The 72,089-nt window shown below is 33.3% G+C and overlaps 2 protein-coding genes and 2 long non-coding RNA genes across 4 annotated transcripts; 2 read left to right on the forward strand and 2 right to left on the reverse strand.

Annotated features, from left to right (window-relative positions):
- Positions 1-14,799: 14,799 nt before the first annotated feature.
- LOC149415864 (uncharacterized) lies at positions 14,800-15,718 on the reverse strand. The gene is made up of 2 exons (XM_089641754.1): positions 15,587-15,718; positions 14,800-15,129 (listed from the first exon to the last, which is right to left on the reverse strand). Exons 1-2 carry the CDS (start codon positions 15,716-15,718, stop codon positions 14,839-14,841), a joined length of 423 nt encoding a protein of 140 aa, XP_089497880.1. The 3' UTR covers positions 14,800-14,838.
- Positions 15,719-15,863: 145 nt separating this feature from the next.
- Positions 15,864-16,877, reverse strand: LOC149415865 (uncharacterized). The gene is made up of 3 exons (XM_089641473.1): positions 16,572-16,877; positions 16,265-16,336; positions 15,864-16,152 (listed from the first exon to the last, which is right to left on the reverse strand). The coding sequence occupies exons 1-3, from the start codon at positions 16,776-16,778 to the stop codon at positions 15,961-15,963; spliced, it is 471 nt and encodes a 156-aa protein (XP_089497599.1). The 5' UTR covers positions 16,779-16,877; the 3' UTR covers positions 15,864-15,960.
- A 15,890-nt stretch (positions 16,878-32,767) lies between these two features.
- Positions 32,768-35,488, forward strand: LOC149415866 (uncharacterized). The gene is made up of 3 exons (XR_016303599.1): positions 32,768-32,894; positions 34,104-34,218; positions 35,366-35,488. It is a non-coding gene; the product is annotated as an uncharacterized LOC149415866 (long non-coding RNA).
- A 14,978-nt stretch (positions 35,489-50,466) lies between these two features.
- LOC149415867 (uncharacterized) lies at positions 50,467-51,818 on the forward strand. Its single transcript, XR_016303634.1, has 2 exons — positions 50,467-50,634; positions 51,494-51,818. It is a non-coding gene; the product is annotated as an uncharacterized LOC149415867 (long non-coding RNA).
- The last annotated feature ends 20,271 nt before the right edge of the window (positions 51,819-72,089 follow it).

The raw sequence follows: 72,089 nt of genomic DNA on the forward strand, positions 1-72,089 counted from the left end.
TAATAATGCCAAATCCTTAACCAAAGGATCTTTATCTGTAAACAAAACAACGAAATAATATGTTCCCCTACATCACTGAACGGATTTAAACTTATGACACACATAGTTCAATTTTTAGAAATCTTTTTGAAATTAATGTATATAACTTACTTACATTACAGAATAAAGGAATAAATGTAACACCCATTTGTACATGGGATTTTATCAACATATTTAAAACTGTAAATATTATAGTTTTAACTACAAATCTAATAAATCTTATCATTCTTAATTCAACTTTATGCTTTATACTTACATTGTACTTTTAACTATAAACCGTGTGGAAAACCGACCCATATCTTTTTTATCACACTAGCGACTCGTTCACTATAAAACATATGGTACAATTAATATAATGAATCTTATTTCTTTTCATTTTAGTTCAAGATTCTTGAAATATATTTTGATTAACTTAATATTTAATGCTTTAATTCCTTGAAACACTTCTACGCTCTAACTTTAATACTATGCGATACATCTATTCATTTAACGTACCTAATACCCACAGTGTGCAAGCCAAAAATCGCTCCGCAAATAATATTCAAAATTAATAGTTTATACATCGAATTTAATAAAAAAGACATTGATAATCGCATAACTGTGTAACAATAGTGAACTTCTTTACTTTATTTAAATAATAACGGCATCGTTATATACATTTTTAAGTGATTTTAAAATCTGTGAAGTGAGCTTGTACAGTGTTGTTGCCTGTAATAACCACTCAACATCAGAATACCTAACATTTCTAAGACTCACAGCACTAATATAACAGTATAATCGCAGGTCCCGCTATATCGGTGGTGGCTCAGCGGTTTAGAGCGGCAAACGTCACTTGCTTCAAGCGCAGTCCCAAGGGAACAGAGTTCGCTCCCTGCCCTAACCTAACGGCTTTTTTTATTTTAAAATAAGTCGATTTTAGTACACCAACCTTCTACATAAATTAAAACGCCATCTAGGTGCAATACGCCAAAAACACATTAAGATGAACAGGCAAAAGAAAACCACAAAAAAGGCGCCATCTAGCGATTCGGAAGAAGACTATCACACTAGCAAAATGATGAAATTTATGGAAAAAAAATTTGAGGACTTATCAGAACAGTTAATGAAATCTTTTAACGAACAACTGAAAAATGAACTCAGAGAACTTAAAAAGTCTGTGGAATTCTGTTGTAATAAAATTGACGAATACGAAGAAAAAAATAAAATCAAAGATAATTTAATTAAACAATTACAATCAGATAATAAGGCAATCAAAATGCAATTGAACAAAATGGAACAATTTCAAAAACAAAATAATATTGAAATACAAGGTGTTCCTTTCAAAGAGAATGAAAACTTACCTAAAATAGTTCACAATATATTGGAAACAATAAAATGCGAAACTGAATTACCTAAAATAACAAACACATATAGAATTAAAAACAGAAACCCATTAAGTAAAAATCCAGGGATAGTAGTTTCTTTTCAAAACAAAGAAAGTAAGGACAATATTATAACCCAGAAAAGAAAATATGGTACTTTGTACCCAAAAAATATAAATTTTTCTGAAGATTATAAAAACATTGTTTACATTAATGAACAATTGTCACAAAATAATAAACACCTCCTATTTCTGGCGAAATCATCAAGACTAGGCTACAAGTTTATCTGGGCAAAAAATGGTAACATAATGATGAGAAAAGATGAATTAGCCCCAATCATCCACCTAACTGTTGAGATCAGAAAAATGGCACTACAAATAGAAAAAATGAGCAGTAAAATGGCGGAATTCGAAAAAGTCATCATTTATAATAATAATGTAATGGAAGATTTTTCAAGTAATATGAAATCTATAAACGAAAAATTAGCTAAAATTGATAAGCTAGAAATGGAGGTCTCAGAATTAAAACAAACAGTTTACATGTTAGAGAGGGGAAACGACGAAAGGGACCAGGAACTTCTATCCAACAATATAGAAATACATGGAATGCCTGAGACCACCAACGAGAATCTACCTACCATGATGTCGAATATCGCGACAGTCATTGGATGCCCTCTCCATCAAAGCGACATTGAATACGTTAGCAGAATCAGTAAGCGCCATCGTACACAAGCCACGACAGATGGACGTCCGGGTAACATAATCGCCAAATTCACCTCCCGCAAGAAGAAGGACGAATTTATCGCAGCCATCAAGAAAAGAAAAGGAATCACTACCAAGGCCATCGGGATGGTTGGAGCTGACCAGAGGATCTTCGTCAACGACCATCTCACGCGGAAGAATAAATCTACATTGAGGTGCGCTAAAGCCTTTAAAAACGAAAACAACTATCAGTTTTTATGGATAAGAAGTGCAAAAATCTACCTACGGAAAAACGAAACATCACCACCCATACACGTCTCATGCGAATTACAGCTAAAAAACCTTATCTAACTACCATTGCAATGTTAAACCACCTATCCTCTCATAACTACTATTTTTTTCGTATTTTTTTTCATAATTTTTTCAACATCACCCTTTTTACATTAACCCCACATGCTAATAATTACACTAACTGCTCACTACTACATTCTATATACTCACTCACTTTAATTGATAATAATAGTATGTTGTGCTTTGCTAAGCCCAGTGGACTCATGACTAATAACATAACTCTAGAATATAATATTCTTAAAATATATTCTACAGAAACCGAACATAATAATGTAATTACCGAAAATTCTCAATGCATGATTCATTAATAATTTTTTATCAAAATTCAAGAGGTTTGCGCTCGAAAACACTGGAATTTCATCAAAATATACTGCTCAATAATTATGACTTGATCTTCATTACCGAAAGTTGGTTGGTTGATAGTATCCGAGATGAGGAATTATTCGATAATCGCTATTCTGTTTACAGAAATGATAGGGATATACACCGCACTAGCAAATCAACTGGCGGAGGCGTACTCATAGGAATTAAAAAAGAATTTTTTGTTACCCCTCGCTCTTGGAAATCAGACGCTGAGGATATCTGGATAACTGTCAATACATCAAAATCGAATCGTCATTGTTATAATATTCATATGTGCTGCGTGTATTTACCTAGCGTCGGTCCAAAATTAACATCATCAGAAAGATTAGCATTATTTACTAGTCATACCAATACTATTTCTGACTTAACAATCCGTTTTCCCAATGACAAGTTTTTAATCATTGGCGACTATAACATGCCCAATATCGAATGGAATAATCAACAAATGCCAAGTAATAGAGATCAATGCGCACTCGCGTTACTTAACTGCTTATCTTTTGCAAATTTAACCCAATTTAACCATTTACCTAACAAATACGGTCGAATTTTGGACCTCGTCTTCTGTAACACTTCAGTTAATGTGTCGCTTGCCGACCACCCATTAGTTAAAGAAGATGCTCATCATAAATCATTGATTGTAGAACTAGAATTTCCATCCACTATTGCAACCCTCTCAACTCCTCGAACAATAAAATTATTCCATAAAGCAGATTATGCAGAGATCAATGAGAGACTGAAAGAAACCGACTGGTCAACCGTTATAAATGCACTGGATGTAAATACAGCGTTAAATTCGTTTTATGTTATAATTGAACAGATTATCGAAGCGTTTATTCCTAAGAAAGTTGTGAAATCTGGAAAATACCCACTATGGTACACGGCAGCCTTAATAAAAATAACAAACGAAAAATTAAAATTCTTTAGAAAATGGAAGCGCCATCGGAACCCCCTTGATTATCTCTCATTTTCATTGCTTCGCAAAAGGCAAAAAACAGTCGCTTCAGCAGCTTACAAAACCTACATTTCTACAATAGAATCCGGTATACAGCACAATGTTAAAAAAATTTGGTCCTACGTCAATTCTCAAAGAAAATCTCCTGCCATCCCTGATCATATGATTTACGGTGAAAAAACTGCTAATGACAGTAGAGGAGTAGCCAACTTATTTTCTGAGTATTTTGGATCTGTATTTTCGAATGCTCAACCTGCACATACAAGCAATGCCAGTCTTTGCTCTAATTCAAATAGCATAATCAACTCAATCGAGATCAATGAAGACATCACATTCAAATACCTTAAGTCCATTGATATCAAAAAGGGACCAGGGGATGATCAACTTCCAGGGATCTTCATAAATTATTGTAGTAAACAATTGACACCCCCCATTTTTGTTATTTTCAAACTATCGCTATCCGAAGGAACATTTCCCGACAAATGGAAAACAGCCCTGATTACCCCAATATATAAAAATGGCAGTAAAAATGATGTCTCGAACTATCGACCTATATCCAAATTACCGATACTAAGTAAAGTATTGGAAAAAATTGTTTACGATCAATTATATTCTACTATCTCACCCTCACTCTTAAATAATCAACACGGCTTCATGAAAAATCGCTCAACAACTTCAAATCTTGCATTTTTTACAAATTTTCTTCATGCTCAAATGGATATGCGATGCCAGGTAGATGCCATTTATACGGATTATTCTAAAGCATTTGACCGTGTTAATCATTATATTCTTTTACAAAAGTTATTAGGTCTAGGAATTCACGGTGACCTCTATAGATGGATCGCATCATACGTCAATAATCGGCACCAAATCACGGTTGTCAATGGTTTTGCATCTTGCTTAACGGAAATCATCTCAGGTGTGCCCCAGGGATCGCATCTTGGACCACTCTTATTTAATATTTATATAAATGACATTTCCGTATGCTTTAAAAATAGTTACTTTGTTTTATACGCGGATGACATGAAAATTTATAAAGCTATACGTTGTTTATCCGATTGTATGGAATTGCAAAGCGATCTTGATAATTTGTGCGTATATTGTGAATCAAATTTATTGTCCTTAAACATATCTAAGTGTCACTCGATTACATTTACTAGAAATAAAAACAAAATCATCTATCCATACAACTTGAATAACAAACCTTTACAACCTATGTCTACGTGTAAAGATCTAGGTGTTTACTTAGATAGCAAATTAATTTTTGACAAGCACATTGAACACATTATTTCTAAATCCTACAGAATGCTAGGTTTCTTATTAAGAATATGCAAAGTTTTCAAAAGTGCTAAGACTCTGAAAATTTTGTTTTGTTCATTGGTCAGAAGTCCACTGGAGTATGCTTCCACAATATGGAATCCTCAATATAAGGTATACATAGACTTAGTAGAAAGTATACAGAATAAATTTTCGAAACATTTACTCAAGAAATACAACAATACTACAAATAATATGTTGACTTTACAAAAAAGACGCACATTGTCAGACCTGTTGTTTCTACATAATCTGCTAAATAATAAAATAGATAGTCCCGAATTACTATCCGTCATTGGTTTAAATGTTCCAACGAGGCGTACCAGGCACACTACACTATTTCATATTGAAGCCAACAATACCAATGCAGCAAACAACTCAGTAATTACTCGCGCAATCACAACATACACCCATTACGAAAAATTACTACATTTAGACATCTTTCATGATTCCTTTCTAACATACAAAACTAACTTATTAAATTTCTTAGCATGACAAATTTCAAAAATATTTTTACATCATTTTTCAAAACTCCTATGTATTAACAGTCAATTACAATTCGTGAGCTTATTATAATTCTTATTTTCAATTCATTTATTATTATCTATCCACACACTTCCTTCCTTTTATAACAATCTCAGGCGAAATTACGTAATGACATTTTATGGACATACGTAATAGGTACTACAACTATGTAATAACTAAAAAAATTCTAACTGTATCTTATTGTACTGTGTATGTCTTAACAAATAAATAAATAAATAAAAAAATAAATAAGGCAGCCGGAAGACATTCCCTCCGAATAAACAAACAAGTGACCATAATACATGTATAAATACTTCATCATTGTTCAAAATGTCTGATGAAAATTTTTTGCATGAAAACTTTATATGTAAAAACACAAGTGAACTAAATAATCATTTTAAAAATGTTAATTTTTCAGTTCTAAATATGAACATACGGAGTTTAAGAAAGCACTTTGATGAACTCTGTGTCCTAATCGAAAGTCTAGATTTTTCTCCTAGTATTATTATATTAACAGAGACACAGATGAAAGAGGTAATACCCTATAACCTGCCAGGATATATAACCATTTCATCTAAATGCAAACATACTGGACACGATGGAGTCACGGTATTTATGAATAATTGTCTCATGAAAACTGCTTTCGAGATTTTAGATTTTAAAACAGCAAATGCTATTAAATTAACATTTAACCATAACAATTATAATTATTTGCTAATAGCTATCTATAGATCACCTTCACTAAATGAAACTCTCTTCAATAACGAACTTAATTCGCTTTTAAAAATGACTAACAGAAATAACTTCAACTTCGCAATATTAACCGGTGATATCAATATATATATAAATGAAAATAACAAAAGAACAAACTGTATAAATGAGTACTTAGATTGTTTGTCGTGTGCTGGATATCAGTCTTACATAAACTCACCAACCAGAGAAAATTTGAATAACTCCACGACTCTAGATCACATATTTGTTAAATCACACAAACACTTTAAAACAACATCTTCAACTCTAATAACAAACATTACTGATCATTACCCAACATTTTACGGACACAACATCTTAACTGCAAATTCAAAAGAAAATTCTGAAACAGTTGAAAAAAATAATATTAATTACCTCACATTAAATAATCTACTTCTTTTGGAAAATTGGGATCAAATTCTATCAATTTCAAACCCATATTCAGCATTAGAATCGTTTTATAAAACTCTCCAAAAATATATTTCAAAAAGTACAAATAAAATTGTTATATCTAAGAGAAAATATAAAAAAATTAAACCTTGGATAACTGTAGGAATAATAGTCTCCATTAAACAAAGAGATAAACTATATAGAGAGATGCTAAATTATCAAAGAGCCTGTCAAAAAAACAATGTCAGAACAATGTCCTTCATGAAAACAAAATATTTACTGTATAGAAATTTACTAAATAGGTTAATAAGAAGTTGTAAAAAAAAATACTATGGTGAACAAATTGATAATGCAAATAATGATACCAAAAAAACGTGGAATATTATTAACGAAATAACGAATAAAAAAAGGATAGCATCAACTGAGGTTAAGGAGATTAAAATAAATAACAATATTATAACTGACAAATCTGACATTGCAAATAACTTTAACAACTTCTTCACAAATGTCGTAGACCAAGTACTTGAATCATCCAGTAAGATTGCTAATACAGCGCCCGTTGACTCATCTCTGCTTTTGGTACCAACAAACAATTCAATTAACTCATTAGATTATTTTACACCTATCACAACTAATGAAATTGAAAAACACATTGACAGCCTAAAACCAACAAATTCTTCAGGAATTGATAATTTATCAGGTAATATACTAAAAAAAATAAAACAATATATTTTAACTCCTTTACAACATATTTATAATATATCCCTAAAAGAAGGGTATTTCCCAGAACAATTTAAAATCTCCACTATAATACCAGTTCACAAATCGGGTGACACGCACATATTAGACAATTACAGACCTATCTCCTTAGTTTCAAACCTTTCAAAAATATTTGAAAAATGTATCAAAAATAGAGTTATGACATACCTAGAACAAAACAATATTCTGTCCGAAAATCAATATGGCTTCAGAAATAAATTAAGCACTGAAGATGCAATATTCGATCTGACAAAAAATTTATACACATCTGTTGATCAAAATAAAAAAAGTCTAGCTATATTTTTAGACTTAAGAAAAGCGTTTGATACTGTAAATCACAATCTACTCATAAAGAAAATTAATCAAATAGGTTTCAAAAAAGATGCACTAAAAATTCTCACTCACTATCTCAAAGACAGATTACAAAAAACAAAAATAGGGAACTTTTATAGCACAGAAACAGTGATAAAAAATGGAGTACCACAGGGGACTGTGCTTGGCCCAATTCTGTTTCTAATATATATTAATGATTTATGTAATGTTGTAATCCCTGGTAAAATTGTATCTTACGCTGATGATACAGCAATAATAGTAAATGGAAAATCCTGGCCTGAAACTTTTTTAAATGCAACAAAATGTATTTCATATGTCTTGTCATGGCTAACTTGTAATAGACTTTTCTTAAACTATAGTAAAACATTTTACCTAACTTTTTATAAAAACAGTAAAAACAAACCTCCCAATAACCTTAAAATTAGACTACATAATGCTAACTGTAATAAAGTAACATGCACCTCTTGCTTTGAAATTGGAAAAATTGAAAAGATCAAATATTTGGGTATATACATTGACACAAATTTAAACTGGCAACCACAAATTAATAACACCGTTTCTAAATTAAGATATCTGACGTACATATTTTATAGACTTAAAGAAGTACTCGATGTTGACAAATTGAAAATGATTTATTTTTCTCTAGTGCAATCCTCAATTATGTACGGTATATTAGGATGGGGTGGCGCACTAGATACATTTATAAAACCACTACAAATAGTACAAAATCATATTATCAAGGTTATATATAATAAAAAGAGGACATTTTCGACTGATCAATTGTACAAGGAATCTCAACTATTCAATCTCCGTAAACTATTTTTACTTCAAAGCCTGAAATACGTCATGAAAAACCAAAATAAATTTCAAAAATATGAACCCAATATCAACTTTAGAAGAAATCATGTATTTTATACCCCACAAACCAATACCAAACTAATGCAAACTCATAGTAGCTTTATTGGACCTCGCACTTTTAATCTACTACCAAAAAAAATTCAAGTAACAACTGAACTAGCGCAATACCAAAAAGAATTAAAGTTGTGGCTGTACAATGCAAATGTTGAAGCATTATTCATTTAATTTTTACTTTTTTCTATTTTGTTTCTGTATAGTTATTATTATTTTATTTTGTGTTCTTTTAATTCATATATATTATCTTACAATCTTTATTTTTACTTTGATTTATTTTTAATATGCTCCTCTTGCACAATCTTTTAGAATAACTTTAATTATAATCCTACCGTTTTTCTTTATTATGCTTACTGTTTTTTATTTTATTTTTACTGTTATATATTTTTAGGTACAAAAATCTAATGTATTAAATTATATTACCCACGCACAGGCTGCGCCTTAGTGGGTTCCCTTTCATATTATTAAAAAACTTGTATTGTGAAATATGTAAATTGGGAAAAAAATAAAGGAAATAAAAAAAAAAAAAATTTCTTACTCGGAGATATAAATCTAAATGGGCTTAATTAACAAAATAATTTCACATGAAAAGCTGGTAAGTATTATTTTAAAGTACTTAGACGAAGTTAAGAGATAGGTAGTAGTAAATGAACAAATGAATCACACATGTATAGAATGCGAATTATTTATTTATTTATTTCACGCCTATTAAGGCTTTTACATACAATATATAAAAAATATTTACGAAATTATACATGAAAATAGTGCAGGAAACGACTATTTAAAACAATTGCAGAAAAATAAATATAAAGTCGAAATATCACTTAACTTGATCTACACAGCATGCAGGCACAAAACATAAAAAATCCAAAATATTGTTTTCTGTTTCAGTTGAGAAAATATTATGTGTTAGTCAAATCAAATTAAATACCTATGTATCAACAACATCGTACAATTTGTTTCCTAGCTGTTGAATCCGTCGCATAGGAGTGTGATATTGGGACGTTGACATAGAATTGCTACAATAATATGGTAGGTACTTTCTTGTAACCGACCTGCTTGGAGTATGAAAAGAGATTACAAATAATAATGTACAAAATATGGCATTAAGTATGTAGAAGAACACTCTGAAGTAGAATTTATACGGACAAAAGATCTCCAGCGGTGGATTCAAATTATAGAAAAGAGATTCAGGGGATTTAATTTGAATTTATGTAAATATTGGGAAGTATTACATGGATAGTTAAACTTATTGGGAGAATGTAGATGTTTTAATGCTCAGCGAAACATACATGCTGACCTAATTAATATATGTATTAATATATTACGGGTTATATATTACGGGTTACACAAGTTATAACTTCTGCCGTACTATGAAATCAGACGGGGGCATTTCGCTGTATATTAAGAATAATCTGGTATTTTTAATCAAAACTACTAGAATCTTATTATTTTGAAAAAGTTTTTGGAATAATTATTAATAACTATTCGAAATAAAGACAGAATAACTATTTTAGCAGTTAATCAACCCCCCGAATCCCAGAAAACTAGTTTAGCAGGGAAATAGATTCTATTTTGACAGATTCATGGGCCCACGGGAAAATATATTGTTATTTGGGGCATTAATCTAAACTGGACGAATTCTCAAAATGCTGTTGTTCCTTCCTATGAAAATATTTCTGCTAGCAGTTAATTCGTCAAATGCATAGATGATGTGAAACGGGAAGAAATTGTGGACGTGTAACACGTTTGTGTATTTACGCTAGGTACAGTAATTTCAGATCGCAAATAATTATTTCGTAATTGTGTGGAGAATTCGCCAAATCAATCGGCTGCAGAAATGTCAAGGGTAAGTTTTACTATTCTTTACACTCGTTTCTCCACACGAGCATTTGCTCTATCACGATGTACTGTAATGTATTAAAAAGAAAGCAAACTTAATGTAATGTAATAAAATATAATTGTAAATTTAATATTAAATAAAGAAAAAAAATCCTCCCATATACATAGTTCGTCGATGGCGTCTTTATTTTTATTTTTATAAAAATAAAGATTTTTATAGTTATTTTTGCATCCCTTTTTACGGAGTTTCTACCTCGCTGCTACATTTAATGCGGTTTGTTAAAAATGATGCTGTTGCATAATATGACATGATCTGCGATGTATTACGTGCTTTCCATTTTACTGGATCCAAAGCCATCGGGGAAATTCCTCCGTTGCGATTATACCTGTTGTTTCTAAGCAAATTGACATGGGCCGGTGATCTGTCCAGTCAATAGTACTTCACCGAAATATTTTCGTCATCTTTTGAATTGTGGCCGACCTTATGCAGTGATCTAACCAGCTCGTTGTGTTATGTGCATCACTAACATATGTGTTAGAATTTTCTGGCAGTTTTTCAATAGCGGTACAGTGATACTTGTTTTCTTTGCAGAATGATAATAAATCTTTCCCAAATAATGTTCTTGGATCGGCACTAAAATCACTCATAATATGGCAGTTCGTATATTGTTTATCGTCAATTAAAAATTATCATTTCTTTAGTGTGTCTTGGTGTCTATCTCGGATTCAATGAACTACAGAACTGGAATTTGATTTGATTTTCAAAATTGGAAATGACTACGAGAACGATTCAAACAAGCTTAGCAACAAAATTATTTTATATTAATTATAAATTATTGTATGTAATTTCAGTGGTGTTTCTGAACGTCCATGTGTAACTCGGGTACAATGAACTCAAGAACTGCAATTTGCTTTAATTTTCAAAATTGGAATTGACTATGGGAATGATTCAGGCAAGTTTAGCAACAAAGTTATTTTATTTTAATTATAAAAAAATATAATTTCAGTGGTGTATCTATGTGTCCGTGTGTATCTCGGGTTCAATAAACTCTAGAACTGGAATTTCCTTTGATTGAAAATTGTAATTGATTGTTAGAAAGATTCAGACACCAAGTACTTACAAGATTTATTTTACTGTAATTAATTAACTCTTTATTTTAAATGCACTCTTGATAATTTTTTTTACAAATGTCGGAATTTTTCAAGTTTTCTTACGGTGTTCATTCGAAAGGTTAATTTCTGATTTATTTCTCATTTATCCTGCTTAACAAACCCTAAATTATAATATCCCGTTATTTTTCACAGGAGTTTAGTATGGTATTTTACCCTTTACTATAATTAAAGGGCAGGATGCAATAACAACTTAGATTGCCCCCATCGCTTTTTCGTATCTCCAATCCCTTTTTATCTGCTTTTCAAATTACTTCTGTGGGTTTTACATAAACAGAGACACATGTAAAACAATGATCACTAAGGTAGCTGTCAGTAGTGATTTTTCGTCAAATATTGGTGAATTTCATCAACTTTCAAAGTATCCCCCTGAAATATTGGCAATGTTTATATCTATGATGTATATCTCATTTTAAGCCTTATTTCCTCGTTTTGCACGTTATATAAAAACATGGTTACAAATCTCCAGTTCTAATTTACAATTATTTAAAAAGTAGCACCATGATTTTGACATCGTGAAATAGGCTCTCTGTATAATTCATCAAATGAATAAAATAAAGCCAACACGGCGACTATGCTTATTAATAATTGTAGACAGTTAATGTATCTTCCTAACGTAATACCAGTTTTTGTGGTAAATTTATTATATAGTATAATACAGTGATTTCAATTTTGACACGTCACGCACTCAAATTTTAAAAAATTATTTTCTAACCAAACTTTTGAAGAGAGCATAACGTACAAAAAATTATTTTCCCATTATATTCTTGCATCTGTGGTTATCAAACAGGCCATAGAGAACATAAAAACGTAGAAAATATTCTATAAAGATATTTAAAACTGCCACTGGCGGCAATTTCAAATCACAAAAACGCTAATTTCGCGCATTCATAAAGTTTAAGATTTTTTAATAATTTATCTATCAATTCTAAAAATATAGAATAATTATAAAAATATAGGTGAATTCATTGGCTGTATAGCACTACAATCAGTTTTATGTCTCCGTATTAAAATTCGGAGGTTTGATTTTTTTAATGTTGGCGGAAAATATTCAAATTCGTCGCCAAAAAACCGCGAGCAATCGGAGAAAAAAGTTTTTTGACGCGCGATCGTTCGAGTGGCTAACGTTCTCACTAAACACTTACAGCCTTACTCATAATCGAAACACTACGATAATACGGACAGGTTAAGTGAATTTTTTACTCATAATAGCGCCAACTCGCGCGCATGCGCATTGCCTAATCTGACCGTATTAGCAGACGTCAAAATTTAACCCACCCGAAGAGCAGGATTAGGCAGTATTATGAGCGTATTAAATTCGGAAATGGCTGACTTTGACAATTTTGACGTTTTGACTGGAGCTTTGGCAAATCTTGACCGTATTCATCCACCACGGGCACGGAAAACATACAAAAAGCGGTATGACCCATTTACGGCGCTAACGGAAGGAGATTTTAGGTCCAAATATAGATTCACCAAAGCAAATATGAGACGTTTGATCGACTTGGTACGGCCATATTTGCATGTCAATAACAAACGGGGTGGAAAAATATCTACCGATCTCCAAGTTCTTTGTGCCATACGATACTGGGGCAGAAACGAGGTAAGGATAGTGTTTATAGTTGCATTCCTGTGAAACAAATCAGCAAAATCGATAACTAAACAGTTTTTAAATTATTATAACATTTTTTTCGCAGATACAAGATGATTGTGCAGATTTACATGGATTTAGTCAACAGACAATGTCCCGTATTGCCAAAAGGGTCGCAACTGCATTTGCCCGCCTTTCTCCACAGTACATTAAAATGCCACAATCTATTGAAGAGCAACAATCAACAGTTGCAAAGTTCCAAGGAATAAAACGTTTTCCTGGAGTAATGGGTGCCATTGACTGCACGCACATTAAAATAAGGAAAGTTGGGGGTGATGCCGGCCAATATTACATCAATAGGAAGGGGATATATTCCTTAAATGTCCAGGTTTGTAAAGTGATAAACCTCAATACGTGTCTGAAATATAAACATTTACCAAAATTGATTGCATGAATAAATTCATTCCAGGTGGTGTGCAATGCAGAACTAAAAATTATGGATATTGTTGCTCATTGGAGAGGCAGTACTCACGATGCTCGTATTTTCCGGGAAAGTTCCATCAAGCAGAGGTTTGAAGAAGGTCACTTCAACGGACGACTGTTGGGAGACGGAGGTTATGCCTGTACACCATATCTGTTCACCCCAGTTAGGAACCCAAGAAACCCCAGAGAAGTGGCGTATAACAGGGCTCAAATATCTACTCGCAACACGGTGGAGAGATGTTTTGGGGTATGGAAACAGAGATTTCGTTGCCTGCTGCGGGGTATGTCAGGATCTCTCGATACCATCAAGACAACTATCGTAGCTCTTGCTGTTCTCCATTGTCTTGCCATCGATATGAATGATCCTCAGTTAGGTAAGAAAACAACTCAAAATAAAACATAATATAATATGTCAGTTTTTAGATATTCCTTACATTAGAGTTTTGTATGTACTAATTGTATGATTTGTAATTTGGAATAGATGATGATGAAGAACATGATGAGGGTGAAGGAGCAGAAGCAGGTGGTGGTGGTTTCATGGAAGTAGCCCCAAATGAACAAGTAGCCCCAATCAATCATATTGGAAATGCTACTAGACAGGTGTTCATTGATCAACATTTTTAAATGTATTAGTATGTACTCAATATGATTGTATCTACATATATAATTATATTACACTGAAAAAATGTACATACTCAATAGTATAATGTACCTGCGACACAAATGCATATTACACAATAATGAAGATATAATAATAAGACTACGGTATGATCAATATTGTTTTTTTTATTTTAGGGAAATCAGTTTACAACGTGCTTAATTTATAGTGTGTAATTCACCTAACTGAGAAACCATTTATAGATTTCCTTACATGGGCGTTGAGCTGGTCTATTTATATTACAAGGAATTCAATTTGATGTACGTCTGTACATTTTTATATAGCACAGTGAAGAACATTAATAAATGTAAACGAAAATATGAAATATAGATAAAATAAAATTATTATTTGGCTATCCATCCATCTTTCAGCATCGACATTTTAATTTTGGGTTCCTCCTCCATGAACCTAATCCTGGTCTGCGACTCTTCATCCTGTAGACAATTTTTAAGGTCACTTTCCTTCTTCATCAAGCTGACCTTGGTCTGTGACTCTACTTCCTGTAGACGAATTTTGGCCCTGGATTCGTCTTTCATGAGCCTGAACAAGTACTCCATTTTTTTTTGGTGCTCAAGGTGCATTATTTTTTTTGTTTCTTCAAAGACGTTCGCCTTCATTTGGGCTAAGTCGTCTTCCTGAAAATAAAAACATTAAATGACAAACTTTTCATAACTGGTAACATAATTATTCTATTTCCAACTTTCTATTATAATTTTTCCAATTTCCAATCCAGGTAAGTATGTTTATGTATCTTTGTAAATAATAAACTTAGATAGTGCCTATATATAACAAAGTGTACAGCAGAGGTGATTTCTCACAAAAACGGCGCTTTAGAATTATTATTTTTATTAATCCATATGTTAACACTACATACAAAATAACTATATTCAACTTTAGTCACCATGAAACAGGCAGTCACCCAGTACGGTGTTTTAATCTATTCTCTGCAAATCTCTTAATTATCGTGCATTTTATACATAAAAAAAAATAATATTCATATATGAGTTATTGTTTTTCTTAGTAAACTTTCAGTTTTGGTACGACAATAAAGTCAGTTGAGCAAACAAAAATGTGGTGTGAAGAAATACTTACTTTATGGCGTGGTCGCCTCCGAGGTAGAGGTGGAGGGCAAGCGTGCAGCGGGACATGCTGGATGGTGTGTGCTTGTGGTGATAGTGGCGGTGGTGGTGAATCAGCTTCACTGGAAACCTGTAAAAAACACATATATTATTTGTATCAACATTGAATTCCTAGGAAAATAACAATACTATTTGAGCATCTTGGCAGTAAAAACATACCTCAGTCTGAAACTTCTCGCTTAAACGTCTTCCGTCTCTCTCCGAAGCAGCAGTTTTGTTACTCGATACTGTTTCCTGTTGATATAAACAAAAGATTATGTCCAACTGAAATTATCGTGCATTTTATACATAAAAAAAATAATATTCATATACGAGTTATTGTTTTTCTTAGTAAACTTTCAGTTTTGGTACGACAATAAAGTCAGTTGAGCAAACAAAAATGTGGTGTGAAGAAATACTTACTTTATGGCGTGGTCGCCTCCGAGGTGGAGGTGGAGGGCAAGCGTGCAGCGGGACATGCTGGATGGTGTGTGCTTGTGGTGATAGTGGCGGTGGTGGTGAATCAGCTTCACTTGTTTCCTGTTGATATAAACAAAAGATTATGTCCAACTGAAAAGTTACTGCTTTAAATATTGCAAATAGTTAGCACTCATTGTTGCGATGATCATTTAAGTAGGTTTAGGTATATTACCTCAAAAGACAACTTCCTATTGGGAACAGAGTGTGGCAGTGTGGAGTGAGGGGTTGATGTAGGAAAATTCATCTGTAATAATAAAACACAATTACCAATATAACTCCCACAATTAAAGCAAGATTTACATGAGTTTAAATATAGACAGAACCATCAATATTTCAATAATATTACTATCAACTTATCTTTTGAAAAAAAAATGCTGGTTGGCTGTTAAATATTAATTCATATAAAAAGTGTGTTTTTCCATTTAATATATAATGTCACACCACAAAGTATTTGCTTCCTTCGATAAAAAGATATTTACCTTTGCTTTAAATGTTGAATCGCTATCATCAACATTTTTGTCCGTTACGAATTCATGTGGTAACAAATCCACCATCGAGAGAATATCCTGCGAAGGACTTGGTGGTTGGGGACCTCCACCTGTTGCCATCACTTCCCTCCTATACCGGCTCAATTGGCTCTTACAAGCCAATTTGAGCATCTTCCATTGAGCTTGTATCTGACCCATATCTCTTTTTTGGTCACTTAGTGTGTTAAATCTGAAAAATAGTGTGCTATTAATTATGTGGTATGCATACCTTTACCTAATTAATTTTATACTATGATAATTTTTTTATTTGAAATGGATGTCAAAGCTACGAAGCGACAAACTTAAAGTTTAACCACTCAGAACATCAGAACGTCAAAAGACGTAAATATGATAATAGCGGTCAAGACATTAGAATGTCTTTTCACGTAAACGCGCGAGATTTTACAAAAATTGATTTATTTCCATCACTAGTATACCGATTGCCATGATTTAAAAAACAGAGTATCGATAATGAATAACGCTATGCATCTGTATTCAAGAATATCTATGGAACGTAGAGGTGCATTATCTAAGCCGATTGAAACTGTCAAGATGTTCGTTAATAATTTATTGCCTTTCTAAATAATTTATTAAAAATATTTTAGTTTGGACGGTTAGTATTTTGAGGTGACTAATAGTTTTTAAATATATTTCTTCAATATATAAAGTGTTATTCCTTTATGCTACTCAGAAAAAAGTACATTTTTCAAGGCTTTGAAATAATGGTAAGCGATTTTTACATATTTTTGACGTTTTCATAAAATGTATATTTAGAAACGCAAATATTTACGTATAACAACACAATGCGATAGTGGATTTCACAATCTTTCCAAAACATTTTTTAGAATGAGGCTACGTTTCCCAAAACGTGAGTTATGAAGATTTTAGTAAAACTCGTAAATAACACAAAAATTATCACGTTTTGACAGTTCTCAAAGGGACACATAATAAATAAAATTCTATGTCTGAGAGGTTAATCTGTAGAAAAGTTAACAATGCGGATATATTATGGAGGTATACTTACTTTAATAAAACAAGCTTCCAAGCTTCCCTCTTGGCAATTAGGGTGTTACTGTCCGAGTTTTTATTCTCTACAGCCCTCACGTGTTCAGCCACACAGTCCTTCAACAAGGCCTACAAGGAAAACAATCATTATACTTACACTAATTTCAAACAAGTAAACAAAACATTAGAGCCAAGATAAAAGTTAACAAACCTTTTCAACGTCACCCCAATTTTTGTTACGCTTGCGCCTTTTTAATTCTACCTCCAAATTAATGTCAACATTATCCATTTTTAGGTTATTCAAAGATAAACAAACCAACTATTGGATTACTTCTTTGACATATGAATAAACGTGAAGTTGGCAACACGCCGCGAAATGCCAAATTTTTCAAGTGTTGCTACTGTAAAAAAATCATATTCCATAATCCAGCCGTCGAGCTATATTGGGAAAATTTATGATTATGAGTAAAGATTTTTAATCTGACCAGTATAGGCCCCCACCCCTGTATAGCTAATACGGGGTATTATCGTCGTATTAGGGATTTCATTATGAGTAAGACTGATTATACCGTGCATGTGATGGTTATTGAAAAGAAATAATACTTAAATTTATTCATTGCTATTCATTTTGGTAGCGGCCGTTCTTCCAGTTTAGTTAGTGAATCATCGGGCGTTTTGTAACAGCAGAATGTTTTAAACTGTTAATTTGATATCAAATGCATGTATTTCAAATGCATTTATTAAAATGATAACAAATATACGGATAACAGTTGTTTAATCACAGAAGGATTACAACGGAATGGCGGTAGATATAGACGGTAAATAAATAAGGAGGTTTCCCAAGATAAACAACGTTTCTCTCAACCTTTGTCATAACTTCAAGGTTTTCTATTGTGTATTTTTGCTACGATTCGAGAAATAAAATTTTAAAAACTGAATTCCGTTACACTTTGTTCTGTTTCAGGGTTAAATTTATTATTAAACCCTACCAAAGCAGACCATGGATCTACTGAAGCCAGATACTATATCCATCAAGACGGAACCAGGGCTCCAGGAAGAAGGTGGAGGTGAAATTGCATTTTCGGATTTAAATTTCGACCTCCCAGCTGTAACGAAGGAATTCTTGCAATATGCGGAGAGTACTCATACAGCCAGTTGCATTGCATACGTGTAAAATATAGAACTTTAAATACGGATGTCCGGAATCCATGTCTGTTTTGAAAAGTCGTGCAAACAGGACACATACTTGTTTCTTCCTCTCTTATAATACATGAGGTGTTATGGGTATTTACCCTAAAATGCGTCCTTGCCGGAAACTACCACAATACAGCACTATCTTAACATAAATATATGGTTCACAATAAGTTGTCGGTTCCTCTATTTCCTCATAATTTTATTGGAACATGATGTTTCTTACACGTATTAAAAATTCATTAATATTAGATAGTGTGTTCTCAATATTCATTAATATTGAGAACACACTATCCCATTGACTTACAACTCCCTACTTAAGGTGCTCTAAAACAGGGTTTTTCTTTCTTGTTGAATCAGTCCCTCAAGAGGACGTCTGAGGTTATTTTTATCTGATATTGAACTTTAAAACTTTCATCCAAATTCCCGCTTCTATGGTATATTTATTCGTTATAAAATAGATTACAGTTTTTCGATTAAGAAAGTGTTTCTTTTTATATCAATGGTACGAAGATACATGGCTGGCTCTATGTGGGCGCAATTGGAGCAGTTAGCTCCGGGCGTCGAATACTCAACTTAAAACATCGCCCTTGATATTATTTTTGATAAATACCATACTACAAAAACCCACAAATCATCATTTTATTGATTACAGTGATATCCTCCCTTGGCGTGTACTAATTAAAATTGTAAGGGCAGCCAAAATTAAACTCGCTCCTGGCGCCGTTTGGTTCAGGGCTGGCTTCCATGCAAAGATATATTCTATTTATACCCCTTTTTTATTCCAGGAAGCATTAATGTGGAAACAGTTACCATAAACAAGGATCTCGGACCCCGACAAGATGAAGCGGGGCTTACTTATATGAAAATTGATATAGACCTGCCGGATGTTAAAGAGGAATGTTTGGAACGCTTTGAAAGAATTACCAAGGCAGCAGGTAAAACCAATCTTAATTGTTAACTTGAAAAATTTGGCCTTTCTTTTTTTTAACGCCTCTACGAACTTACTTCGCTTATTTACTCTAAGTTTTAAAGTTTTAAAAATGTGGTTAACTGAGTCATTTTCACCCATTTTATTTCTCAAATTTGTCCACAGATCTTCTGACGCATTTTGTCGAAAAAGGATTCACTCATCCACATCGCAACTACTCCTTCTCTCCTAAGTCTCACAGTGGAGAAAAACCTTTTTCATGTTCCGTGTGCAACTATGCGTGCTATCGAAAGGATTATCTGAAGAGCCACATGCTGACTCACATTCGAGAAAAACTTTTTTCATGTTCCCTTTGCAACTATGCGTGTAATCATAATGGTCAACTGAAGAGCCACATGCTGACTCACAGTGGAGAAAACCCCTTTTCATGCTCCGTATGCAACTATGCATGTTATCGAAAGAGCGACCTAACTAGGCACATACTGACTCACAGTGGAGAAAAACCTTTTTCATGTTCCCTGTGCAACTATGCGTGTTATCGAAAGTGGAATTTAAATATCCACATGCTGACTCACAGTGGGGAAAAACCTTTTTCATGTCCCGTATGCAACTATGCATGTTATCAACAGGGTAAACTGAAGGTACACATGCTGACTCACAGTCGAGAAAAACCTTTTTCATGTTCCGTGTGCAACTATGTGTGCTATCGAAAGGATTATTTGAAGAGCCACATGCTGACTCACAGTCGAGAAAAACTTTTTTCATGTTCCCTTTGCAACTATGCGTGTAATCATAATAGTCAACTGAAGAGCCACATGCTGACTCACAGTGGAGAAAAACTTTTTTCATGTTCCCTGTGCAACTCTGCGTGTAATCGAAAGGGGAATTTAAATATCCACATGCTGAATCACAGTGGGGAAAAACCTTTTTCATGTCACGTATGCAACGATGCATGTTATCGAAAGAGCGACCTAATGAGTCACATGCTGACTCACAGTGGAGAAAAACCTTTTTCATGTTCCGTATGCAACTATGCATGTTATCGAAAGAGCGACCTAATGAGTCACATGCTGACTCACAGTGGAGAAAAACCTTTTTCATGCTCCGTATGAAACCATGCATGTAATCGAAAGAGCGACCTAACGAGTCACATGCTGACTCATAGTGGAGATAAACCTTTTTATGTTCAGAGTGTGACTATGCATGTTGTCGACAGGGTAACCAGAAGATCCACATGCTGACTCACAGTGGAGAAAAACCTTTTTAATGTTCCGTATGCAACTATGCATGTTATCGAAAGAGCGACCTAACGAGGCACATGCTGACTCACAGTGGAGAAAAATCTTTTTCATGTTCCGTGTGCAAATATGCAAGTTGTCAAAAGGTTCAGCTGAAGAGGCATATACTGACTCACATCGTAGAAAAACCTTTTCCATGTTCCCTGTGCAACCATGCGTGTTATCGAAAGTATTATCTGAAGATCCACATGCTGACTCACAGTGGAGAAAAACCTTTTTCATGTTCCCTGTGCAACTATGCGTGTTATCGAAAGTGGAATTTAAATATCCACATGCTGACTCACAGTGGGGAAAAACCTTTTTCATGTCCCGTATGCAACTATGCATGTTATCAACAGGGTAAACTGAAGAGGCATATTTTTAATGTTCCGTTTTAAACATTTCATTATAGCAAAATGCCCATCCAAAGACCCACTTGCTGACTCATAGTGGCGAAAAACCTGTTTTATTTTCCATAAGTCCACATATTAATGTTTTAAAAGGCAATCTTTTTCTTGTTCCTTGTTCATCTATGGATGTTCTCAAAAAGCACATCAAAAAGCCACATGCTGACTCACAGTGGAGAAAAACCTTTTTCATGCTCCGTATGCAACCATGCATGTAATCGAAAGAGCGACCTAACGAGTCACATGCTGACTCATAGTGGAGATAAACCTTTTTCATGTTCAGAGTGTGACTATGCATGTTGTCGACAGGGTAACCTGAAGAGACATATGCTGACTCACAGAGGAGAAAAACCTTTTTCATGTTCCCTGTGCAACTATGCGTGTTATCGAAAGTGGAATTTAAATATCCACATGCTGACTCACAGTGGGGAAAAACCTTTTTCATGTCCCGTATGCAAATATGCATGTTATCAACAGGGTAAACTGAAGGTACACATGCTGACTCACAGTCGAGAAAAACCTTTTTCATGTTCCGTGTGCAACTATGTGTGCTATCGAAAGGATTATCTGAAGAGCCACATGCTGACTCACAGTCGAGAAAAACCTTTTTCATATTCCCTGTGCAACTATGCGTGTTATCGAAAGTGGAATTTAAATATCCACATGCTGACTCACAGTGGGGAAAAACCTTTTTCATGTCCCGTATGCAACTATGCATGTTATCAACAGGGTAAACTGAAGGTACACATGCTGTCTCACAGTCGATAAAAACCTTTTTCATGTTCCGTGTGCAACTATGTGTGCTATCGAAAGGATTATCTGAAAATCCACATGCTGACTCACAGTCGAGAAAAACTTTTTTCATGTTCCCTTTGCAACTATGCGTGTAATCATAAAGGTCAACTGAAGAGCCACATGCTGACTCACAGTGGAGAAAAACTTTTTTCATGTTCCCTGTGCAACTATGCGTGTAATCGAAAGGGGAATTTAAATATCCACATGCTGACTCACAGTGGGGAAAAACCTTTTTCATGTCCCGTATGCAACTATGCATGTTACCAACAGGGTAAACTGAAGATACACATGCTGACTCATAGTGGAGAAAAACCTTTTTCATGTTCCCTGTGCAACTATGCGTGTTATCGAAAAGGTCAACTAAAGATCCACATGCTGACTCACAGTGGAGAAAAACCTTTTTCATGTTCCGTATGCAACTATGCATGTTATCGAAAGAGCGACCTAATGAGTCACATGCTGACTCACAGTGGAGAAAAACCTTTTTCATGTTCCGTATGCAACTATGCATGTTATCGAAAGAGCGACCTAATGAGTCACATGCTGACTCACAGTGGAGAAAAACCTTTTTCATGCTCCGTATGCAACCATGCATGTAATCGAAAGAGCGACCTAACGAGTCACATGCTGACTCATAGTGGAGATAAACCTTTTTTATGTTCAGAGTGTGACTATGCATGTTGTCGACAGGGTAACCTGTAGATCCACATGCTGACTCACAGTGGAGAAAAACCTTTTTTTATGTTCCGTATGCAACTATGCATGTTATCGAAAGGTTCAGCTGAAGAGGCATATTTTAAATGTTCCGTTTGAAACATTTCATTATAGCAAAATGCCCATCCAAAGGCCCACTTGCTGACTCATAGTGGCGAAAAACCTGTTTTATTTTCCATAAGTCCACATATTAATGTTTTAAAAGGCAATCTTTTTCTTGTTCCTTGTTCATCTATGGATGTTCTCAAAAAGCACATCAAAAAGCCACATGCTGCCTCACAGTGGCGACACACCTTTTTCATTTTCCAAGTGCACTTATTTAGTTTGTCGGAAAGGCCATCTTACCTATATATAAGATATATACTGGACATTAGATGGATCACGTGCTGACTCACAGCGGAGAAAAACAATTTTTCTTGTTCCGAGTGCAACAATGCAAGTTATCAACAGTGTACCTTGAAGAGAAAAGAGAACTTACAACTAAGAAAAAACTTTTTGGTTTTCTGGCTGCACTTATTCATGTTCTCAAATGAAAGATTTTAAAATACACCTGCACACTTACAGTGAAGACTAGTTGGTTTCATATGCAATTATGCATTTTCTCGAAGAGACTCTTTGTTTGGCCCCTTTTTTTATTTCTTGTGTTATTATTCATCTTCACGAAAACTATTTACACAATAAATTTTAGTTATAGATATGATATGTTTCACCAGAGAATTTTCAGTATATAAAATGTGTATCATTTGTAATGGTCAAAATATTTATTACCTTTCGATTTTAATTTTTAATTTTTAAATTTTAAAATTTATTCCGAATCGCATTGTAAAAGATTTGATTATTTTTTAAAACTTAAATGTACGAAGTATGCGTAAAAAAGATAATTATGTCTTACCTACTTCTTAGACGAATATCAAAATATATATGAATATGTGAACAATAATAAATTCAACTATTTATTCTAATAATATTATTACACTTCTAAATTATCTGTCAAAACTATAGAATTATAGGAGCAGCTATTAGTGCGTTCTAGAATATTTTCTTTTTTGTTTACCCTACGGAGATCGCACCTTGTACCTACTAGAATTATTTGGTAAACACAACCGCTATGTACTTCAACCGCTCGAGAACGTACTACCTGGGCAAACAGGAAAAAGTTCCATTGATTTGACTGATAACGATTTTTCACTCAGATATTTTAAAATGTAAGTATTTTTCTCCGTACATAACAGAACCGACATAATTTAACTTTTGAAATTTGTTGTCGAAATGCCTTCATGCAATCATACATTTCGTTACGTGCTTAAAGCAGATATAATGCTATAAAATCGTTTTCAACAAATTCGTTAATTTTTACACTTTGACAATAGTTGTTAAGATTATTCTGGTAAAAGCTATTGCCAATTGTAGAGAAAATCAGGAGGAACTGTCTGCGGCACGAAAATGAATTAAGTATTGATCCTGTGTAATGTAGTAAAGCAGGGAACAGAAAACAGTATTGTGGGGTTTGTAAGGGCTCCAATGCCAATTTTATTCGAAAAAAACTAAAACTTTTTCTTCCCAAAAAAAAGTTGAAAGATTCTTGTTTCTGTAATTATTAGTAGTAAATACAGATAACTACTTATTCGTTAACATTTTAATTTTAATATTACTTTACCAACCGTATTTGGCGTTGTTCACCGTAGTTAACATTTGATCTCAGATATTACTGAAGATTTTAAAACACAAATATTGCTATTTTCTTCAAGACCTCTTTTAGACCCTAAATCCTAATAACTCGGTTTATCTATAAACATTAATTTTTGATATCCTTGCCGAGTTGACAGTTAACAATTAATAAGATAGTAATGTGTTTGCCCAAGTTTTCAAAGCAATTTTAAGCCTTATGTATAAAGAAATTGTACAAAGGACAGTGTCCAAATCGCTTGAACTAAATATTAATTTAGAAACCATATTTTTTTTAATTTTTGTACATGTTTTATTGTGTTTTGTTCTCAAGGTTGCGGACTTCCCACAGTCAACAGGTTGAAGATCTGCTATCCCCTTAGAGTAATATACTCTAAGGCTAGCCCTATAATAGGTATATACAATGCCCAATTGTTTTCTCAACTTTTTTCACAAAAATGTCGTTTTTTCCTGTTTCCAAACTCTATTCAAACCGCGTTGTTAAACTTATCATCCCATGCCTGTGATGGTTATTGGTAAGTACTAATGCATATATTCATCGCTATTCATTTTGGTAACGGTCGTTATTCCGGTTTAGTTAGAGAATCATGGGTCGTTTTCTTTGTCACACATCGGAACTTTTAAACTGTCAATTTGACGTAGGTATACCTATTATTAGATAAGTATTGCAAAGGCATTTATTAAAAAAGTCACTTAAAAGCAGAATGGCGGTTGACATGGTAAATAAATATAGATTTATCCGACGATAAACAAAGATTCATTAAACCGTTGTCATAACTTCAAGTTCAAAATACCTCACAATTTACATTATTAATTCCCTATATGTGTTTTGGCTACGTTACTTTTGATTGATTTTCGAAGCGCAATCAAATATTAACATCCCGTTCAAATTAGAGTTCTGTTACAACTATGTTCTGTTTCATTTTTTTTTGGCTAAATTATTATTTTCTAATATGTGTTTTGGCTACGTTACTTTTGCTTGATTTTATGGTTAAATATTAACATCTCGTTCAAATTAGAGTTCTGTTATAACTATGTTCTGTTTCAGGTATATTTTTTTGGCTAAAATCCAAGGTTCGTAGAAAATATTTTTAACAAGGTAAGCTCATTGTGGGGGTAATCGTGACCTAGATGGAAGCCCATTTTCCACTGGGTGATTTGAATGTACTGTAATAAAAGTGACAGAATCCATTTGCAATGATTTATTTATAATGCGTTGGTAATATTATACTTATTATTATGTTAAAATTAATGCTCGGAATTAAATGGTAAAATCCCAGGAAATTTGCAGTGTTATTTATGCAATGATGATGTAGAATTGCGGTAATTTTTTAGCGCCTTGTACATATTTTCTTTGAGAACATTCAAATTTTCAAATAGAAAATCTCATTCAGCAAACTATCATGACAAGGACTTGATAGGGAAAGTGTTGGGAATAATAGTATTTATATAAAAAGATGCACTTGGTGGTAGATACTCTCAGCATTGCCTTCAGTAATTCAGGCATCAGTAATGCGAAGGGCAAGAGTAAACAATAAGCTTGTCGGTGTTGAATGGTGTAGTTTTCAATTCTCACTTTCGACTAATTATTATTAGTTATTCTGTGTGCCCACTAGCATGGAGCGACATTGCAAAAATCAAATCTCGGTATTGTAATAGCTGCCAAAAGATGCTTCATGTCATTCATATTCTCGTAAAAATACTTAAAAAAATCTAAAGTTATGTCTTCATTCAACAACCTAGCGATTTTGTAACGTAAAAAACGTAAATTTAGCCTTTTTTTCCCAAAATCTGAGTACAGTCTCAAAAATATAAAATAATATCCATTACTTTCAATTGCATTTACCTTATTGAACATTACATGTTTTATAAAAAAAAAACACTGCATATATTGCTGTTAAACTAGTGAGTTTGTGAGCGCTGTGGAGGTGGGGGGGATAATTTCGCTCCTATTGTTTCGTCGCAGAAACTAGATGCGACTTGCATCTAGTTTCATTTCGGCTACCGCTGACCGTAGACGTGTTAGAATCCTTGTCCGATTAAATTATAACACATATAATTGTTGTGAAAATGAATGCAAATTACACGAGAAGCAAAATTTTATGTCCAATATTCGGGGCACCAACTGAAATGAACTCTCAAGTGTTACCTACTGTCTCAGAAGTGATTAAACATTATTTGTTCTTACGATATGAGCGTAATCTTAACTCTACAAAAAAAAACGTCAGTATTCGAAATAAAAAGTGTTATATCTGCAATTGTTGAAGGAATTTGGAAGCGCGCTTCTATTCCCATTGTTTCACACAATCGAGTGATGAAACTGATCCAAGATCATTATAACGAATACTTAAAACTTAAAAATTGGCCAAAAAAAGTGTGCATTATTATGTTAAGTTAAATTCTTTTAAAATCGAAATGAATAAACTTTTCGATATTGCTTCATGCAAATGTAACAATCTGAATATGTGTTCCTACGAAAAGACGCTCAAGGTACCCACCAAAGAACAAGCATTCCTTCAAGACCAAAGATCCTCAAGAAAAATGATGCTGGGAGCAATAGATACCGACACAACAAAAAAAATACATCGGAAAATGAGGATGCAAGCTCGTTTATCTGAACTTGCTTCGAAGGTCAGCTCATCTACAGCATCAGCGACAAAACCACGTCAACCCTTTTTTGATGAAAACCAATCATTTTTTTCACATTCTTCGCAACCTCCAGAAAATTCCCGTATGATGTTAAAACTCCCCACTTTGGCCAGAATCTGCGATCAGTATGGTTTGTAAGACAGGTCGGCTGTTGCAAGTGCTACATTACAAGATTTTGGCATAGTAACCGAAGACGTCTCTAAAATGGTGATTGATAGGAGCAAACTCAGACGAGCTAGACAAACGTGTCGCACTTCTTTAATAAAAACATGGCAGATGTCGTCGGAGTCAACAAAAATTCGAGGTCTATATTTCGATGGAAGGAAGGATAAAACACTGTCTCAGGAAAAAAATAGGGGATAGATATCTTCGGAGAACGATTTCAGAAGAACATTATTCCATTTTATCTGAGCCGGGATCTCAATATGTTGGACATGTTACACCATCATCAGGAACTGGCAAAAACATCGCAAAGAGCATGTTACACCATTTAAAAATGAACGGTTTTAATTTGAATGATTTATCAGCGATTGGATGTGATGGGACTGCTGTCAATACAGGCAAAAAATGGAACTATTAGATTCATGGAATTGGAATTAGGTCATCCGTTACAATGGTTTATCTGTCAGCTGCATGCAAACGAACTTCCCCTTCGCCACTTGTTTCAACACTTAGATGGTGCTACAGCAGGACCTAAAGGGTTTTCAGGACCTATTGGAAAACTTCTTTCAAGCAGCTCTAAAAGCACCGTTATAAATTATTCACCAATACACTTTGAGATGCACAAACTCAACGCAGAGGAATTGAAAAATTTGAGCACGGACCAAAAATACTTGTACGAAATATGTTTTGTAGTTACAACAGGTCACTGCCCACCAAATTTAGCAAACCGTCATCCAGGTAGTATTTGTCACTCACGCTGGTTGACGACAGCAAACTCAATACTTCGATTATATATAAGAACAACTAACCCTTCAGTGAACCTAAAAATTCTTGCTGAATATGTTGTTAAAGCATATGCTCCGACATGGTTTGAGATAAAGAGGCACCCGTCGTGTAAAGATGGGGCATTACATGTTTTTACCATAATAAAACTCACCCGATATTTGAGCACCGATCTACGAGATATAATTAATCCAGTAATTCAAAGAAACGCCTATTTTTGCCACCCGGAAAATCTGCTACTATCCATGATAATGGATGACAACCTTATTGTAAGAGAATTGGGTTTGAGACGAATATTAAAGGCGCGAGATAGATTTCCGAGTCCATCTGTTGTTAGAGACTTTATTATTCCAACAATAAACTTTTCAGCAAGTAAATATTACGATATTATCAACTGGCAGGAATGCGAAGTTACACCGCCACCGATACTATCCGAAATCAGTAATGACGACCTAGTCAAAATGATAAATAATTTCGGTGAAGAAAAGGACAGTTTTGAATTTCCCAGATTTCCCTGCCACACTCAAGCAGTCGAGAGGTGCATCAGATTAGTTACCCAGGCATCGTTGTCTACAGTTGGGCCTGAAGCAAGAGATGGATTCATTCGGGCGACAGTAAAATCTAGGCATATAATGCCCGAATTTCACACCAAATCTCATTTCAAAACACGATAAATATTATAAAACTTCGATAATGTTTAAAAAAATTCTCTTTGTTAAAGTATTTTATTTTATAAAAAACATGTTTCTCAAAAACACGAAAAAAAACAATAAAAAATCAATAATCCTCTTCAAAAAACCAAAAATAGACCCCGCCTTGAAACTATAGTAATTTTATTTTTATTTTCACATGTGTTAAGCACCTTATTAGCTATAAAACCCCTAATAAAATTGTATTTTTGCTATGAATATCGCTTGTTTATAATGCTTGGCAGAGTTTTCAGCGACTTTTTTCATACAATTTTTTTCTAAATATAAATGTGCTGGTTGTTGAATAAAGGAATGTTTCAATCGAGTTGATTTTTTTAGACGAAAGAGATGTTATATAAAGGCAACTTTTTTTTGCTATTACAGTACTGGAATCTTTAAAAAAAAAAGTCCCATACAACGTCACTCCACCCTAGTGCCCACATAATATTATATACCAACATTATTTTGTTAGAAGCGTGAAGTATAGATACACCATAGTATAAGTAAAACAGTGTTGTCGCCTGATGGCATTGCCATTGCACTGAATTGATAATGTTAATTCAATTACTTTCCTTTGTTTGAGGTAATAACATACCAAATACATATGTCTCAAAGGAAAGGGTGTTTTCTGATGACCGGATAACTCATCAAAATGACAACTCAACAAACCTATAAAAAAATGTTAAAAAGTTATGAAAATTGATGAAACAAAAACTAGGTTAAATGGGTTACATATGTAACTATTAAACCTTGTTTTTATTTAAAGTTTATTTTAGTTATTAAATTGTGTTGAATAGTCATTTTGAGGAGTTCTTACAATACTATTTCTTACCAAGCATTATATTGTAAGAAATAATCAATGGATAAAGACAGAGGCTTTTCAATTTACCTTCATTTCTATGATTGAATTATTACATGATCACTAATTTGTATATCATAAAATTCCATTAATATGTTATTATGAAAAAGTAATACCTAGTTGTATAAAATATATTATAATAATGTCAAATCATTAACCAAAGGATCTCTATCTTTAAACAATACAACGAAATAATGTGTTCCTCTACATCACTGAACGGATTTAAACTTATGACACACATAAGTTTTTAGATTCTCACGGCCAAAAGCATTTTTGTTGTTTGTTTTTGGGTTGTTATGCCGTGTTGCGCTAACTCCTTCTTTAGCCGACGTTTCGGACAGCGTTGCAGTGTCCATCATCAGGGCAGATCCGGTAGATCCGAAGATGTGGATCACATCTTCGGATCTACCGGATCTGCCCTGATGATGGACACTGCAACGCTGTCCGAAACGTCGGCTAAAGAAGGAGTTAGCGCAACACGGCATAACAACCCAAAAACAAACAACAAATATGACACACATAGTTCAATTTTTAGAAATGTTTTTGATATTACTTACTTACATTACACAATAAAGGAATAAATGTAACACCCATTTGTACATGGGATTTGATTAACATATAAATTTAAAACTGTAAATAGTATAGTTTTAACTACAAATCAAAGATCTAATAAATCTCGTTATTCTTAATTCAACTTTATGCTGTATACTTACATTGTACTTTTAACTATATTTTCATTTCATGTCAATGGCACATGTCGTGCCGTTAGTATTTAAATAAAATTAAAAAAAAACCGTGGATAAATCTTTTTTATCACACTAGCGACTCGTCCACTATAAAACTGATCCATGGTACAATTAATATAATGAATCTTATTTGTTTTCATTTAAGTTCAAGATCCTTGAAAATATATTTTCATATACTTAATAATTAATTCCTTTAATTCCTTGAAGCACTTCGAAACTCTAACTTTAATACTATGCGATACATCTATTCATTTCTTATTCGGAGATATAAATCTAAATGGGTTTAATAAACAAAATAATATCATAATATCGTATGAAAAGCTGGTAAGTATTATTTTATTAAGTACTTAGATGTAGTAACCAGAAAGGTTGTAGTAAATGAACAAATGAATCTCACATGTATAGAATGCGAAGTATGTATAAAATATGGCACTAAGTATTTAGAAGAACACTCTGAAGTAGAAATTGTATGGACAAAAGATCTCCAGCGGTGGATTCAAATAATATAAAAAGAGATTCAGGGGATTTAAATTGAATTTATTTAAATATTGGGAAGTATTACTTGGATAGTTAAACTTATTGGGAGAATGTAGATGTTTTAATGAAACATACGTGCTGACCTAATTAATATGATTCCGGGTTACACAAGTTATAACTACTGACGTACTAACAAATCAGGCGGGGGCATTGCGCTGTATTTTAAGAATAATCTGGTATTTTTAATCAAAACTATTAGAATCTTATTATTTTGAAAATGTTTTTGGAATAATTACTTTTCGAAATAAACACAGACTAACTATTTTAGCAGTTAATCAACCCCCGAATCTTAGCAAACAATCGTTTACCAGGGAAATAGAATCTATTTTGACAGATTTCATAGGTTCACGTGAAAATATATTGTTATTTGGGGACATTAATCTAAACTGGACGAATTCTCAAAATGCTGTTGTTCCTTCCTATGAAAATATTTCTGCTAGCAATTATTTCGTCAAATGCATAGATGATGTGAAACGGGAAGAAATTGTGTACGTGTAACACGATTGTGTATAGATCACATTTACGCTAGGTACAGTAATTTCAGATCGCAAATAATTATTTCGGAATTGTGTGAAGAATTCGCCAAATCAATCGGCTTTGGAAATGTCAATGGCAAGTCTTAGAACAGGTTGTTTTGAAGAATTTCAACAATTAATCAAATATCAACGTTTATTTCATGTTATGAGAAAGTCCTTTTCAAGTTCTGTTATAATTTCGTTATACAGAACTGAAATAATAACAGAACATGAAAAAATCTTTCACAGATCTTAAAAATTTTAAATTTGAAAATTGAACAGTTTTCCAACTCTCCAAAAACAACCCGTCCTTGCATTCATAATTTGTATCTTTCACATTGCACATTTTAAACATAAATACTTTATTATTTTAACCTAATTAGTAATGTAGGGTGTTATGTCACAGAATGCCTATCGTGAAGTTTTTATTAAAAGTGAGTAAGCTAACAGACGTTTATAAGATAGGTACTTGCCACGAATATTCCCCATATGTGAGTTGAAAAGAACACATTTTGGGGAAAAGGCTTTAGTCGGACGTAGTCGGAGGCATGACGGTGACCATAAACAAGGTGACAGTTGGTTTAGTGTTGTTTGGCATATTTTTTTTTACTGTACAACAGAATATTTTTTCCAATTACAGTATAATTTTACATATGTCAGCATTTAGCTAGGTGACTCTTCAATAATTGTTTCAAGTCATTTAGAGAAGAGTCACTTACATCCAAATTCTTTGCAAGTTCGTTTAACAGCACACCTCCCCACGTCATGCTATGCTTTGCCAGGACGTCGGTTTTGCCTTTTGGTACTCTGAATAGGTCATGGTATCGACTTCGGCTGTAGTGGTCTGGTACATATAAATGATAGCATCCCAAGAGGAATGGGCTATCGATACAATTTATCCTGATTTTGAAAGACATAATAGCTAAACTTGCTTTCCGCCTTTATATTGGTAGTTGGTACCACTAGCGTGGAATGACTCGCGAATTGTGCTGAATATGAAATGTTCTTAAAAATCATTATTCTTAGTTACGATCATTCTTAATAATAACCGTTCTTATTAATTATCATATGATGAATATGCATGTTAACAATATGTATGTGTTCTAAAGTCACATGTTGAAAATGATTTTTTCTTTGAGTTATCTGGTCGCCATGAAAATTATAATAATTGTCTATGACTTCATTCTTGTTTATGCATAACCTATAAATATTTTTGACAAGTGCTAACTAGTGCTTTCTTCTCCGACAGCCGTTTCTTCCTGTTTCCCAACTCTGTTTATCCCGCGTTGCTAAACTTACTATCCCACGCCTGTGATGGTTATTGGTAAAGTAAGTACTCATTTTTATATTCATCGCTATTTATTTGGTAGCTGCCGTTATTCCAGTTTAGTTAGGGAATCATTGGGCGTTTTGTCACAGTAGAATGTTTAAACTGTCAATTTGACGTCTACCGATTATTAGATTAGTATTTAGAAGGCATTTATTACAATTACACAACAAAAAACATATGGGTAACAGATATTTTGTTAAAAGCGGAATGGCGGTAAACATTGTAAATATATATATAGTTTTTCCACGATAAACAACGTTTCTCTTACCGTTGTCATATCTTCAAGGTTTTCAAATATGTGTTTTGGCCACGACTTTGTTACTGTGACAGGATATTCCAAGCGAAACCACATTTTATTTTTTTAATGTTTTTTTTTTATTCTAGATAAAAGAAAATTACATATTCACTTATTTAACTAGAAAAAACCAATAGATTACATATTAATATATTACATTGCGATTTTATTCACGATCATTGTTTTGTTGACTGAGCATAAAATTGAACAACTTTTTTTTAAAATTTACCTACACTTTTTTTCATTTTTAATTTCGTCTGGGAGGCAATTATATATGTTGCTCCCCTCGTAACCAATGGATTGCTTGCCGTAATGAGTATGTATGGTGTTTAAATGTATTTTATCGTGTTGCCCTGTAAAGTGTGTGTTTACTTGGTACGTTTTAATGATTTCTGAATTTGGATGTATGAGTTTATTATTTATTTTGCATATAAGGAGACATGTATAATATTCATAAAAAGTTTCTTAATGTTAATAGTTTTGTTTTCATGCATAATTTTTCTGTTAAAGTTCTAGGTTTAAAGTGAAATAGTTTTTTGATTGCTTTGTTTTGTTTTACGTGTACTTCATTTATATATTTTTCATATGCATTTCCCCAGATTTCAATCAAGTAGTTTAAATGTGAATGTATGAGGCTATAATATAGATCTTTTTAAATTTTATTTGGTAACAGATATGATATCAGGCTAAATAGGCTAATTAAAGGATTGATTTTATCTTTAATATCTTGAATATGCTGTTTAAAAGTTAGGTGTTTATCATTGTATCAGGATTTGCAGGATGTTATATTCAATTTTTAAGGGTACATAAGGAGGAATTATTTAAAGAGTTGAGCTTAAAATCATGTATCTTGTTTTAATTTTACTTTTGGATTTTTATCATTTTATTTTATTTTAAGAACGTTCTGTTTCAGATATATTTTTGGTGTTAAACCAATAACCAAACTCTACCAAAGCAGACCATGGATCTACTGAAGTCAGATACTATATCCATCAAGACGGAACCAGGTCTCCGGGAAGAAGATGGAGGTGAAATTGCATTTTCAGATTTAGATTTCGACCACCCAGCTGTAACGAAGGAATGCTCGCAATATGCGGAGAGTACTCAGACAGACAGTTTGTTGCATTGCATACGTGTAAAATATAGAACTTTAAATTCGGTTGTCCGGAATCAATATCTCCTTTGAAAAGTCGTGCAAACAGGACACATACTTGTACACAACATCCTTTCTTATAATACATGAGGTGTATTGGGTATTTACCTTAATATGCGTCCTTGCCGGAAAATACCAAAATACAGCACTCATTAAACTTTATGATATTATTCACAATAAGTTCTCGGTTCCTCGATTCTCACCTAATTTCATTTGGGACATGATGTTAACAACACGTATTTATTATAAGTTAAAAATACATAAATATTGATTGGAAAAACAATATCCCATTGACTGAAAAGAATCAAACTCTCTACTACGGGTGCTCTAGAGAAAGTTTTTGTTTTTTTGAAGAATCGGTCACTGAAGCGGACATCTGAGGTCATTTTTTTTATCTCTCATTGACCTCGTTGATCAATGGTATCTGTATTCGTAAAAAAATAGTTTATTATTTTCCAATTTAAAAAAATTCTCGTTTACATCAATTTTACGAAGATAGGCTGGCCCTATCCTGGCGCAATTGGAGCAGTTCGCTCCGGGGGTCGAATACTTAACCTAACACATCGCCCTTGATATTATTTTTGATAAATACCGCGCTACAAAAAAACACAAATCATCATTTTATTGATTACAGTGATATCCTGCCTTGTCGTGTACTAATTGAGACTGTTAGGGCAGTCAAAATTAAACTCGCACCTGGCGCCGTTTGGTTCAGGGCTGGCCATGCAAAGATACATTATATTTATTTAAATATTGAAGACAATATTTGTGATTTCTAAACGAAAATCTGAAACAGAAAAATCAGAAAAGGAAACGGTCACATCTGGGACTCAAACGGTCACATCAAACGGTCACATCGAGTCCCAGATGTGACCGTTTCCTTTTCTGATTTTTCTGTTTCAGATTTTCGTTTAAAAATCACAAATATTGTCTTCAATATTTAAATATTACAATTTGGGGTTTTACTCAATACAGTTATTCCGAAAAATAAAACATTATATTTATCGTCCTTTTTATTACAGGAAGCATTTATGTGGAGACAGTTACCGTAAACGCGGATCTTGGACCCCGACAAGATGAAGCGGGACTTACTTATATGAAAATTGACATAGATCTGCCGGATGTAAAAGAGGAATGCTTAGAACGCTTTGGAAGAATTAGCAAGGCAGCAGGTAAAACTAATTTTTCACTGTAAACTTGAACGATTCGGACTCTCCTATTTTTTTTAACCTTTCTACGAACTCACTTCGCTTATTTACTCTAAGTTTAGAAAAAATGTGTTTAACTGAGTCATTTTCACCCATGTTATTTTTCAAATTTGTCGACAGATCTTCAGACGCTTTTTGTGGAAAAGGGATTCATTCCTCCACATCGCAACTACTCCTCCTCTCCTAAGTCAAATTTTGCAATAAACGTACGCACCCATGAAAGAAATAAATATTTTTACTGTACCGGTTGCCACTATTCATCTTCTCGAAAGGGAGATTTAAAGAGCCACATGCTGACTCACACGGGAGAAAAACCTTTTTCATGTTCCTTGTTCAACTATGCATGTAATCATAAGGGTCATTTAAAGAGCCACATGCTGACTCAAAGTGGAGAAAAACCTTTTTCATGTTCCACTTGCAACTATGCATGTAATCATAGGAGTAATTTAAAGAGCCACATGCTGATTCACAGTGGAGAAAAACCTTTTTCATGTTTGGAGTGCAACTATGCAAGTTATCAAAAGAGTAACCTGAAGACACACTTGCTGACTCACCGTGGAGAAAAACCATTTTCTCGTTCCGTGTGCAACTATGCATGTAATGCAAAAGGTCAGCTGAAGAGGCACATGCTGATTCACAGTGGAGAAAAACCTTTTTCATGTCCTCTGTGCAACTATACATGTTATCAAAAGGGTCAACTGAAGATTCATATGCTGACTCACAGTGGAGAAATACCTTTTTCATGTTCCTTGTGCATTTATGCATGTTATCAAAAGGTTCAACTAAAGAGTCATATCCTGACTTACAGTGGAGAAAAACCTTTTTTATGTTCCGTGTGCAACTATGCATGTAATAAAAAGGGTAATTTAAAAAGCCACATGCTGACTCACAGTGGAGAAAAACCATTTTCATGTTCCGTGTGCATCTATGCATGTTATGGAAAGGGTCAACTGAAGAACCATATACTGACTCACAGTGGAGAAAAATCTTTTTCATGTCCCGTGTGCAACTATGCGTGTTGTCGAAAGGGTCAGCTGAAGAAGCACATGCTGATTCACAGTGGAGAAAAAGCTTTTTCATGTTCGGAGTGCAACTATGCAAGTTATCAACAGGATAACATGAAAAGACATATGTTGATTCACAGTGGAGAAAAACCTTTTTCATGTTCCGTGTGCAACTATGCATGTAATAATAAGGGTAATTTAAAAAGCCACATGCTGACTCACAGTGGAGAAAAACCATTTTCATGTTCCGTGTGCATCTATGCATGTTATGGAAAGGGTCAACTGAAGAACCATATGCTGACTCACAGTGGAGAAAAACCTTTTTCATGTCCCGTGTGCAACTATGCGTGTTGTCGAAAGGGTCAGCTGAAGAAGCACATGCTGATTCACAGTGGAGAAAAAGCTTTTTCATGTTCAGAGTGCAACTATGCAAGTAATCAACAGGGTAACCTGAAGAGCCACATGCTGATTCACAGTGGAGAAAAACCTTTTTCATGTTCCTTGTGCAACTATGCATGTTATCAAAAAAGCGAACTAAACGTACACATGCGGATTCACAGTGGATAAAAACATATAAAACATTTGTTAGAACACATGCTGACTCAGAGCGGAGAAAAACTCCCGTGTCTTGTTCCGAATGCAACTATGCAAGTTATCAACAGTGTACCTTGAAGAGAAAAAAGTGACTGACAGCTGAGAATTTTTTTTTTTAATTATATGGCTGAAGTGAGATTTGAAAAAACGCGTGCGCACTCACAGTTTTTTTTCATATGCAATTATGCGTTTTCTTGAAAAGACTCTTCGACTGAACACTTTTCTTCTTCCTTGCGTTAACATTCACCTTCATGAAAACTATTAATATCAACAATTATATCAATTACTAGAATAAATTCTAGTAATTGATATTATATGTTTCACCAGAGAGTTTTCAGTATATCATTTATTTTTTAAATTTAATGGCTTTTCACCCCAAAGGAATGTTCTAGCCAGTGTCAAGTCATGTTCAATGTGAATTTGTAAGTAGTGTCATATATTGTTTTTCTCTTTGTTTAGTTTTTTTTTTTTTTTTCCCACATAAGTAAGTGAAATATTTACAGATTTAGATGTAAGAACTAGAAAACCACATTACATAATAATATAATACAAAAAATACCTGAGGAATTAACTATACAAGATGTCCATTTTTGGAGAAGCAAAATAATTAATTAATAACTTGTTAATATGTATCTAATCACGAACGCGATCAGATACATATTTAAATATAAGTAAGTGAAATATTTACAGATTTAGAATTAAGAACTAGAACACTTCATTACATAATAATATAATACAAAAAAATACCTTAGGCATTAACTATACAAGATATCCATTTTTGGGGAAGCAAAATAATTAATTAATAACTTGCGAATTTGTATCCAATCACGAACGCGATTAGAAACACATTTACTAGTTGAAACAATTGATAATTAATGAATAAACTAGTATAATTTATTGTACTTAAAAATAAACAAAGCAAACTACATAAATATATGAAATTAAACATACCAGCAAGAGTAAAAATGAGTATGTACAATTTAGATTACAAATTGATAAAATTAGAATAATTTTATAGTGGTCAAAATATTAATAATCTTGAGATTTCTTTGAATTCGTTCTAAATCGCTTTGTAAATGATTTGTTTTTTTTTTTATCTTAAATGTAACTTAAATGTCAATGTATGTGTAAAAAAGATAATTATGTCATACTACTAACACGAATATCAAAATATAATTATATGAATATGTGTACAGTAATGTATTTAATTATTTCTTCAAATAATATTTATACGTAATTGTAAAAAGCATTCACTTTGTGGCTCATCATAATTTATAATAAAAACACATAAATTTGTTTTTGACCACTATAGTTTTATTTTCACTCTACCGGTTTCGGAAGATCCCTTCCTTCGTCAGGAGAATATTTATTCAGGAGAAGTTTTAAATATTCTCCTGACGAAGGAAGGGATCTTCCAAAACCGGTAGAGTGAAAATAAAACTATAGTGGTCAAAAACAAATTTATGTGTTTTTATTATAAATATTTTTACACTTCTAAATTCACTCTCAAAACTGTAGAACTTTAGCAGCAGCTACTAGTGCGTTCTAGAATTTTTTTTTTCTATTTCCCTGCGGAGATCGCACCTTGTACCTACTTGAATTATTTGGTAAACAAAACTGCTAGATACTTTAACCGCTCGAGAACGAACTACCTAGACAGACAGAAAAAAGTTCCATTGATTTGTCTTATGACCATTTTCCTCTTAGATATTTTAAAATGTAAGTATTTTTCTCCGTACATAAAAGGTACAGAAATATTTGTTCCCTTACAATACGTAAAGCCAAAGAATTATACTACCGAAACAAACTGATAACAGCAAATTATGACCCTAAAACCGTATAGTCAATTTTGAGGGAAAGTACGCATTCACAGAAGAACAAAGATGATACCATAAAAAAATTACTAATTGATGATGAAGAACTCCACTTCCACGAGAATTCTATACGTATCCTCAATTTTATAAACAAACACTACACTAATATTGGTGTTAGCCTAGCTGAAAATATAAAAACTAGGTTTCCTCTCAGAGATATCCAGGAACCTCAAAACAATACAACAAACATCAGTAATGATAATAACAACAGACATTTCAAATTATATAACGTTACGCTAGAAGATACTAATAAAATAATTCAATCATTAAAGAATAACACAACTACATGACCGGATGGTGTTGACTCTAAAACTATCTTAACACTAAGTCAACAACTACTAAAACCACTCACATACCTAATTAATCTTAGTCTAAAGGAAGGAATCTTCCCTAGCTTACTAAAAAAAGGTCTTATTATTCCAATTTACAAATCAGGACCAAAAAATAATGTAAACAACTACAGACCCATAACGCTACTAAATACCATTTCAAAAATTCTTGAAAAAACTATTAAAATACAGCTTCAACACTATCTAGAATCAAATCACATACTCTCGTTGCAAGCAATTTTAAACAATGCGAAAAAATTTGAACAGCAAATTATAATGGGAGATTTAAACATTAACACTATCCCTGACTACCACCGTCAATCAATCGATTATCTATGTCTACTCGCGGAAAATGGTTTCACACAGACTATTAACAGCTTTACTCGTGAACAGGGCTCGAGTAAATCCTGTCTTGATCACATCAATGTAAAAAATATTAACTTTATTGACACTTTTGTTATACACTCAACTATTTCAGACCACTATACAACATTTCTTTGTCTTAAAACAAGCCTCCCACTTCTTCGAAAATTAAATACGTTGCTAAAACTAATTTCAACAATTTAATTGAGGACTTGAGCGCAGAAAACTGGCTAAATGTTCTAGATAAATCAGATACTGACTTAGCAATGAAAGAATTTATTATCAAACTACACGAGTATATATCAAAACACACAAGTAATATAACCGTATCTAATAAACAAATTAAATTCACACCATGGATCACCCTGGGGCTAGTTAAATCGATTCACAGAAGAAATCATCTTCATGAAAAGGCAAAAACATATCCTGAGAATTTGGTATTACAATGTTATTATAAAAAGTATAGGAATTTGTGTAAGAAATTAATTACATCGGCGAAAGAAAATTATTATAAAAAACTCATTTACGAAAACAACTGCAATCCAAAACGTTTTTGGGATACCTTTCGCAACATAACCAAATCCAAAATCAATAAATCTTCTGAAATAAAATCGCTATACATTAACACATCAAACTCTGAAGTTCCCAAAGATATGGCAAACTTTGCAAACAGTTACTTTTCATCTGTGGGTGACACACTTGCGAAAAAAATTCTCGATAAGTGTAAGAAATCAGAAACCGCTCTCGCCAATTTAACTATCCCTAGGATCGGTCACAAAATAGACTCAATCACAACTTCAACTAACGAAGTCATGAAGATAATTGACGACCTTAAGTCATCAAAAGCATGTGGTCCCGATAAGATTTCAACAAATCTTCTAAAAATCATTAAAGTATACACAGCCATACCGATTGCGTTCATTGCGAATCTAAGCTTTAAATCTGGGAAATTCCCTAACCATTTAAAGCAGTCAATTGTCATTTTACTGCATAAAAGTGGGGACAAATCACTGATACATAATTATCGGCCTGTTTCCTTGCTCAACTCTGTTTCTAAAATTATGGAGAAAATTGCAAAGAACCGTCTCATCCATTATCTCGAAAATAACAACATCCTTTCTAGTAGACAATTCGGCTTTCGCAAAGGTTTAAGCACTGAAAACGCCATCGCTAATTTGACAAAAATCATCTCTAATAATCTAGATAAAGGTAGTAAATGCATTGCACTTTTTTTTGATCTAGCTAAAGCGTTCGACACTATCTCGCACAAAATTCTGCTGAATAAACTACAGCGAATTGGGATACAGGGTCAAATTTTCAAGTGGTTGGTTAGTTACCTAGAAAACAGGAGCCAAAGAGTGGATATTAACGGTACTCTAAGTGATCCAGCCAATATTAAATATGGCGTACCGCAAGGAAGTACACTAGGTCCCATATTGTTTAATGTTTATATAAATGACTTATGTAATACTTCATTTGCAGACCACATTATTACATTTGCTGACGATATAGTACTTTTATTCGAAGGCAAAACCTGGAATGAGTCTTGCAGTAAAGCTGAATTTGGCATTTATAAACAAAGTTAAACAGTGGCTAGATAGTAATCTCCTCACTCTAAACTCGGATAAAACGAAATTCATCTGCTTCAGTTCAACTCAAGCGGGTCAACCACAAGAAATTATTAACATTAGGATACACCATTGTTACGACATTATTACATGTAAATGCAATACCTTAGAATGTGTGGACAATATAAGATACCTAGGAATTATCATTGATAAATTTCTGAGATGGGACAAACACATAGCCTTTACTTCCACAAAGGTCAGGAAACTTACACATCTGTTTATAGCAATAAGAAATATTCTATGTCTAAATGATTTGAAACGAATTTACTTTGCAATGTGCAATTCCATATTAGACTATGCTTCCTTAGGTTGGGGAGGTTGTGCTAAAACCATACTCGATCCCTTAGCTAAATCCCAGAAATCGCTTATAAGAGTCATACTGAAAAAACCTTTCAGGTCCCCAGCGATTCATTGTTCGCAGAGTTTCATGTTCTTGATGTAAGACAATTATACATGAGGAAAATCATATTACATACTCAAAAACAGAGGCACTACTTAGCTTCCGTAAACCACTGTCATAATACAAGACATGCAAAAAAAAACCCAACAGTTCCACCCACCACTTCCTCATCTTTAGCACAGAGACAATTCTCATACTTAGGCCCTAAACTGCTCAATCTCATACCTGATGCATGGAAGGCAAAGAGTACTAATATTCTGCGTATGCAGGTAAACAATTGGCTTCTGGTCTTGGGGAGAGCTGAATGCGAGAATATGCTAAAAAACAGTAATTGAATTGTAAATTTTGTTTTTCTTTACATTCTTCTTTACATTTTAATTTATATTGATATTATATTAGCATTACAGGAACTGTATTTTTACATAAAGAAAGTTCGAAAATTGCTCAATTCTTCGTGATATTTTTCCTTAAAGGAAAAGTTCCTTCTTTACTTTCATTTTTTATTTATTTTTCATTTCCTTGTTTTATCTATTAATATTTCTTTAGTTTATTATATCAGCTAAACAATAGTAAAAAAAAAAAAATGTCGTGGTATAACTGAAAGTATACTAGATTATGAATATACATTTGTATTACATTACCAACAGAATTTCTTCAATTCAGTTTCATTTTCAAATTCATTTTCTTGTTTTTATCTATTAATATTTCTTTAGTTTATCATGTCAGCTAAACAATAGTAAAATATGTCGTGGTATAACTGAAATTATTCTAGAATATGAATATACATATGTATTATTTTAACAACAGAATAGTCAACACTATAATTTACTACAATTTACATGTAAAAACATTATCATATTGGAATTTCCTAAAACGGGCAATCGCCTAGTTGGACATTTTAAGTTCATTAATTGAATTATGTAATATTTACAAACAAACAATAAATAAACAACAATAAAATAAATAAATAAATAAACAGTGGAGAAAAACCATTTTTTATGTTCCATAAGTCCACATATTAATGTTTTTTTAATTTATTTATTTATTTTTGGGAAATCGACAGTTTACATTTAATCAGTTTGTACAAAAGTGTTATATAGTAAAATAAAACCAATTATAGATTTCCTCCTTGTGACTTTAACTGAGACAACATAATTTAAATTTGTAAGAGAGGAATATGAATTAAAAAAATTATACAAACCAAAAGATTACATAAAACGAAAAATTTACAAAACTATACATTTATAGCCATGGAGAGAGGTTGTAGATATAAATCTTATCTTAATAGAGATATAAACACTAGAGACATAAACATTATTCACAAACCATCGGAGAAATATTATTTTATGGACCTCTTGTTTTTGGTAAGTTTGCAACTGAAAATATCTACCTTGGATAATACGCTATTGCAATTATTGCATAGTCTGCTCAGGTAAGAATTCTGCCTAGAGTTCGTTTTGCTTTGATCAACCCTGAACAGGACATAAGAGTGTGTTGAACGCGCAGGTACATTGAATGCAATCTTGTTTAGCAACTCTGGGCATTGAATATTATTTTAACTACTTTATACAGGAATAGTGCATCCTTATGATGTTTCCTTACACTCAATGATTCAATTATGTATGTAAAGTATGAAGCTGCCTCTCATAATTATTAAATCTTACAAATGACTTTTATCAAATATATTTTATGAATTTGTTTTGAATTGCTTCGATTTGGTTTTTGTGGATTTTGTAAAATGGAGACCAAACAACTGATGCAAACTCCAAATGACTTCGTACATTAGCAAAGTAGAGTTGCTTAATAATATCGATGATATAAAACAGTTTTGTGTTTCTTATGGAAGCCTACCATTTTGTTTTATATGGCTTCTACCAGTCGAGGATAGTACTTCATCTCTGGGGGTAAGGCTCTATAATACGATATCCAATGAAACAGGTACTTCGGTATGAATGGTTTATTATCACATACAAGGGGTAATGCTAGACAGTTACAGTGAATCAGTTTAAGACCTGTCTATAAGGCAAGCTATGAATCTAGGGCTCAGATAGGGTTAGGTATATTAGTGTCTCACGTGTTAGCGATGGGGGCGCGGGCGGCCTGGAGGACAGGACGCCTACGAGGGGCGGCATGGTAGGGCAGGACGCCTACGAAGGGCGGCGCAGCGCGGGAGCAAGGGCTTACCACGCATCGATGGGCACGCATCTGGCTGTTGTAGGGCGGCAGTGGGCGGCACTGTGCGGGCAGCAAAGGGGCTCTCCACGCATCAGGCTGTAGTAGGGTGGCATGGGCGGCTCTGTGCGGGCAGCAAAGGGGCTCTCCACGAATCAGGCTGTAGTAGGGCGGCATGGGCGGCACTGTGCGGGCAGCAAAGGGCCCTCCACGCATCAGCCTATAATAGGGCGGCATGGGCGGCACTGTGCGGACAGCAAAGGGGCTCTTCACGCATCAGGCGATGGGTATGTATAGGAAATGGCAAAAATATACAACAAAGGGCCTGCTGGCGGGTGGTTATGGTCCAAAACATGACACAATTGTATAACAAGGTGTCTGCTGGCGGGCCATGGAGATTGCAACTGGGTAATTCGTACGAAACACTTATCCGATTATAAGGCAAACGGGGGGTACGCGGACTCTTACGCGAGTCGGGGCCAACAGCTGGCGGCCTGAACCGTCGTGTTACTTCAAGGGCGGTCTCGGGGCGACTGTTCACTCCTCTCTCGCTTCGCCTGTCCAGCGAGCGGGCCAGAGGGAAGGGGGGCACTACCGTATATGCAGGTCACCCCATACGTAACATGCAGTCCACGTGAACTGGGCAGTTCGTTCATTATCATATAAGGTAATGGTTTCCGTCCTAGTGCTCCTATTGGTTGTAGGTTCGTGCTAAATGTTGTAGACATGCATTGGCCACGTGTTCAGCATCCGGCCGCGTGATCATGAATGTATCTATATGAGCAACTCATAACAATTTTAGCAGCTTTATTTGTGATTTGATGTACATAAGAGGTTCCCCAAACTTTTTTGCCCCGTAGAACAATAGCCAAAAAAAAATTTTCCGTAGACCCCCTGCCTGCCGAATATTGAATTTTCCCAAAACTGTTAACGTCCCATGTGATAATCATTTTTTTTTCCTAAAAAGGTTCCCTTGCCTTGCCTGTCCAACAACCGGGTGGCGGTATAGTTCCTCTGTCTTTACACTGTGCAGACAGGGGCGCCCTTGTGAGGTATTACACCAAATGAAAATGAAGCAGGATAAGCAACGGGAATTTTTTTTCTGTAGCTAGCCCTACAGAACTGCCCGTTAAGTTCTTTGTCAGTGCTTATTCCGGTCAGTTCTTCTTGTCACGTGATATCCGATTCTTCAACGCTGCATTTCCATAGTTAAAATGTCCTCAAACTTAGTTTTAAAGTTTGTACATTTATCCCTGGACGTTTTTCAAAAACAAATTGGGGAACAAGGATAATTCGCGGCTTCCAATGTACAATTGTACAATGTTTTGCTTGAATATATTAATTCTAACGAGAAAAGGAACGTAGACTCTATTTATATACCTTAATTAACAACTTAACGAAATATAAAAATGCAAATATCAAATAAGTAATTTCTCAGTCTATTATTATTTGTGTTAGGTCTATTGTGTCATTTGCGGAACTCCTAAATGTTGAATTGAGGAAAAATGGGGGTCCGCTCGTATGTACCCCCATTTTTTGACCCCCAAAATTTTTTGTCGCTGACATTGACCCCCAGCAAGCCGATATCGACCCCCGGGGGTCGAAATAGACCACTTTGGGAACTTCCGATGTACATTAAGGTTATATTATAGTTTACTATCAAGGTCTATTCCGAGATCACGAATATCTGACCGTTGCAATGTTTTTGTTGTTAAAGAATAATTAAATAATTTATTCTTTTTATTTCTCGAAAAGACAACGTGATGACATTTTGAAACGTTAAGATATAGGTAGTTGATTTTATTAATAGGAGGATATATTGTTTAAATAATGTTGTAAATTAACACAATCGTTTAGACTTTTTATTGGCTTGTATAGCTTAGCATCATCAGCAAATAAATATATTTCAGAGTATTTTATTGATCAAATCATTACTATATAAAATCAAAAACAATGATCCGAGCTGAGAACCCTGTTGGATCCCAGAGGAAATTTCATTGAAATCTGATTCGAAGCCGTTTATTGCTACTGCCTGTGATCTGTTGAGTATATAAGATGTAACCCAACGAAATAAATTACCACGTATACCTAATGACCAAAGTTTTCTTTGAAATAATATTTTATTAATTTTGTCAAATGCTTTGGCAAAGTCTGTATATATGATATTTACTTGAGTGCGGTTGTCCATGTGATCGACGATGAATTCAGTGAGAAGAACGAGATTACTTTCCACATTTCTGCCTTTTGTTTTTACAAAAACATTTTCCATGTTACTTTGTTGTTATGATGTGATTGAGTTGTGGATCTAGATATTTGTAAATAATTAATAATAAAATCGTGTATACTTTTAGAGGTGCCAATAATAATATTCTGTGTTTTTACAAAAATGTGTAATAATCTTTATCCATTGTTATAATTTACGTGTAATCTATCTCATGTAACTTTTATGCTATTTTATATTGTGTTTCTCTCTTATAATCGATTTGTCTAAAAATAAAATACAATTCCATAATTTTGAACAAAGTTATTGATTTATTTCATTATGTAAAAAAGGCATGATCTGTACTGAATATGTATGGATACGCTTGAAAGCACGGCGTATGTGTTATAACAGTGTTGTGCATTGATTAATTCTTCTCTGCCTATCCCTGTGGAGAAATGGTGACGGCGGAGGCCTTATAAAAAAATAGTTATATCATAATCGAATTATAATGAAAAAAAAAAAAATTATTCACCTTTTGTACTTATATATTGTTATCAAGGTAAATTTGTAGATCATCCTTTTAATTAAAAAAATTACACGTATATAAAAGAATTTATAATCAACTTTGTATGAAAAATCTACAACTTACCCCGTTTTCGCACAAGAGTCGATTATGTTTAAAAATTAGCGTACCGCCCATCCCTACAAATGACACAAACTGACAATTGTCTTTGAAATGCTGTCCGTTATAGATGCATTACAGTTTCACTATACGTGAATTTGTTTTTACGTTTTGAAATCCGTTTTATTATATTTCGAACTCAATTTAACAATTAGTTGTAATATGTTCTATGTTTTATTGAATTTGTTCTGTATATTAATGTATATCTTATTCGTGAACGCGTTACGAAGTGTTTATAACTAGGTGAAATTTTAGAGATTTATCCGAGACCTGTTCAAAATTGATAAAAAATGATTGAATTTTACAAGACATTAACAAAAATTATGAAAATTCATTAAAAAAATGCCTCAGAAATATGTGAATTGTAAAGTTTTCTAGAAATGCACTATAAATACTTAGGAAAATCGCGTTAAAAATAAAGTTTATTATCGATCAAATATTTTTATGTGGAAAAAAAGTGACTTTTTAATATGTATGTAAAAAAAATAAATGTATTGGGAATATAAAAAGTGAAGTGAGAGTTTTATTGGAAATTTTCTTATCAAAAGGAATGTGTTTTTAAAATGTGAAGTTTCATAGATTTTTATACGTTTTACGGATTAATTTACAGGTATGTTTTTTTAAACCCATAATACGTTTTAAATTCCAAAGTCTATCTATTTAGAAATGAAAATATTTATTTATAATAATCACGTCTGAAAGGTTATTTTACCTAGTTTTTAGTTCAGTTTTTGTTCTTGCAAAATGATCAATATTAACTAATATAGAAGAACATGTATAACACACGGGAACAATTGGGAATTTCGCGCGCGAAAGTACGTTTGCCCAAGACTTCCTAAGTAATAAAAACCATTATCTGAAGGGTTAATGCACTAATATAATTTATTAATACTTATTTTAGGTAAAAGTCCTAAGTTTGTAAATAAATAATTGAATATAAATAATAAATTAAGCATCCTGTATATTTGCCCAGCAAATTCAAGAAGTACATGTAAAATGACATAATTTTAAGACTTACCTTTCTATTTGAGCTACTGTTCTAAGGTTTATTGATTCTATAGTCGGTGAAGTCATTTTTTAGTTCAATAACGGTATATATTCGCAATTAAACGTATTTTTAGTGGAACAATTTCGTTGTTAGAAAACAACAAAAAATCAATATGGCCGCACATTTTGACTAGCCGGCTCCTGATTGGTTGACAGTGGAGATTGAACATTCAAGACCTCAACCTTCTGCGGGATGTTGAACAAATATCTATGAACTTTAAAAAATATATTATATTCATAACTTTGAGTGTTTGAATGTTCAATATCCAGGAGATTGAACAAATAAGAACTGAAACCTTATTCCGTGAGTGGATATTGGGACTCGAAAAATGCTTAAAATGTCACTTAAAAACAAAAAAAAAAATATGGTTTTTTTGAGCTTCATTAATGCGCAATAGGCTAATGAATATATTGGCATTCAAAACTCAGTTTTGCAAAAAAAGGTTTATTGAACATACAAGAACTAGGACAGCGATTTAATTTAATGGAACATGCAACTTCTTTCACCAATCTTCCTTGGTGATTAGTATTTTCAACACACATTGATTTGGTATGTTTTTCAACAGGTTGACAGATTTCGTTCGGCCCGTCTGTTTGTGGCAAAACGAGACAATGGAGCAGACAATTGCTAAGGCCATTGGATGGGGTAGAACTAGCCTAGGTATATTATATATTGTTAATGTTTTACAACTCTAAACAGAAGTGCACTGAAGTAACATTTATCAAAATCTTAACAAAAATTTACACATGTTTTTTTGATATGTTAACCATCGCGTATTAATAGACCTTACTAAAATTCCTTAATTTCTCCTTAAGTTTACCTTTTTTAATGTTAATACAGCACAATGGTACCAACTGCTCCCAACCGTCTGTAGCCAGGTGTATGGCAACCCCAATAGGTGTACGTAGTGAGGATAAAGGAGATTGGGAAAAGAAGGTAAGGATGTAAGTGTGGGTGTCCACATCAGAGCCGGCCCTGAACCAAATGGCAACTGGCGCGAGTCATATTTTGGCTCCCCTTTTCAAAACGTCCAACTGTTTTACTCCCCAGAACTTCCTCTCCTCCCCGCTCAGCATCCCCAAATTTAAAAGTATATAAAAATAGTGCAGTAGCGCTGCTTTCGCCACTGGCGGTAGAAAGGAGAAAACAATTAATGATTTTCCTTATTTCAGCTGGCAGTGACTCGGTCACCTTGCAGGGGGTGGAGTTGTCTTTCTTCAGCAACCAGCAGTGCCGTCAGAGCTTCGGAGTGACGAGGACCATGAAGCAGGGTGTCATCCCGCAGAAGCTCTGCGCCGGCAATTCTGATGGCGGGATAGACACGTGCAGCATTAGTATAATTTTCTTTCCATTTTTACACACCTACTATTTATTTGGTGGACTATTTTAGGGACCTACCTACCTATTTGAAAATTACAAAATTTAGTACCTATTTTAAATTAAATTTTATAATTATTATTTTTCGGAATAACTTATTGAGTAAAACCTCAAATTATAATATTTTTTAAATATTGAAGACAATATTAGTGATTTTTAAACGAAAATCTGAAACAGAAAAATCAGAAAAGGAAACGGTCACATCTGGGACTCGAACCCAGGACCCTTGTCTTTCCGGGACAATTTTTTTTTTTTTTTTTTAAAGAAAGACAAACATTCCCGGGTTACGAATAACCTGACAATATTTGAAAATCTCCTACTACCACCACAGAAAGCGGAAAATGTTGCTTGTGTTGTGATGGAGGACTTAGCCAGCCGAGGAATTGAACACACTACGCCTGGGTGGGACCCAAGCGCGATGTCAACTCGGCCACCGACCGGCTCTACCAACTGCGCTAATGGGACCCTATCCTCTCCGGTCACTTTTAACTGTATCATACTTCGAATAAGAACTACCAACGTTGTCTTCATTTTTTCACCGCACATTTTTATTGGCAACTATCTTTATGTATGATCGCAATATTCAACCCGAACTAAATGCAATCATAGACAGCGTCTTATAGATAAACCTATCTTATTGTTTTTATTTTTAATGTGCGACATCTATTGACTTTTTCTGCAAGTCTAGAAAATGAATTATTATTTTTCGGAATAACTTATTGAGTAAAACCTCAAATTATAATATTTTTTAAATATTGAAGACAATATTAGTGATTTTTAAACGAAAATCTGAAACAGAAAAATCAGAAAAGGAAACGGTCACATCTGGGACTCGAACAAGACAAGGGTCCTGGGTTCGAGTCCCAGATGTGACCGTTTCCTTTTCTGATTTTTCTGTTTCAGATTTTCGTTTAAAAATCACTAATATTGTCTTCAATATTTAAAAAATAAATTTTATAAATTTTGTATATTTTATAAATTATGAAATTTTAAAAATATTGAAATTTTATAAAATTTAATTTTTTTTAACCTTAGTAAAGGTTTTATTTTTTGAATACTTTATAAATAAAACCACACTATTTATGGGTGTTATATTTAATAAAAGTGTGATTTTTTCATCTAATGGCATTAGAGGAGTACTGTGGCCGGTGTGAGTTCAGTATTTGTGGTGCAAGAGGTCCGTTGTCCTGTAATATCGTAGCGGCTTACCGTAAAGTAATTTGTTTATCCTTCAGGGAGACAGCGGTGGACCTCTCACTATTAACCTGCCAACCAATAGGCTGAAGGACTGTATCCATCACCAGGTTGGAATCACCTCCTTTGGGATTGGATGTGGTTCCACCATTCCCGCCGTGTACACTAGAGTCACTCAATATCTAGACTGGATTGAGAAGATCGTGTGGCCATAAGTAAGTACGACTCAAACTAACCTAACAAAACCATACATAACGTTGCTACGACTTGTTCAAGATACCACATGGCAAAACAAATGTTCTGGCATAGCATGACATTACAGGAGAAATTGTTTTATTAAATGAAATTTTAAAAACAAGAGATGTTATTAAAATTATAACAAAAATAAATGCTGTTAAAGAAAAAGACAGGTTGATTACTACACGCCATAATGTTTACTGTCAGAACAGAATAATGCAACTAGTGGAGTACCACAGGGTTCAATCTTGTTTATACATTATATTATAAATCTTATTATATTATGATGTATTTAAATATAACTTTTTTCAATGCCTCCAACTTTTTAGAATTATTTCAAATATTTATCATTGTAATATTCTCCCAACAAATTGTTGATTTGATACAGTGAAAACAGACTTCACTTAAATATATCAAAAACCTATTGTCAGATTTTCTCGAATAAAAAATCCAGTGATCTTTACTGACAACATTGATAACAATGCTCTTAAGACTTACAACTTTAAGACTTGGGCATCACTTTTCAATCAAATCTTTCATTTGTTAATCATGTTGGGATTAATAGGTGGGTTAACTAGAAATTTCAACAATATTAATAGTTTTATTTATTTTTTAATTAATTAAAGATTAAAACCTCAAACCGTACTATTTAATTATTGAAGACAATATTAGCGATTCCTAAATGAATATTTGAAACAGAAAAATCAGATCATAAAATAGAGTTAGTGAATATAGTATGCTTAATTACTTATCTCATAACGCCAATAACGCCCCTCATAGCAGAGAACCTGACGTTAGCGACCCGTACTTAAAATTAGTTCAATCTCTCTATTTCAGAAATCTCATCAATTTGGAAAAATTTGGAGAATAATGGAACTCAAAATTGGACACAAACTTCTATCCAGTAACCAGAATGCTGGCATCTAACTAACATAGGCCACATGACTCTGGAAACTCTGCACACTTATCTCAAGAGAAACTTTAAAATGGACTTCAAAGGCGATGAATCTCTGTTCAAACTAGCAGCTAAACCGAGTTTGTTTATTATTGTGATATAATTACATTAAATATCTGGCAGAACATAGTCTTTTCTATCGACATATGTAATAAACACCATTCGTGCCTAAGAGATAAATAAAGAAAAAGCCTTCGTTAATCTCAATATTATTTTACCAAAAATGACTGCTTTCTCTGCTATTTTCTTTTTGTAACTTGGGTTAGGTAATCGAGACGAAATATAGAAAAATATTTATTTTTCAGTTAAAAACGATGTGAGTATTTATTTTAATTATTTGTCCAACAATTATTGGGAGGATAGAATAAGGAAGAGACTTTCTCTTTCTCCTTTAGAAGAACCGTAAACAAATTTAATCTCAAATGGTTCTTCAAAATAATTAATTGTATTATTGATTTGTCTACTTTACTACGACTGCCTTTCAATGAATATCCCCTCCCGTGGACTAGGAAATAATAACCTGCTCTTTCTTAGTCAACACTCAACTAATTATGGATACATATATTATAATAAAATATTTATGGATATATCTATCTATATAAATAAAAATGTAAATCTTCGTTTGTTCAAAATCTTAAATCTCCGAAAGTTCTGATTTATTTATTTATTTTATTTTATTTATTGTTTGTTTGTAAATATTACATAATACAATTAATGAACTTAAAATGTCCAACTAGGCGATTGCCCGTTTTAGGACATTCCAATATGATAATGTTTTTACATGTAAATTATAGTAAATTATAGTGTTGACTATTCTGTTGTTAAAATAATACATATGTATATTCATATTCTAGAATACTTTCAGTTATACCACGACATATTTTACTATTGTTTAGCTGACATAATAAACTAAAGAAATTTTAATAGATAAAAACAAGAAAATGAATTTGAAAATGAAACTGAATTGAAGAAATTCTGTTGGTAAAGTAATACAAATGTATATTCATAATCTAGTATATTTTCAGTTATACCACGACATTTTTTTTTTTTTACTATTGTTTAGCTGATATAATAAACTAAAGAAATATTAATAGATAAAACAAGGAAATGAAAAATAAAAAAAAAAATAAAAAATGAAAGTAAAGAAGGAACTTTTCCCTTAAGGAAAAATATCACGAAGAATTGAGCAATTTTCGAACTTTCTTTATGTAAAAATACAGTTCCTGTAATGCTAATATAATACCAATATAAATTAAAATGTAAAGAAGAATGTAAAGAAAAACAAAATTTACAATTCAATTACTGTTTTTTAGCATATTCTCGCATTCAGCTCTCCCCAAGACCAGAAGCCAATTATTTACCTGCATACGCAGAATATTAGTACTCTTTGCCTTCCATGCATCAGGTATGAGATTGAGCAGTTTAGGACCTAAGTATGAGAATTGTCTCTGTGCTAAAGATGAGGAAGTGGTGGGCGGTACTGTTGGGTTTTTTTGCATGTCTTGTATTATGACAGTGGTTTACGGAAGCTAAGTAGTGCCTCTGTTTATGAGTATGTAATATGATTTTCCTCATGTATAATTATCTTACATCAAGAACACGAAACTCTGCGAACAATGAATCGCTGGGGTACCTGAAAGGTTTTTTCAGTATGACTCTTATAAGCGATTTATGGGATTTAGCTAAGGGATCGAGTATGGTTTTAGCACAACCTCCCCAACCTAAGGAAGCATAGTCTAATATGGAATTGCACATTGCAAAGTAAATTCGTTTCAAATCATTTAGACATAGAATATTTCTTATTGCTATAAACAGATGTGTAAGTTTCCTGACCTTTGTGGAAGTAAAGGCTATGTGTTTGTCCCATCTCAGAAATTTATCAATGATAATTCCTAGGTATCTTATATTGTCCACACATTCTAAGGTATTGCATTTACATGTAATAATGTCGTAACAATGGTGTATTCTAATGTTAATAATTTCTTGTGGTTGACCCGCTTGAGTTGAACTGAAGCAGATGAATTTCGTTTTATCCGAGTTTAGAGTGAGGAGATTACTATCTAGCCACTGTTTAACTTTGTTTATGCCAAATTCAGCTGTACTGCAAGACTCATTCCAGGTTTTGCCTTCGAATAAAAGTACTGTATCGTCAGCAAATGTAATAATGTGGTCTGAAAATGAAGTATTACATAAGTCATTTATATAAACATTAAACAATATGGGACCTAGTGTACTTCCTTGCGGTACGCCATATTTAATATTGGCTGGATCACTTAGAGTACCGTTAATATCCACTCTTTGGCTCCTGTTTTCTAGGTAACTAACCAACCACTTGAAAATTTGACCCTGTATCCCAATTCGCTGTAGTTTATTCAGCAGAATTTTGTGCGAGATAGTGTCGAACGCTTTAGCTAGATCTAAAAAAAGTGCAATGCATTTACTACCTTTATCGAGAGTATTAGAGATGATTTTTGTCAAATTAGCGATGGCGTTTTCAGTGCTTAAACCTTTGCGAAAGCCGAATTGTCTACTAGAAAGGATGTTGTTATTTTCGAGATAATGGATGAGACGGTTCTTTACAATTTTCTCCATAATTTTAGAGACAGAGTTGAGCAAGGAAACAGGCCGGTAATTATGTATCAGTGATTTGTCCCCACTTTTATGCAGTAAAATGACGATTGACTGCTTTAAATGGTTAGGGAATTTCCCTGATTTAAAGCTTAGATTCGCAATGAACGCAATCGGTATGGCTATGTATACTTTAATTATTTTTAGAAGATTTGATGAAATCTTATCGGGACCACATGCTTTTGATGACTTAAGGTCGTCAATTATCTTCATGACTTCGTTAGTTGAAGTTGTGATTGAGTCTATATTGTGACCGATCCTAGGGATAGTTAAATTGGCGAGAGCGGTTTCTGATTTCTTACACTTATCGAGAATTTTTTTCGCAAGTGTGTCACCCACAGATGAAAAGTAACTGTTTGCAAAGTTTGCCATATCTTTGGGGACTTCAGAGTTTGATGTGTTAATGTATAGCGATTTTATTTCAGAAGATTTATTGATTTTGGATTTGGTTATGTTGTGAAAGGTATCCCAAAAACGTTTTGGATTGCAGTTGTTTTCGTAAATGAGTTTTTTATAATAATTTTCTTTCGCCGATGTAATTAATTTCTTACACAAATTCCTGTACTTTTTATAATAACATTGTAATACCAAATTCTCAGGATATGTTTTTGCCTTTTCATGAAGATGATTTCTTCTGTGAATCGAATTAACTAGCCCCAGGGTGATCCATGGTGTGAATTTAATTTGTTTATTAGATACGGTTATATTACTTGTGTGTTTTGATATATACTCGTGTAGTTTGATAATAAATTCTTTCATTGCTAAGTCAGTATCTGATTTATCTAGAACATTTAGCCAGTTTTCTGCGCTCAAGTCCTCAATTAAATTGTTGAAATTAGTTTTAGCAACGTATTTAATTTTCGAAGAAGTAGGAGGCTTGTTTTTAAGACAAAGAGATGTTGTATAGTGGTCTGAAATAGTTGAGTGTATAACAAAAGTGTCAATAAAGTTAATATTTTTTACATTGATGTGATCAAGACAGGATTTACTCGAGCCCTGTTCACGAGTAAAGCTGTTAATAGTCTGTGTGAAACCATTTTCCGCGAGTAGACATAGATAATCGATTGATTGACGGTGACGGTGGTAGTCAGGGATAGTGTTAATGTTTAAATCTCCCATTATAATTTGCTGTTCAAATTTTTTCGCATTGTTTAAATTTGCTTGCAATGAAAAAAGGAAGGGGTCAATATTGATGAACGAAGGAGATCTGTAAATGGCAAATATGCATATGTTATTATTCAATACTATTTTCATACAGTTTGATTGTGCTAATGTAATTTCCTCTACATGAGCTTTAATTCCGTCCTTGATGTAGATAACAATTCCACTAGATTTGTTAAGGTTGGTTGTGGTGTGATATTCAGAGTAATTGTGGATTGATTTTACGGTGTAGTATTTATTTAACCAGCATTCGGTTAATATTATAACATCGAAAGATGAATTAAATAGATCAAGAAAAATTGTAAATTCATCGAGATTTGATATGCTTCTAATATTCTGGTGTATGATTTTTAGACTATATGAGTCCCAGTTATAGTTGTTTAAATTCTCCAGATCTCGAATTATATTCATATTAATGCTAATTCCAGAATCATTGTAATTATCCGAAGGTAACTGAAACATAATTATGATTAAATTTACTATGATGTGTGGTGGTGAACCCGTAGTTCTTTTGCGAAAAGTCAGCAAACAAAAAGTTAAAAACGAAAGTGTAAATTACTGTGTTGTTAATCAGTATTTTATTAATATATTGTATAGTAGATTGTGAGTTCTGATAATTCGAGTATGATGCGTATTTTACTTCGAGATGAAAGTTGATTCCACTAATTATATTAGATATAAAAGATGTTATAAAAGATGATGGTGTTGGTATGTTACGTAAAGAGCAATCTAAGCAGTTGATGATTATGTAGATATCTGTCATGAAGGCTGCAAATACAATAAATATGAAAACAATAAAATCAATAAAATGGCCAAATGCAAAGTATGTGCTGATTCTGTAGAGGAGTTCATGCGAAAAAAAATGCCAAAAAACAATAATTAAATACCATAACATGCGAAAAATGCAAAGAAGAACCAATACTAGGACATATTTATGTAAATTAAGATTTTTTCCAGATTTACATAGATTTGCTGGGAACATAATCTTACAAAGACTCTCGCTGCTTGTGATACGTACATATGAGTTTGATTGAAGCACAGAGAGAGAGAATAGAGAGAGTGCATTATTATGAGATAATGAGAGAACATTATATAACATGAATGATAATGTTGATACATAGTATTCCAACTAAAAAAATATATTTTAACCGTAAAGTGCATACTATAGTGTATAATGCTTCTGATTGTAATTGTTAGGTGTGATAAAGGACAATAATTAAATTTAGTAACATATGAAAAATGCAAAAGTATGTTTAAAAATGTGCGTGGGCATTTGTAGCGGGATTTTTTCCCTGATATATAAACATTATGTATACGTCTGTTGTATCCTAATGTCAAATACAATGTGCTAATCACGGATGTCGAAAACTGAATATAGAATATATTACCTTGAATATATAATATTCTGAAGAGAATTATGAACTGACTCCTAATTGCCCACGGATTGAATGTATTGCCGCACTTCAACGAGCGAATAATTAAATACAAGGTAGATGTACCACTCTCATATCTAGCTTGTATAAGTAAATGGATCAGAACCCGGTAAGTAATAATGCGGAAAAAATATGTAAATAAAACAGTAGTAAAGGTTTTTGAGAAATACAAAAACATTATTTTGACAGAGCTCGAGCATTTGTAGTTAATGTAAATTCTGTAAATACAAGTGAATATAATAAAAGTTAACCAAAATAAAAAGATTATTGAAGAAAATAGGAGCATCATATAGTGAGTAAATTAGAATTTTTAATTGTAAGATTCGCAATTTTTATAATAATTTTGGTGTTACTAGGGAAAGCTACTAATGAAAGTAAGAATGAATTATTTTGATAAATATTAGGTATTATGCTTAGGGTGTGTGTATAGTATATAGCGGTAATATTCAAATAAAAACTTGTAGTGAAAGTATTATTTATGGAGATATATAATTTTTTTTTAGAGAGAGTTAAAGAAACGTGAGTTACAGTCAAAGGAGGTAAAGTATAATAAAAATAGTGAATACTGATATAAACAATTTTCACACTGATATTGTTGCTACATGAAAGAACTCCTAAAAAGAGTAAGAATGGATTATTTTCAATTAAAACATTATTATTTTTAAAGACAAAGAAAAAACTCATAAGAAAACTTGCGATGAAGATGATATTATCCGGATTATTTTTGTTTAGCAGTGCAGTAAATGTTGAGGTACTTTTTATTATCTGTCACAGTTGTTGGCGTTTTTCTCGATCAAGATCAGTGATGTTTTTAATCGTAATAATTTTGTATGTATCCGTTTGTCTTAGAAGAATGCGCCCCGAAGATGACCAAGAGTATTTGTAGTTATTTTCTCTGGCGAATTTTTTAGTTTGGGAGAGTAGGAATTTTCCTTTTTGCGTTAGATGATCGGACACGTAAATCCGTTTTGCTTCTTGAGATAGCCCTAGATCTGCTGTATTGAGTTTGCTTGAACTGGAGGTAGAGGATTTTTTATAGTCTTTGATTTTGAGTAGGAAGTCATCTCGAGATTTAATACTATTGAACGACACTATTACAGATCTGGGATTTTTTTCGGACAGTTTTGTCTGTACATTTTATTGATTTCAGATTGTAAAGGTATCGTGGTATCTCCGTAATTTATGATTTTTGATATTTTTTTAAGAGTTTCCATAATATTTTCATTGTTTGCTTCAGGGATGCCTCTGATGTCGATATTGCACATCTGTGTAATGTACTCCAGCCGGTCAATTTTGTCGTCCTGATGAGAAGTAGTATTTTCTAATACAGCGTTTTGTTTTTTTAATTCTAGCATATCAGTAATGACCCTTTCTTGCGAGGATTCAATGTCAGTTATTCGTTTTTTTAGAAGGTCTTGCTGATCCGCTAAAAATTTAAATGAAACAAGGATTTCTTTGTTTTGTGCGATAATCGAATCATATTTTTGTTCCACAAAATCCATTATTGTTTTTTTGAAATGGTTTAATTCTAAAATAAACTTATCTGACGTAAGTATACCGCTTGCGCCATCTACGGTTGAGGAAGGAAATTTCTCTGCGTCTGTTGACTGCTCGATTGCAGATTTAGAAGGTTGAGTTAGCTGTTTGGTAGGTTTGCCGGTAGATGGTTCTTGATCGATTTTTTCATCACAATAATGGTTAGTACACACGCAAAGCTCACATCAAAAGTTAATGTACAGCGCATCATCTTTTCTACCGACACACGACGCTATCAAATATTTGTACCTATGGTAGGAGAGGGGGTCAGTTGAATTCGAGAGCGGCCGAGGAACATAATTTCATCTGTCAAAGTGACAACTTTACTAAGGGAACACGGAACTTAGTTGGTAGCTCCGTAATTAAAATGACCCCCTCTCCTTTTTGCGGCGGAGAGGGGGACGCATAACTTTTCAAATATCGCGTCGGGAGCGGTTACGTAAAATAAATTCGGTTAGCGAAGTTCAGAACCACACTTATAGCGCGTTATCTTTTTACGTGTGTCGGGTCTGTATGGGATTGTATGGCGAGCGCTATTGTGCTTTATATTATCTGTTGATGTGAGCTTTGCGTGTGTACTAACCATAATTCATATTCCTGGACTTTTTTTTAGTAAAAGCTTTAGTGCACTTTTTACATTTCCACTGAGAATTACGAGCACCGCGTATGTTTTCACCAATCTCTGCACAAACACGATGATAGCCATTATCACAGACAACACAAGATATGAATTCGGCTGGACTGTCAATATTTTTGTCACAAACGATGCATAGTGTATTCATGTTGAAATAAATTTATAAAAAGTGATTTCGCTGTGAATAAAATTGATTGAATGATGTATATTATTGATAGTTTCAACACAGTTTAGGCACATTTGTATTTTTTAACAGCTGGCTCGTTTTAGTACAGAATGACAGATTTATTTTTATTATTTGTTTTTTTTTTTGACAGTTAACATGCAATTTCTTTGTGAAGACAAAAAAACATGAAAAAATAGCACTTCACAAGATATAAATGCACTGATTTGAAGCGCGGTCTTTGATTTCTAATAGTTTAGATCTTTGAGTTTAGTACACTTCAGTTTTATGTTGATTTTTATTAAATTATAGCAGACGTAAGAATATGTCAACACTAGACTCAGTAGGTAGGTGTGGAATGCTTTCATATGAATTATAGAATGAATAGCTTTCAGAGTAAAAGTTATCAATTAATTTTTTCGAGATCGAAGTTAATAAATTAAAAATATTTATACAGATACATTGATTTATATTTTATAATCCACCATTTTATGTTTTGTTTTAGTTTACTAAATATACCTGCTACACAATACTCCAGCGTTTAGCCCCCATACTTATTTGATATTAATGGGACGATCAAACCTTTGCTCTCCCTAAAGCGAGTGCTGTGGACTAGAGGGTTTTTATACTTCATTTCATTTTTATAAACTACTACTTATTGTGTAAATGCTTCTCTCATAATCACGTGCTATTTACGCAAACTATGGCGAGATCTTCTTATAATTCTTTAACTTCTCCATTCTCTTCTTGCAACCCAAACTAGCTATACATTATTTTTCTTTTTCATATTATAGTAATGTATAGATTCTATGTCCGCAAACTGTAAAATTCACCCGCCATAACACAGGGTCATCCCTAGCATGGAAGGTGAAATATCACAAAAACCACATTTACCCTCCAAATCATGTAGGTACTAATAAAAAAAAAAAAAACAACCAAACATATATATATATACATAGACATGATATCTATTGTAATATTTGCATCTTGTTTTTTTTTTTTTTAATTCATGGTAAGTGTATAAATATTTTGAAGAATAATGCGTTTAAATTGTAATTTTAGTATGGATGTACTTCTAAGCTGTATAAAAATAATATAAATGTTGTACTTATTTTTTAATAAAAAATTAGATCGTAGCCAAATTTTATTTAACGTTAATCCCCAATAAGCCCCTTTGCCTTCACTAACCTTAATTCCATGATAACAGGTAATTGAGGGCGGAGCTTTAATCCAGGGCCTTACAAAAGTATGCTTCGTTCTCTAATACGGAATGCAAATAACTGTAGTCGCTCAGTTTGATTTGAAATAACGGCTGCTTATATAGTATAAGCATATATAGTGTATAATAAGGTGGAGCGGTCTTGTATGGAGAATTTTTTTTTCGTAATATAGAATGCGGCATACGCGGAATTGGGGCTCCGTTATGTATTTATCTTAAATATAAAAAATATTTATTTATAAATACGACATCGCCACCACCTTGAATTTTTGATAAAAACACTGAAAACACCAATAATGTTCTCCCGATTCTTAGAAATGCTTATAATTATGTAAAAAAAAAATTAAGTTTCAATTAAATTTTTACATAATTAAGTGTTTTATTAAAATATTAAATATTATTAAAAAATTAAGTGTTTATTTAATACCTATGATATAATTACATTATAATTTTATAGTATAATTAGAAAGTAGGACTGTAGGAACAGTTAAACTATTCCCACACAGCAACGAATCCTTCTACCCCAAACGCGTATCAAACAGAGTGAAGTGTATTGGCGAAGTTTCCGATTCGCTAGAAAAAAACCCCGTTTCTTTTTGATATAGCGACATGCAGATGCACATCTTTTGACTTATGTTCGTGTGAAAAGAAGCTACAAATTCATATCAAAGAACAAAAATTCCTACTGGATCAGCGAACGGATCGAAAAATGATGATAGGAGGTCTGGACCGAGATGCTACAAAAAAAAAAATGAATTTATTGACAAGGATACGTCATCATGATGAGTTTGAGTGCAAAAACAAATTAACTGACGCTATTCATTCTTGTAGTTTGAACTTTAGACTCTCAAAAAATGTGCTTCGTCTTCAATTCCTCAAGAAATAATGCAAAGTGAAGCACAACCAAATAATTCTCACCATGAGGTGAAAGACTTCCCTGTTGTGGCCAGAACACTAGACAGATATTGTATTTCAGATCGAGCAGGAGTTGCAATTGTTTCCGCTGTATTACAAGATGTTGGCTTAATTTCACAGAACGATACATCTCGCGTTGTGGATAGGAGTAAAATTCGTCGAGCTCGAATGAAGAAAAGAACTGCCCTTACTAGTAAGCCGTTACTAATCGTTTCCAATCAATTTGGTTCATACTTCGACGGACGGAAGGACAAAACTTTAAGCATGGAGGACAACCGGCGAAAAATAATAACTGAAGAACACGTTAGTTTAGTAAAAGAACCAGGTAGCGAGTACATGGGACACATTTCATTAAAAACCGGAAAATCTGAAGCAATAAGTAATGGAATTATTCCATTACTGTCTTTGAAAGATATTGCTTTGGAAAAAATTGTTGAAATTGGATGCGACGGAACTGCAGTTAATACGGGGTACAAAGGAGGTGTTATTCGGCGCCTTGAATCACATCTCAAACGGCCTTTACAGTGGATTGTCTGTAAATTACATGCAAACGAACTCATTTTGCGCCGCAAAGTTTCACTGTAATTATTGGTAAATCTTTAAATACGTGTGAACAACTTCCTGACGTGAAATTTAAAATCATTCAATGTTCATTACCAAGTATGACAAATACAAAGAATTTAAGTACAGATCAGCTGTATCTACTGAAAATGTGTACAACTATTGACTCCGGATTCTGCAATGAAAATTTATCAAAAACAAATCCCGGTAAAATTGTACAATCCAGGTGGCTCACTACAGCGAATCGGATTCTTCGGGTTTACATTTCTACCCTAAAAACATCAACAAATATGGTAACTTTAACGACATTTGTATTAACAGTTTACGCACCTATGTGGTTCAACGTTAAGAACAAACCTTTATGTATTTCCAGTGCAAGGCATTTACACGAAACAATAGTGCTTTCACGGTATTTGCCCAGTGATTTAAAAAATATTATTGATCCAGTAATCCAGCGTAAAGGCTTTTTTGGGCATCATAAAAATATATTGTCAGCCATGTTAAACGACAATCATATAAGAGAGTTGGCGTTGAGAATAATATTGAAAGCTCGGCAAATTAAAATGCAATCAGACTTTATACGTACCTTCAAAGTGCCTGTTTTTGATATTTAAGCAGATGATTATATTGATGTTATAAAGTGGAAAAATATAACCGAGCCACCACTAACAAAATTTGTAAGTGACGAGATAATTTTACAAGCCATTACCGATTACACGATAATTGAGAATGTCGTACTACTAATGATAAAGTATTTTTTTTGCCACACTCAAGCTACAGAGAGATGTGTGAAAATTGTAACAGAAGCCTCAGCCGTTGTTTGTGGACCCTTGAGGCGAGATGGATTAATAAAAACAAGGTTAGAGTCACGACACCTTATGCCTATTTTAAACACCAAAATGCAGTACCGTTCATAATAACTTTTGTAATTTTCAATGCGGTAAATACTGTATGTACATTTTTTATATCCACTATTTGTTCCATTCTACCAATCTACAAATGTATTATCTGTAAAATAAATGATAAAATACAAATTTTATGTGTGTTTTATTTCGCGTATATGAGCTATAAATACTTAGGTAAAATCGAGAAAATGATAAAATATAAAGCTTTGGCGATGTCCAGGTATTGTGAATATATTGTTTTAATTCTTTTTGTTAAAATTTTTAATATGTGGAGCATCTTTCCCAACTATGCCGATTTCGAAATTCTCAAAAAAAAAATTTCACTCCACCTTAGATTGCCCATACAGACAAAAAATGCTTTGAATCGCCAAAGAGAGAGTAGAATATTATTTAAATTGCACACCTACTTACTAGCAATAAAAAAACACAAAGGCTCTCAAAAAGTACGTTTTTCAGAAAATCTAACTCCAACAGTGAAGCAAATAAAGATTATTCACGGCTACTAATGAATTTCATTATTATTATTTCTTCGATATGGATGACTTTGTGGTAAGTGCTATAAATAAAACCATTTCAATAGACGAAAGAATATATGCATCGGTGAACGAAACAAACAAAATTTTAGCGATAAATTCCGAAGTTAGCCTAACCATATTTCATATGAATGTAAGGAGCATCGAACGGCACTTAGACGAACTCCTGGTAACAATAAAATCACTTAACAGACTAGACTGCATAATATTAACAGAGACGCATTCATCGAGCGATATAAATTATAATATTCCGGGTTATACCTACATACTATACAACAAATACTCAAATTAATTAAAACAGCGGAATCGCAATATTTATTTCAAATAAAAATGTTGTTACTTTTGACAGAGAAATCCACATGAACAATGTAAACATTTTAAATATGGAAATCAGTTTCCAAAAGTGCACATTCAACATATTCGCTATGTATACCAAACGTATATTAACCGAATTGAAAATATTCAAAAAAAATTCCTGAAACACCTGTCGTATCGTTTTGAAAATCATCAATGTAATCCTATTACTCTTTACAAACGAAGAAAAACATTTGACGTACTGTTTCTGTACAAAATTGTGAACGGCCTTATTGACTCCCCAGCCCTGTTAGAAAGGATTGCATTTCACTGTCCTGAACGCAATACCAGATCAAATACCTTATTTTATATACAACATTTCAAATCGAAATACGCACAAAACTCCTTGCTCGGGCGTATCTGCAAATCTTATAACGCCGCGATATTGACATTTTCCACAGTACCCTTAAATCGTTTAAAATCAAATTAACCTTACTATGTACCTAAGTTAAAAATATTACTTCTGTATTGTTTAGTATTCTCTTTTTAATCATTTTTCACACACACTATGTACTTTATTACTTTTAATTAATTTCTAGCTTTATTATAAATGGAACTTAACTGGTTTAAATCATGTTCTATATTTTATGTTCAATTATTTTTTTTGTAAAACTGTATGTTTCCTAAATAAACTAAAATAAAAAAAAAAAAAATATAGAACCCATCCCTCAATATTACCAACAAATGTAAATGAACTAAAACAGATTGAGACATTGACCTCAATATCGCAAATGATTACTCATCCTATGAAAAAAATAATTATCTTAATATGATGGCAGAATTAAATTATATATCGTGTAATAATATAACATAATATAATAAAATAATATAACAAAACACACTCTTTGTGAGGCATATTTTTTTAATGGTTTAATGAATGATAGACAATCTGGATTCAACTTTTATTTTTATTATTCAATATACAAAGTTAAGCAAATAAAAAAAATCACTTTAGTAATCAATACATACAACTATATATTACACTGGTAACATTTTTTTTTTCAGTTGTGGCTAAACATGTGTTCCTTCCAATCTTCATTTGCACTCGGAACATGAAAAAGGTTTTTCTCCACTGTGGGTCAGCATGGGGCTCGACAGAAGACCCTTTTAAGAACATAAATAGCTGCATACAGAACATAAAAAAAGTTTTTTCACACTGTATCACACCATTTGGCTCGTCAAATGTGTCTTTCGTGAAAATTAATAGTTACAGTCGGACAAGGTTTTCCTCTACTGTGAGTCGGGTAAGTGTTTCTTGACAAAGATCCCCTTTAAGAACATGAATAACCACAATCGGAACATGAAAATGGCTTTTCTCCACTGTGTGTCGTCAAGTGACCCCTATGAGAAAATGAATAGTCGCACTCGGTGCATGAAAAAGGTTCTTCTCAAGTGTGGGTCAGCATGTGACTTGTCAAAGCTCCCTTTCGAGAACATGAATAATTGCAGTCGGAACATAGAAAAGGTTTTTCCCCACTGTGGTTAAGCAGGTGCCTTGTCAAATTACTCATATGAGAACATGAATAGTTGCACTGGGAATAGAAAAGATTTTTCTCTACTGTGGGTCAGTATGTGGCTCAACAGACTACCCTTTTGAGTGAGTACACGAATAGTTGCACTTGGAACAGGACAAAGGTTTCTCTCCACTGTGGATTAGCATGTGTCTTGTCAAATTACTCTTTTGAGAACATGAATAATTGCACTGGGAACAAGAAAAAGGTTTTTCTCCACTGTGGGTCAAAAGGTGTTTTGTAAAAGCTTTCTTTTGAGAATGTGAATAGTTGCAGTCCAAACATAAAAATCGTTTTTCTCCATAGTGAGTAAGCAAGTGTCTTGTTAAAGCTCCCTTTCGAGAAAATGAATAGTTGCAGTCGGAACATATAAATGGTTTTTCTCCATTGTGGGTAAGCATGTGTCGTGTCAAATTACTCTTATGAGAACATGAATATTTGCACTGGGAACATGAAAAAGGTTTTTCTACACTATGGGTCAGTATGTGGCTCGTCAGACCACCCTTTTCAGTACATGAATAGTTGCACTCAGAACAAGAAAATGGTTTTTCTCCACTGTGGGTAAGCATGTGTCTTGTGAAATTACTCTTATGGGAACATGAATAGTTGCACTGGGAACACGAAAAAGGTTTTTCTCTACTGTGAGTCAGCTTGTGTCTTGTCAAAATGGACTTATAAAAGCAGGAGTTGTTACAATGAGGACAGGATGATCGTTTTTCCACAGGATGTGTCTTCAAATCTGTGCAAAAAAATCGATTAACACTAGAAAGACCGAAGCGGTCATTTTGACCGTTTCTCGATGTAATATGACGATATTTTGCTTAATATTTATGGTAATGATCTGATTTTTTTTTACTTTTCATGATTTATGATTTAACGACCAGGGTGAAAAAAATAATGCAAGTACCTTATTCATTTATTGAAATATAATGATTTATACCTACAAAGACCGCCGCGGTCAATGTGACCGTTAGGGCCATTTTAAGCTGAGTTTGTTTAGGATCTTCTTTATCCAAGTTTAAATATACCCATTCCAACTTATACATGTTACTACTAATTTCCCTTTCTATTTCTTTCGGTATCATTCTTACTAGATCTGCAGTGTGGGTGCAAGTTATTAGTATTATACCGCATATTCTGTGCGTAAGTATTTCAAGTCAGCAAAAATTTCGTTTTATTTTTGTAGATTGTGTTCTAATTATTTTAGCTATAGTTTTATTGAAACTTTGGAACATAATATCATATCGATATAAGAGCTCGTAGAAATCTTACCGAGTCGGATATAATGGAAGAACTAGCAAGACTTCAAAACATTGCAGAGGATCAGTCAGATGGACAATGTTGTGCCAGTGAAATTTATGACACCGTTTTTGTTTTGGAGCCCAATATTTCTTCATCAGAGGCTACAGAATTAGATGAAGATCTTAAGATGACATCGACATCTTTTCAAGAAATCCGATTTCAAATCTTCGTGGTCGAGGGGTTAGAATAAGAGGCAGCCGTGGAAGAGATTTACACAACTTGGAGGATGTTTTTCTGCAAGAGTAACAGAACTTCCGGAAATTGGAGATATTCAGTTTGGAGATTTCAATTCATTACCAGAATAATATGTAATAATAATGAAACTATTACAACCGTATCTCAAAAAGGGACGAAACATCACAACTGACAATTTTTTTACTTCGATGAAGCTGGCAGAGAAATTACGAGCTGAACAAATTATTATCGGAACGATGAAAAGGGCCAGGAGAGAAATACCAGAAGTTTGCAAAACAATTTGTACTCCACGTTATGAATCATTTATTTTGAAAGCTAACAATGGTACTACACCTGTTTATCAAGGAAAACCGTAGAAAAATGTTATGATATTGAGTACAGTACATCCAGATGTTCAATTTGTCGACGGAACAAAGAAAATTCCCGAAACGATTGAATTTTACAATTCTACAAAATATGGTTTCGATATTATTCGATTATGACCAAATGCATCGAAAAAATTCCGTAAGAGCTGGAAGTAGAAGGTGGCCTGTGCACGTTTTCTACAACATACTTGATCTAGCCGCTATAAATGCGTGGATAATTTATAAAAACGTGGCAAAAAAAATATTATCTCGTCACAATTTTACTATACCTACAGCTTGTTGGAGAACTAAGGTCAGCATATACAAATACCAGAGCTGGTCCATTTGTGTTTGTTTGCTCCTGAAGAATTGACAGAAAAGGGAACCGGAAAATAAAACTTCTAAAAGACGACAGAGCCGAATTAATAAAAAATGTAAACAAAATAAAACATCTGACACATGTGATAATTGTAAGAAATCTGTTTGCGGAAAGTGCCTCGGAAAAAAAAACAACAGTTTGTACTAAATGTGCACCTAATTGATTAAAGTACATCATTTCAATACATAATTATTGTTTTAGTTATTTAATATTGTGCCAAATATTACACAATTACAATAATAATAAACTCACATTTTATCAGCGGTCAAAATGACCGTTGTGGTCTTTATAGGTATGGAGCAGTACCCGGTCTTTCTAGTGTTAAGGCACAACAAGTTTTATCATCTACACAAAGTAAAATCGTAAAAATTCGTTCATAAAATAGGAAAGCACGAATTGATAAATTATATGATAAAAGTCGGTTTTACCTGATGTTTGGGCAATTTTTTCAAAACGTTCTAAGCATTCCTTTTTAACATCCGGCAGGTCTATATCAATTTCCATGTTTCGACATCCTCTTTTATCTTCTTCTCGGGGTCCTGGTTCCAGCTTGATGATAACAGTCCCCACATTAAAGCTACCTGGAAAAACAAAAGAATAATTAGCGCATTGATCATCGATACGAAACGAAACATATATTTTCAATTAAAAATGCATTAACCGTAAAAATAACGAATATACCATTGATTAACCACGTAGAAGCGGTATTTTATATAAAAGTAGTTAAGGTAAATTGACGATAACATAAGAACACAGACACACTCACTGACCAATAAGATGATCTGGGCAACAAGTATGGGGGTACTATTGATATATATTTTTATTTTTTTATTTTTTTTTTTATAGTGAATACCTCACAAGAGTCCCAACTGCTCCCGTCTGGAGCCAGTGAGACTATGGCATCCCCATTTGGGGGTTGTTGTGAAGCTGAAGGTAAGTGGGGAAAGGAAAGAGGAAGGTGGGGAAGTACCTGGCTATTCAGATCTAGTCACTAAACACGGCTAAAGCCATTTGGAGCAACGTTTCAATTCTGAATGGTGGTCTTACACCAGGGCGATACTGGTAGTATCTTCCACTCTGGAACGTGCCGCAAATATACTATATATTATTTTAATTAATTAATTGTGAAATAACACAAATTAATCAAATAAAATTTATTTGCGCACGCCGGGTTCGAACCCGCGACCTTCGGAATGGCAGTCCAATGCGTTACCACTGGACTATGCCGGCCGTGATATATGATATATTTACTGACTCCATTTATAGAACTAACATAATCTTTACCAGCAATTTGTTGAATCCTACAAATTAGAATAGCATTGGTTACGTAGTTTTAGTGTTTTGTCTTATATGTAGTGTTGTTTTAATTTCTATTTTGTATGTTACTCATTCTTTTTACTAATATTGTTTAGTATTTCATGTTTATTATTATTTTTAAATATAATTTATTATACTTGTAATCACAATTTTACATTTATGTATGCATATATATCTATTTATCATTTATGCATATATATATATATATATATATATATATATATATATATATATATATATATATATATATATATATATATATATATATATATATATATATATTGTCCTCTCACGGGAAGAGGACAATATATATATCTATATATATATATCTATATATATATATGCATAAATGATAAATAGATATATATGCATACATAAATGTAAAATTGTGATTACAAGTATAATAAATTATATTTAAAAATAATAATAAACATGAAATACTAAACAATATTAGTAAAAAGAATGAGTAACATACAAAATAAAAATTAAAACAACACTACATATAAGACAAAACACTAAAACTACGTAACCAATACTATTCTAATTTGTAGGATTCAACAAATTGCTGGTAAAGATTATGTTAGTTCTATAAATGGAGTCAGTAAATATATCATATTTCACGGCCGGCATAGTCCAGTGGTAACGCATTGGACTGCCATTCCGAAGGTCGCGGGTTCGAACCCGGCGTGCGCAAATAAATTTTATTTGATTAATTTGTGTTATTTCACAATTAATTAATTAAAATAATATATAGTATATTTGCGGCACGTTCCAGAGTGGAAGATACTACCAGTATCGCCCTGGTGTAAGACCACCATTCAGAATTGAAACGTTGCTCCAAATGGCTTTAGCCGTGTTTAGTGACTAGATCTGAATAGCCAGGTACTTCCCCACCTTCCTCTTTCCTTTCCCCACTTACCTTCAGCCTCACAACAACCCCCAAATGGGGATGCCATAGTCTCACTGGCTCCAGACGGGAGCAGTTGGGACTCTTGTGAGGTATTCACTATAAAAAAAAAAAATATATATATATATATATCAATAGTACCCCCATACTTGTTGCCCAGATCATCTTATTGGTCAGTGAGTGTGTCTGTGTTCTTATGTTATCGTCAATTAACCTTAACTAAATATATATAAAATACGGCTTCTACGTGGTTAATCAATGGTATATTCGTTATTTTTACGGTTAATGCATTTTTAATTAAAAATATATGTTTCGTTTCGTATCGATGATCAATGCACGAATTAGTGTTTTGTTTTTCCAGGTAGCTTTAATGCGGGGACTGTAACCATCAAGGTGGAACCAGGACCCCAAGAAGAAGACAAAAGAGGATGTCGAAACATGGAAATTGATATAGACCTGCCGGATGTTAAAAAGGAATGCTTAGAACGTTTTGAAAAAATTGCCTAAACATCAGGTAAAACCAACTTTTATTATATAATTTATCCATTCGTGCTTTCCTATTTTATGAACGAATTTTTGCGATTTTATTTTGTGTAGATGATAAAACTTGTTGAGCCTTAATCGCTTTTTTTTCACAGATTTGAAGACACATCCTGTGGAAAAACGATCATCCTGTCCTCATTGTAACTACTCCTGCTCTTATAAGTCTATTTTGACAAGACACCTGCTGACTCACAGTAGAGAAAAACCTTTTTCGTGGTCCCAGTGCAACTATTCATGTTCCCATAAGAGTAATTTAACAAGACACATTCTTACCCACAGCGGAGAAAAACCATTTTCCTGTTCTGAGTGCACATTTGAGCCACATACTGACCCACAGTGGAGAAAAATCTTTTCCATGTTCCCAGTGCAACTATTCATGTTCTCATAAGAGTAATTTGACAAGGCACCCGCTTAACTAAAGTGGGGAAAAACCTTTTATACGTTCCGACTGCAATTATTCATGTTCTCGAAAGGGAGCTTTGACAAGTCACATGCTGACCCACACTAGAGAAGAACCTTTTTCATGCACCGAGTGCAACTATTCATTTTCTCATAGGGGTCATTTGACGACACACAGTGGAGAAAATGTTTTCAAAGGGGATCTTTGTCAATAAACATGTACCTGACTCAGAGTAGAGGAATACCATTTCCGACTGTAACTATTAATTTTCACGAAAGACACATTTGACGAGCCACATGGTGTGATACAGTGTGAAAAAACTTTTTTTTATGTTCTGTCTGCAGCTATTTATGTTCTTAAAAGGGTCTTCTGTCGAGCCCTATGCTGACACACAGTGGAGAAAAACCCTTTTCATGTTCCGAGTGCAAATGAAGATTGGAAGGAACACATGATTACCCACAACTGAAAAAAAACATGTTCCCAGTGTAATATATAGTTGTATGCATTGATTACCAAAGTGACTTTTTTCATTTGTTTAACTTTTTATAATGAAAAATAATAAAAAAACATCGCGAATCCTGGTTGGAGGGTAGTGAGGTGATTTTACTGAACCGCACTCCTGACCCGGACCCAAGATGAATATGTTCACCGCTTTCATTCACAATACCATACCAGTGCCAACGCACCCATTCGCTGGATTAGTTAGTGGGGGCATTAGATTACCAATATATTATCACTATGATTTTTTTTTTTATTTATCTTCATTTGACTATGAACCCTTGGAGTTTCTTTTCTAGAACTGTTGATGTTGTTGGGTTCCTGTTTGGTAACCACCATTGTTCTTGTCTTTTGGTTCTCCCAAACAGAACACTGAGTTGCGCCGCATGCTCCGTTCGAGATGTGATTGTTGTGTTGTTTGGGCTACTACTGCTTGCTGATATAGTACCTATAGCAATTACATGCATACTTACATCTCAAACGAATCTTCTACATAAAGTATAATATCTAGGACCTAATGTCAAAGTTAAAGAAGGTATAATGATATCTTTAATGATTTTTTTTACATAAAAATGACACAGGGATGATTTCTAAGGAACCAAAAAAGAAAATTAAATAAAAATTACGAGCTACATGGACATGGAGTAAGAAACGCTAATCTTTATTGTTAGATTGCCAACAAGGAATAACAATACGTAGGTACCATAGAATAAACAATATAACATTACGAGTTCCTCCCATTGAAACAAGTGTTACATGTTGCACAACTGCCTAGCATTCCGTCTCTCTTATGACATAGTAGATCTCCATCTCATTTGAATTTCAAAAGATGTTTGTATGAAAATATAGGCACCGATAAGCAAATATTTGGATCACGAAACACGCCCCCAAGGCATTTCTTTTGTTATAATTTATTCTATGCTAGGTAACACCATAAAATGCCGAATGAAATTATTACAACTAAAAATGTTCAATTTTAAAAAAGAAAATATGTCTGCCGCCCAACATTTCGACTGTACCGAAAAAAATGTCAGATGTGC

This window comes from Hesperophylax consimilis, chromosome 17 (assembly GCF_061612785.1).
Source record: "Hesperophylax consimilis isolate HC1 chromosome 17, BYU_Hcon_1.0, whole genome shotgun sequence".
NCBI lineage: Eukaryota > Metazoa > Arthropoda > Insecta > Trichoptera > Limnephilidae > Hesperophylax > Hesperophylax consimilis.

Bases quoted from the DNA above. Each gene is read 5' to 3' on its own strand.
- LOC149415865 (XM_089641473.1), bottom strand. From the start codon at position 16,778: ATGGGTCAGATACAAGCTCAATGGAAGATGCTCAAATTGGCTTGTAAG. The intron at 16,337-16,571 runs GTAAATATCTTT...TTATTATTACAG, and splicing joins ATTCAACATTTAAAGCAAAG to ATGAATTTTCCTACATCAAC. The intron at 16,153-16,264 runs GTAATATACCTA...TTATATCAACAG, and splicing joins ATAGGAAGTTGTCTTTTGAG to GAAACAAGTGAAGCTGATTC.
- LOC149415864 (XM_089641754.1), bottom strand. From the start codon at position 15,718: ATGTGTTTTTTACAGGTTTCCAGTGAAGCTGATTCACCACCACCGCCA. The intron at 15,130-15,586 runs GTAAGTATTTCT...TTTTATTTTCAG, and splicing joins GGAGGCGACCACGCCATAAA to GAAGACGACTTAGCCCAAAT.